The sequence below is a fragment of the Natrix helvetica genome (genome assembly GCF_964273705.1).
Source record: "Natrix helvetica genome assembly, chromosome: 3".
NCBI classification, from domain to species: domain Eukaryota; kingdom Metazoa; phylum Chordata; class Lepidosauria; order Squamata; family Natricidae; genus Natrix; species Natrix helvetica.
This window is the reverse complement of record NC_138549.1, coordinates 120,397,509-120,469,597: the sequence shown is the minus strand read 5'-3', so window position 1 is coordinate 120,469,597 and position 72,089 is coordinate 120,397,509. Positions and strand designations below refer to the sequence as shown.

The 72,089-nt window shown below is 40.6% G+C and overlaps 1 long non-coding RNA gene across 1 annotated transcript; it reads left to right on the top strand.

The window, feature by feature from the left end:
* The first annotated feature begins 29,907 nt into the window (after positions 1–29,907).
* Positions 29,908–52,013, top strand: LOC309389728. The gene is made up of 3 exons (XR_014174995.1): positions 29,908–29,934; positions 39,630–39,702; positions 51,950–52,013. It is a non-coding gene; the product is annotated as an uncharacterized lncRNA (long non-coding RNA).
* Positions 52,014–72,089: the final 20,076 nt, after the last annotated feature.

Here is a 72,089-nt window from a genome sequence, read left to right as displayed (position 1 = left end):
CTCTGCTTCATGGAGCAATTACCGTATTTTTCAGAGTATAAGACGCACCTTTTTCCCCTCAAAAAAGAGAGTGAAAATCTGGGTGCGTCTTATACACTGAATACAGCATTTTGGGCCTACCGAAACCCTGCCCCCTTTGCAAAAATGGACGTGCTGAGGGTTTGGGAGGTTTGGAAAGTGCTTGAGGGTTGGGGAGGGCAAAAACAAGCAAAAGGGGACCGTTTTTGCTCGTTTTTGCCCCCCCCAAGCCTCCAGGAGCATTGTACAAGCCTCCCAAAGCTCTGAATGCCCTTTTTGTTTTGCAAAAAAAAAAAACCCCAGGCGTGCAGAAGGTTTGGGAGGCCTGCAGAGTGCAAAAACGGTTTTTTTCATTTACCTCTTCAAAATCATGGTGCGTCTTATACTCCAGTGTGTCTTATAGTCCGAAAAATACAGTAAACAAAAAGGAAGAGAAGACTAAGTCTTGCAGTGGGCAAATCTTGATATCTTCTCACCCACCTAGGACAACTGGAACTGGCCACCTAAAGGAGAACCTCTGCAGAACAATGCCTCCTAATCCCACATCTCATGATCAGCCCAGGAAAATATCATTGGTATTGGAGGCCACTCCAAGGTCCAATGGAACCAGAATAGTCACACGCCTTCTATCCCAGTTCTTCCAAATATCACCAACAAGAATGACACATGCTGTTTTGGTTCGACACTCAGGCTGAATACTGACTTTAAAGAGTCACATAATCTGTTTCTTCCAGGATTGTCTATAGTCGACTCCAGCCACCTTCTCAGCAATCTTCCCTGACAAAGGAAAAGTTGGAAATCAGCTGAAACAGTTCATCTTCACTGAAAATAATTATAGATTAATGTCTGGAAATAGCTGTTATTATTACTCCTTGTCTGGTGGTACAACCTTTTTTGTGAGAGTGTAGTGTTGCCATGGTGCCTTCTAGGAAGATAAATATGCCTGCACAGTAACTATGGATAGTCATTCCTACAATCCCTCTGGATGTTTTAATCAAGACACAGACCATCGTAACTAGTGATTCTTAAAAATAATAATTATTGCATTTGTTTTGCAACATTTGGATATGGAACAGGTCTTAGCTTCTGTTTCCACCCAAAAACATCAATACAGACTATTCAATTTCCAATTTCACTCTTTGGAGCTAATTTTCTGCATGACTTAATGGACTTATGTTGAATTCAATTATAGCCTTGGATAGGTGGGGTTTTTTTGGGCTTCACTTTTCTTCTGAGTAGTTACCTTTCCAGAGGAAGGATGGAGTATAAATCAGGGGTGTCCAAACTTGGCAACTTTAAGACTTGTGGACTTCAACTCCCAGAATTCCCCAGCCAGCTGCTGGCTGGGGAATTCTGGGAGTTGAAGTCCACAAGTCTTAAAGTTGCCAAGTTTGGACACCCCTGGTATAAATTAAATAAATTAATAGGGTTTCCCCCCAAATCCAGCTTTATTACACCTTTTTCTTTATAACACTTCAGTTACAATTGCCCTGTACTAGGATTGGTTAGTGGGCAGAATCTTGCTAATTCTCATTTACTCTAAAGATTTTTCATAGGTCCTCTTGTCATTTTTCATTTCAAAAGTTAAATAATGCATTGCCCTGAAAAATCCTTTCTCTTGATGCTTTAGAGATCAACAAAGGTTTTGTTATTTGGTTCCAGTTACAATATGTCTTTTTATTTGGAACGTTTCAAGATGCCTTATTATGGTAGGAAAAATGTTTGGTACTTTTTACAGAGCCTAAAATTAATGAGCATCTGTTGTGACCCAGTAGCGGCCGGCTGAGCTGTTGATGGACTTTGACAGCTCAGACCATTGTGGGACTGCTCTGGAGGACGAGGAAGACTCTGGAGGGTGTTTGGAGTCAGAGCAGGAACTAGAGAGGCTTGTTGGCCACCAGGTGGCATCTGAGTCAGGGAGCAGTGAAGGGGAACAGAGGGAGGTTGTCCCTGATGTGCATGTGCGTAGAACTGAGAGGAGAAAGGAACAGCGGTGGAGAAGACATCACAGAAGGAAGTAGGGACAGCTGGCTAAGGGTGTGGCCCCTCCCAAAGAGTTTATAGGTGGAGCGACGGGAGGGGAATCTTTGCAGGAAACAACAGTCCATTTTACTAGCCGTTGAGAAAGCATTCCGTAAGTTTAATCTTGGTTTCTTGAAGATAGCTTTCTAGGCTCCTAGCCAAGAGTGGTTTTATCTGTGTAATTAGTCGTGGCAGACAGCCAAGCCTGTGTCTGCATATTCATTAGAATCACGAGACAGAACAGCATTTTAAAAGGGTATCCTGGAAATACTGAGTAGACTTTTTTTTATTACAGGAAACCAGTATGATTCGAATCAGTGCATTTTAGCCCTTTGATTGTTCCATAAGTGAACACAATTTTAATCAATTTTACATCATTTTTACACCTAATTCTTCCTTCCAGAATAGTCTGAATTTCCTAGTAGAAAATTCAGCACAAAGCACATGAAACAAGAGCTATGCAGTATATACAACTGTATTTATTTGTTTCTTTATATTTACATGCTGTGCATTATGCTATCCATATTTTATTCACTCTGGAAGTTGCCAGACTCCAGTTGGTCTGTAGAAGTTAAAAGATAACACAGCAATCCTGACAGATATTCAGTGGGAAGGATAACAAAACACATTCCCTGTATTCATAAAGTATGTAATGGACAAAAATGCAAAATGGTTTGACATTATCCTCACCCAGTATCCTTGGCCACAAATCATGTAATCCCATTATGCTTTGCCAAGTAGGTTGCCATGTTCGCCAATCATAAGAAGTTGCCATCAGTTTAGCTGTGAATGAAAGCCACCAATTAACATCCAAATCCTACAACCAGGACTGGTGAGCCAGGCTGATACATAAGGGGGCAAATAATCATTTTATCCATTATGGAACAAACCTATACTTGTCCAACATACTAGGAAGTCAAGATGCATCCTTTTCATGATGTGGTCCTGAAACACATGCCATCGTTTTGACATTATCACAGTTTTTGTCACAGGCTCCATTGATTGCTGAGAGATACATTCCATACAGAAACAGATCCCAGCAACATCAAGAGCAAGTGATTATTTATATATGTATTTAACGAGGCATATATGACTTAATCTTGAACTTTGAATATAATCTTTTCATGTAAATCTGTATGCCAGAGATGTGAAAACCTAGCTTATGGCATTGGAATCTATACAGGCTATTTACAATATAAAAAGTTTGCAGACATGACGTGGTGAACATGCATAATGCAGTAATCCTGAAGCCCTGTCCTTGATGTTCCACAACAGAGTATTAGAGTTAGAGTTTACAATATAATCTTAGTAAACTCCAATACTGACTCAAAAATATTAGTAAATTGGCAAGGATATAAAATAGGGCACCGGTGGCCCTCCAGAGCTCCATTTCCACTGGCAGAGGGTTGCAAAAAGCCATCACAGCCAAAAACGGAGCTTAGGAGCCCATTTTCACTGGCATTATCCCATTAGTTGTTTCATTTCTCTTTTCAGACTAAAAATAAGGTAAATGAATAAATTATTATTTGTTTGATATAAATAATCCACTGTTTAACATATTGGGGTGTTACTGTACATTTAGTTTATTTATTCTCTTTTCTACTTAAAAAGTAGTCAAAGTGATTGATAACAACAACTCCTTAGGGTAAGAGACACATAGGATTTTGTTACTTGGATTCTGGTTTATTCTGGACATTTATTTTTTAATGGAATATAATTATTTTCTCAAGTTAGACCTGGCATACAAACACTATTTACGCCCACTTCTACTATACAGTATTTAGGACTTAGAAAGTCTGACATCTTAATCCCTGCACAGTTTATTTTGTCAAGGTTGGGATTGTTCAATAATGTAGCTCTATGTAAACAGATGCTTGCAAAGCACTATACTTTATCTTTTTCAAAAGGGATCAGAAATGTCTTTTTAAAATATTAAACCAGCAGCCATAGAATCCACATATCACACTGGATCAGGATTTATTTGGATAACATACCAACTCCCAACCAAGGTATGTCTTTCTTAGCACACTGTATTTACTACTCACAGAATGTTAGTTTAATAGCTTCCATGCTGAATGGAAGCTGAGATTTAGGATCAAAAGTAAAGTCAAACGAAGTCTTTGGCAAAAGGAAAAGCAGCAGAACCCATCTCTTCTACAGGCAGACAGCAGAGGGCCCTATTTGCCAGTTTGCACTCAAATGAATTACTAACAAATTCCACTTACCCTTCCTTGGAGTCCAGGAACAGCTGCTATACCAGTAGTGGATACACAACTCACATAGAAGAAAAGAGAATTATTTATTGGCCAAGTGTGATTGGACACACAAGGAATTTGTCTTTGGTGCCTAAGCTCTCTGTGTACATAAAGGATATAAGTGATAAATCATAAATACATTCATCATGAATCATAAGACACAACACTTACTGATAGTCATCCGATACTAATAAGCAATCAACACACATCATACTAGGAAGTAATAAACAACATAAATGATAAAGCTACAAGGAACAAAGTTATAGTCCTAAGTAGAAAAGGAAATAGGTAATAGGAAGAATGAGAAGAATAATAGTAACACAGTCTGAGTAAATAGTTTGACGGTGTTGTGGAAGACATTGTTATCAGCCTGCATCTGTGTTTAGTGATGTTTCTTGATTGGAAGAGATGCTTCACTGGTAAAGGAAGGCACGAAATTCCTCCATGAAATTTGATATTCAACAATAGCAAAGTAGGCAAATTCTTTGTGACACATTACTAGTAGAAAAATGCATAGAAATGAAGCAGACTGCATTAATGCTGCTATCAGTATGCTGTTAACTCTGTCGTGTGTGCTTCATTTTCAAGTATCCAGGCAAGCACATTCTTCCTTTTACTTTATTCTAGATGAAAGAATACGGGAAAATTGCAATATTTTAACAATGATAAACCTAACAGCAGCAACAGCACACTTTCCATGTTGCAGAAACAGGAGTGAGGATGAGTGAGGCATCTCCAAAATCGAGGCATCTTTATTCATAATATTAGGAGGTCTGCAGCAGAATAAAAACAATTAAAAACCAATTTAAAATAGTAACCATAGCCATGGGATCACACATTAAAAAGGATCTGGGTTTTAATCTTGAATTCAAGAGACTTTTTTGAAATTTGCAGCCACCTGCAAATCCCTTGATTGTAACAAGCTCTAGGTTACTATATCTGACAGCTCTAATATCGTGTGTTTTCTTTTAAAAATATGTTTATTTTTTTGCTGTTGATATTTCTCATAGTTAGCTTTTAGATTTCTCCTTTCCAAGGCTGCTACTTTATTTCAGTTGAAGGTATACAAAGCATGATGGAGGTAGGGATATAGCCATCTTTGGAATGAAATGAAATGTGGTTCGTATAGAGTCTATACTATTGACAGTGGTAGTCAAAAGTGAAAATGACTACTAGATGGCACCAAAGGCTTACAGATTTCTGATTTTTGCTTTCACCTGGCAATGCTTAGATATGGTAGCTCCAGAAAATGGTAATTGAGCGATCAACAGTAGTCATCCTCAAAGCAGTGTCGGGCACTGATCAGATGCATTAATTAACACATATCCTGGGATAAAAAACAGGTATCTCCGGTTAAGAAATGATAGAAGTGATCTTCTTGATGCATTGTGTGTGTGTGTGTGTGTGTTTTGCCCCAAGTAGCTGCTTTAGTGCCAGAAACAGAATGGCCTGGCTGAAAACATTTCCCCAAGAGTAAAAAAAACCTGATAAGCACTACTTAGTGTGAGTCAAAACTGGAGAAATGGGGGATTGTGGTAAGGAGGACTTAATCACCACCTCTTAATTGTGGTCTTAATCACCACCACAGACTGAAGATTCTGCACTTGCTAGTTGCATGAGAAAAAATGCTTTTATTAATGTAAATAATTTTTTAAAAGAAAATACCAAGTGTATTTTCTGTACCAAATCCCTGATTATATTGTGACCTTAGTGGAAGACAATGGATTAAAGCCAGATTGCTCTCCTCACCTTCTATGTATGGTATGTAAATATATGCACAATCTCCACTCCAAAAAAAAATCCATTCATTAAATCTCTAGTTGTTTGAATTGTGTTTTCTTCAGCTTAGCTTTTAAGGCTACTAAATGGAATGGACTATATATAGCAATAGACAAAAGAAGTAGATAGAATTAAGTTAGGAGTTACCAAAACTCTCTTTAGCCATAAAGTAGCACTATATGTAGGAGTAAAAAAGACTTTGATGATTCAAAGAGAAAGGAACAAATCTAAAATGTTCCACTTTCATAAAAGCCTCATTCTGGTACTTCTAATCAACATCTTAAAAATAGTAATGGAATAGATGAGTGGAAGTAGTTTAGTTACACAAAGCTTGGGTCATTTCTAAGTTTTTAGATCTCCTCCTCCTCCTTCTCCTCCAACTCCTCCATCTTCTCTTTTTTCCCATCACAACAAGCATGTGAGATGGGCTGGGCACACTATGGCCGTAGTTAGACAGGATGTTTCACATCCAGCTGAAAGGTTGCAAGAATGATTGAGCAGCTCTTCTGATCTTGTACAACACAATTGGGTCCCTTGTCTATTTTTTCTTATCTTTTTTCATTTCTTTCCTCCTTGCCCTATTTTTCTTGATGAGCACTATACAAATTATTTCCCATGTTTCCTGACCAGACATAGGCAATGCCTTCCATGGCTCCATCAGAGCAAGGAGAAGCATTCTGCAGCTCCTGAGCTTGCCTTCCCTCTCAGAAAGGGCTTCCAGTTTTTGTCAAATGTCAAGGCTGTCTTCAAGGAGCCAATCGGATGGACCTGTCTAAATATATACCTTTTAGGCACTTATTTAGATGCCAAAAATATTCTGGGCTTCCTCTTTAGCTGTGTACTTTTGCTGATCACGTCTAGGCAAGGCTGGGATTACTGGTAAATCTAGGCTAAAAGGAAGGTGGAAATATTTTTCAGGGATGGTTAAAGCTATTCCTTCATAAGGTTAGATCAAATATTGTGCGCCAATGAAAGCTTTTCCAAAATCATCAGAAGTGGTATTCTTCTGAAATAGTTCTGAAATAATTCTTTGGGATCTTTTATGCTGAAATAGAGATAGATCATCATGGATAAAATCTGTGCATGTGGTCAAGAATGACTCGATGGCACATAATCAGTGCTGAAATACAGTGGGGGGGATCCCTCTACTTCAAAATGATTGGAATAAAATAGCAATGACATGGTACTTTAATAATACCTCCTTGGAATCAATGAATTATGGCCATACCCAACTCCTGGTACTATAATGAGATGTTTAGTCCCACTTAAGCCAGATTTAAACATGTTCTATGGGGTTCAAGCATCATGTACTCATTGTCATGGGGTTACCATACTATAGACTTCTCCCCGAAGGGTCTAGGTAGGACAAGTCAGCACAGCCAACCTACCATGGTCAACTTGACATGGCCAACTTTGGACAACTCATTGCAGGACAAGAGTTACACTAATACTGACGAAATGGTGGAATAGAATCATTAAAGAAAGGATGCCAAAGGAGGGACGAAATGAAATGTGAATGACAAAAATTTAAATTATTTTTAAATTATTTTTTAAAATAATTAAATTGAATTGTTGAATTGTTCCACAGTGAGCTGGCCACAGAGAGTGGCCCCATTCCGCTCTCTGAATCCTCTACTCAGATTAACAAAAAAAAACCTAATCACACATTTGTGTGATTAAGGAGAAGCCTGCAAAATCAGGTTGCTCCAGCACAGTACAGACCATTAACTCTTTCTGGAAGATAGAAGGCATCATGTCATCATCTAATTTCCATTTCACTGGGAAGGTCACCTCCACTCGCCCTTTTCTGCTTCACAACTAAAGTGCTATTTTCTGACTTGGGCTGCCTCAAGTCAGAGGATGTCTACTTCATTTGCTGCACTTCACTTCATGGTAGGCAAACATCTCCACTCCAGCTGGGTGTTGTGCACTGGACATTCCCCTCTGGCCAGGAATCTCTGCTCTCCATTTCCCGTACTCCTGCTTTTATTACAAGTTCACCTTGGACAAAACGAGATGATAAAATAGCTCAGCTTTTGTTCATTTCCTTATATGTTTATTTCCTTCTGCCCTTGGCCACTGGAATCTATATTTACTTTCCTTATTACTTCTTTTCTTATTCATTTATGTAGTATATATAGGGATTTTTTTGGGTAAATATATATTTTAATAATGTTTTACATATTATTAAAATGTATATTTTAATACTTATTCTTGCTTAGTCCTGAATTCCCTATGATGGGTCATGTCACTGCATTTATTCGGTTTGCCAGCTGTGCCCACATTCTGAGTTATATGGTAGAATGAACTGACTTCTTATCTAAGCTTTACTGCTCATGTCACACATTCTATACCTTCACTTTGTATTGTATTGTATTGTACTTTACTTCTTTTCTTTTGTCCGTCTGCCAAGGCAGACAGGACCTCTTTGCCAAGATGTAATCATTTACTTAGTAAGTTTGTATTTTTACTTTCTTTACAATAAAATGTTTTTCTTAGAATATACCTCGGGTTTATTTTGCTTATTTAAAAAGTATGCTCCAAGGAAATGCCACGATTTCATACCTCGTAAATTTACAGGGCGGAATTCACACCCTGACAGGTCATGTGTGTTTCCCCCTCACTGTGTAATCCTTTGCATTTCATATTGTACTTTTATACTACAGTGATCTTTTTATACTTTTTTTGTTTTATGCTGGACTTTGGTCACAGTAAATGTTTAGTTGTTGCACAAATCCGTCAGTAGTGCAGTGAAAATCTGGACTTAAAAAAAATATAAGTTCATTAATGGAAGAATAAACTTGTGGGGCCTGTATTTGGTTTGCTTTTTTAAAAAAACATTTGAAGTTGACCAGAAATTTTCCTCTTTTCTCCTTCATGCTCAAGTGACAGGGGAGAAATGGTAAAGCTATTTATATATATATATATATATATATATATATATATATATATATATATATATATATATATATATATATATATATATATATATATATATATATATATATATATATATATATATATATATATATATATATATATATATATATATAAATTTGTGCTGGAGAGGGAAATCCATCTAGCAGGAGCCACGGTTAAACACAACTAAACAAGAATCAGAAGTCTGATAGCATCTTTTCTGATTAACTAGCTTTATTCAAAGGCATACGCTTTTGTGAGCTACCGAACAACTCATTCTATTAAAGGCAGTTCATCCTATCTGATGAAGTGAGCTGTATCTCACAAAAGGTTATAGCTCTTATCTCTTAATAAAACTGGTTAGTCTGAAAAGGTGCTATCAGACTCCAGATTTTTGGCTGCCAAAGATTTACACAGACATTTGTCTTCCTACAATGTTTCCAACCCAAGTAGATGTTCAGGCCATTGCTGTGACCAAAGCAAAAAGAGAGAGATGAAAATCAGAAAAGAGATGTTTTAAAAGCAGCCTTTATTTCTAACTAATTTACACACCATGTTAAAACCAGCAGAAGACTGAAGGAACAAAAATGAGGGTTTTTTAGCTCTTAATTTTGAACTTAACTGGCAAGCAGCTTAAAGGATGAAATTGCCTTGCATCAATCCTGTATTGGTTGGAATACACATGTAAAACGAGATAAAAATCAGTATTTTGTGAATTCTGTTATATGTACTGCACTTATGATTGTCTTCTATTAATTAGTTACAATAATACAATAAAAATAATAACTAGACAAATAATCAACAAACAGTACAGAAGGAAGCATATGAAAGCATCGATAAGCTGCATAGTTATGCTGCTGGTCAATTTGATTTGGAAATAATACATTTGGAAATAAGCCAAGTCTCAAGTAGGCTCCTCTATACCCCCATTCTCTCAATGGTTAGTGCCAACTTGCAAGGAGATACATTCAATTAGAGAAAGAGAGAGGAGAAGGGAAGATTTTCTGGCACTTTCAACTAACCCATGTCTTCCCCTGCATGATTGTGTTTGACTCTACAAAAAAATTCACTCATTCTGATCATAAATTCCACAAAAGACCTTTAATTTGGCCCTTAGTTACATTTTTTACATTTAATGGTTACTTTTAACTCATGAAATTACTTTGCCATAATCATGTATCTGCCTCCTTCATACATATACACTATTTGGGATGACTGTGGTTTTACAACTGCAGAAACAATACAGTATGTAATCTTTGACCTTAACTTGACTGACAGTTGGGATACTGTGAGGAATCAGTCACCGGCTAATGAAGGGTATCTAAATAGAAAGAATTTTTTAAAAAAAATCACAGAAGAAAAATTCATCAGACTATTGTCACAGTGTAATACTGACCTGATATATATGATTACTATAATATCTCCCCCACCACACTTTACTTTTCCCTGCTCACACTCCCCCTACAAAAGGTCTTTCAGCCTTTCCCATCCTAATCATTTTGGAGGAAGGAAACAAAAGATAAATTCATTGTTTGTCTCTTGGTGTGAATAACAGTTGCATTTTCTCTTTCTTTCCCCTTCTCCTCTTCTAAACTTTCCCTGAATTATTTTCTAAATTTTCAATTTGAAAAACTCAATAAGTCTTCAATTTCTGTTGCTAATTAGAAACATGCTTTTATGGCTGGCTAGCTAGCTAGCAAGCTATTTACCAGGAATAATTTCCTAGGTTTTCCTGACCCAGAGGGGAAAATGGATTTTATATCTTTTCTGAATTCTCCTTCTCTTGTGAGTTAGTTCTGATCCATTACTAAGTAATAGTATATACCTAATTTGGTTCTGAATTATACTTCTGACCTATGCTAATACTTAATCCAATGTTATTATTGTTAAATCATACTGTCAGCTTTCCCTTTTTTGAGATCAAAACTAAATTATTGACTTAATTATAGTTTGATTCTAATTTGTGTAAATGCAGCCATTGTGGTATGTAAAACATAAACCATAATTAAACAAAACATAGCTTACTATGGTGAGTGAAGTTGAACCCAATGAAAGATTTGCCATACTAGTGAAATGACTGCATTGCCTCAAAAAAAGACTTTTCTGATTATGTCAGTCACAAAAATGGGATGTTTGTCACACTAAAGCCTGACTAGATATCTGTCAGGCAAAGGTGGAGGTGGAGGACGTCAACATTTCTACCCCATCTGGATTTGACTACCTTTCTCTTTGAATGCTGACTGGGCTCAGTCCAGCTGCCAAGAATCACAACCACAGTGGGTTATGGGTTTGGGAAATGTCTTGCTCTGACCCAGCAGGAAATGGCAAGAAGATTATAAGGTTGTCACTAAAATATAAAACAAGAAAGGTATGAAGTATGGAGAAACAGTATCCTGCAATATTACTTCAAACTGTAAAATCTATAAAATTCAGTATCAGTGTTGACTTCAGTTTACCACTTGCACCCCATGGCACACTGAAAAGTTGTGAAATATCCTTTTGAGAAAGTTTTCAATAAGCCGAGTATTGCAACAGGCATGGTGCCTAGTACACAGAAAGTTTTACCAGAAGTCACTAGGCTGGGTTATGTGATTAACTGGATTCCTTCTAATGCTATGAATCTATGGATTGAGTATTCAGAGTGGTTACTGTGTAAAATGTGGCTGAAGATCCATGGGAGCTATAAAAATATTAAACATGTATGTGATTTAGAGGATTTGAGGGCATACATGGCATTTGTGCCAATCTGATGTCAGTTCCATTTCATTGTGCTCCATTTAGCAGCTGATATCTTTGGAGCTTTCTGGTTGAGCTGACAGACAAATTTATCTGTTAATCTACTTTTAGTATTACTGATTAGTTCACAACAGTGGTGGGTTCTGGACCCCGTCACAACTGGTATGCTGTGCATGGGGCCAGGTGTCCTAGTCGGGCATGCGTGCTATGCATGCATACACACACCACTGCCCTGCGACACCCAACTGTTTGGTGGAGGCTGTGCGGGCACCGCACGCCGTGCGCAGATGCGCAATTGGCTGGTTGCATTATAAACAACCATTGAACGCCGGCAGGTGGGCCAAATGAGCTACTGTATCAGTACGGTGGCTGCTCCTCCTGGCTATTATCGGTACGGCCATACTGGGCCGTACCGTCAAGAACCCACCACTGATTTACAATCCTCATAAAAGCCACCCAGCTGGATTTTCCATGTATATTCTTTCCTTTTTTTATGTGTCAAGAGAGGCTATAGTGCAACCTATCCCTCTGGCTACAGTTTTGGGGAAAAGCTCCAAAGTGATGGCTGAATAACAGCTTTTTTATTTTGCTTGTGGTACTCCCCCCTGGTTTTTGGTGTTCTGAGACCAAGAGGAGCAATGTGTATCACCCAGCCAACTTTAAAAGTTTTGGGATGTGCATGTGTGTGTGCGGTGTGTGTGGTCGTTACCTGAAAGTTCTATCAGTATATTTTTGTAGGAGTGGGGCAGCAGTGCCAAAATGCATATTGCCTGCATGATCTAGTAAGCCTAAGGGGAAGATGCTATGGTCAACACAAAAAGTTATATAGTACTTGATTAGAATATTGGGTCAAAGAAATGACTTGCTCATCCTGTGGACATTAATACGTATGCTGATAAAAGAGTGAAACTTCACTTTGATATTTTAACTCAGGTTTTGAAAAAGATCCAGCCAGACAGGGAGAAGGGATCAAGCGGGTAATTAGCCTTGAACTTTACACATGTGGATCTGGTCACTTGCATCTGAGACCAAGCTTCCACATTTGTTGACTTTTAGACATGTGGAGATTGCTGATCCCCAAATTGCAATCAAATCAGGCAAGCAGAGAGGGAGCATATTTTACTAGAGACCATATCACTGAGCATTCATGGAATGGAAACCCCATTCTTAGGAGAGGATGAAGAAAAATAAACAAAAATTGAGAAATAAGTGCTTGCAATTTGGGAAAAGAAACTGGAGGTTTCTAGATCTTGATTACAAGATCTGATTATGAGATTGTAATCAAGGTCTAGGAATAAGTAATTATTGATATGACTCAGACTTTTTTGTTTAGCTTTTAGTAGCATGAGTATTATCTATGCAGATGCTATAGATGACAGAAAGACTATTCATCCTACCCTATTTAAGTCATCACAACTAACTTGGAAAAAAATGAGGTCCTACTCATTTTATCTATATCTATATATATATATCCCGTGTTTCCCCGAAATAAGAAGAGTCTTATTTTCTTTTTACCTACAAAATATGGCTTGGGCCTTATTATGAGGGGGGGGGGGCTTATTGTTTTGGAGTTGCCGGGTGGCTGCTCTCTTGTGAGCGGGCCCTCAAAGAGCCGGGCAAAGCCTCATGGGCGAATGGCTGTGTTGCGCTGTCGCAGCAGCGCAACACAACAGCCATGAAGTGACATAGCTCACGAGCAGCCCCCCTGGCAAACCCCCTTTCCAGCCGAGCACAGCGCCATTCACTGACCTAGGGGTATCGCCAAGACACGTGAGCGCCTGTTCGCCGCCGCCCGGCTCCTGAGGCTTAGCGCTTTTGAAATGGCAGTGAATGGCACTCTGCACAGTTGGAGAGGGGGGTTGCGCGAGTGACTGTTCCACTCTCACTCTTGTGCCTCCCAGCCTCATGATGCCCTAGCCCAGCTCTCCCTGCAGAGCCAGGGCACCTCACTGTCGCTGCTGCCACCGCCATCCCAGCATGGCTTTTTTGGTGGCTACCAAACCAAGTCTTCCAGCAGTGGCCGCTCTGCATGTATGCTCTATGGTTGTACGCTCTGCCGGCAGCTGGCCCACAACCATAGATTGTTTTGTGTCCCCTGCGGAGCCATGGGTCTTGGATGGGGCAGGATGCTCTGCATTCCTTGGCAATGTGGCCTTTCCACTGGCATCTGCGGCAGATGACTTTCCGGAAATGGCACGCCACTCTTGAATGGAATCCCATGTAGCCTGGGCAACATGGCTGCCTGCCCTCTATGTCCCTTGTTTTTTGTCTCCTCTCTGGGTACATGGGGTGAATGGTGTCGGCATTGTCCCATTCATAATCATACTCCGGAACTTTGGATGCCCAGTCGGTTCCTGAATGTTTGGTGTACCCCACTGGTTTTCCTTACATGCGCTGCCAAGTTATCCGACGACTCAGCTGCCCAGGCTTCCTCGACCACATCCTTGAATGAGACTTCTGATTAGCAGTTTCTCTTGCAAGGAGAGGTCTCTCATTCCTAGGATGATCCGGTCCTTCATCATGTCTTCTGGGTTGATGAATTCGCACCAGGTCGCGATTTCTCGGAGGCTGGCCATGAAATCATTCACCGTCTCTCCTTCCCGTTGGCGCCGGTGGTAAAACTCATTCTGGTTCACCATGGGGGGGTGGATGGCACGTAGTAGTCTTCCAGGACGCATTATAGGGTTGTCCATGTGATAGTCTCTACGTCTGCTGGGGCAATCAATGTCTGTGTTATAGATTTTCGTTCCGCAGTAAGTTAGGAATAATGCCCGCTTCCTATTGTCTGGCTGCTCGCTGGCTTCCAGGAACATCCAGAATCGCCCCATGTATGTGTGCCAGTCCTCCGTCTGTGGGTCGAAGATTGCTGGTGTAGGGGATGCTTGCAATGCCATCTCTTGCTGTGGTACAGGGTCTTGGTCCTTGTGTGAAATGGCTGCTTGTCCAACAAGGGTTCTCAGGTCCCTTTATCCTTTGTCGCCAGTGTTAGATCGGTGAGAAGCAGCAGGCGAGAGGTGCGAGTGAGTTTCAGCACTTTTTTATTGCAAGAATAAGTGACTGCGCTCTACTGGCTGGGCTGTTGGAGCTCGCCTTTTAAGAAGCTCTAGCAGACCAGCTGGCCAATGACAGTAGTTGAAACTTCCCGGGTTTCCCGGTGAGCATGTAAAAACATGTAACAATCCCCGGTGAGCATGTGAAAACATATAAATATAACAACGTACGTCTGTACGTAGCAATCTCCATTGTGGTTCTCCATGTAGAGTTGAAGATTGATTGCTTACCTAGTATTTGCCTGACACGTGTATGTATGTATATGTAAGTCCTGTATATAAACCCCTGTTTGAAGCACAACCTCTGCGTACTGTATTTTGCTTCTGGGCTGTCTCAAAAATAGTAGTCACGCCGTGCGCACTCTGACATCCTACTACATGAGCAGCTTAGTATTTCAATTGTGAGAGATGTTTTATACACATAAAATACTTATACACACCAGGGTTAAGATGTAGCACGCTAGTGCTTGATCATCAGTTCCACTATCTATTTTAATTTCCTTCTAGAAAAATCATGGTTTCAGTAATCTTAACCCCCTTATACCAGAACAGAGAAGTAGTCAATTTTGAGTAGTTGCTAACAGTTAATTTAGGTGAGTCACAGTTTTATGTGAGTAACATCATTTCTCCAAAGTATCCCAAATTCTAAGGTTTGGCCCTTTGCCTGTCTGTCCACGTCACACATATGTTTATTAAATATGAACAATTATCATTGTAGAACTCTTTGGTATGCTGCAATTAGAAACCCTGCCTGGCTGAGATGCTTTTAATGACTCACTGTGAGGACATTTACAATGTAGATCAGGCTAACCCTGAGTATTTTCTCTACTTTAATTTCTAGACACTCATCCTATTGGAAGATTTGGCTTTTCTTAATGAATCCCAGGCTGCTGTAACAGAGTTACAAGCCTTCTCTAACCCCTTTAAAAAATCATCAGTGATTCAATCACTTGAGACTATGATAGAATAATAGGTGGTCCTTACTGAAGACGTTAAATCTGGATTGTACATTGATTTCTTGATGTTGGGCATAACCATGCACATGCCTTGATATAACCATATATTTATTCTACACACACACACACACACTCTCTCAAACACACACACACACTCACACACATACCAATTAGAGCTAACAAAAATATTTTTCTTTTAAAATATGGGAGAGAAACGGCATTAATAGGTGTGGTGAAATCTGGATGAGAGGAGGACAACTCTTCTTGTCCTATTGCATTTTCAGGGGAAATCGATGTCATCACTCACACTATCCTTCAAGGTCATTTGTGAGAGATGGGAGTAAGGGGCACCATGTTGAATGGTTCCACTCTTTCTTGAGCAGGTGATTCCAGATAGTGATTATGTGGGACAAGAGGTCAGATCACCAGGTATTCCATTTGGGGTGCTCAATCCTGTCCTTCACAGCTACTTGAAATGATCATCAATATGTAGATGATATCTAACTATGTTTCTCCATGCTGAGGTAAAGGGTAGATACAGTGGAATTTCTGATCTGTTCTTTGGACACTATGAGGGATTGGATAGGAAGAAACAGGCTCAGATTCAATCTGAGCAAGACAGAATGGTTGAGAATTCACAATCCGAGTGATTCCAAGATAAAACAGTGTGATTCTGTATGGGGTTGCACTTTCTCTGAAAGGCATGTATTGGACTCACAGCTCTTATTGAAAGAAGCTACGGAAATCATAACTAAGAACCTATTTGTCATCTCTATAGTCACCTGTTGTGGCCCAGCAGCGGCCGGCTGAGCTGTTGGTGGACTCTGACAGCGATGACCATTATGGGACTGCTCTGGATGATGAGGGAGACTCTGAAGGGTGTTTGGAGTCAGAGCAGGAACTAGAGAGGCCTGTTGGCCACCAGGTGGAATCTGAGTCAGGGAGCAGTGAGGAGGAACAAAGGGAGGTTGTCCCTGATGTGCGTGTACGTAGAGCTGAGAGGAGAAAGGAACAGCTGTGGAAAAGACATCATAGAAGGAAGTAGGGACAGCTGGCTAAGGGTGTGGCCCCTCCCAAAGAGTTTATAGGTGGAGCGACGGGAGGGGAATCTTTGCAGGAAACAACAATCCATTTTACTAGCCATTGAGAAAGCATTCCGTAAGTCTAAACTTGGTTTCTTGAAGATAGCGTTCTAGGCCCATAGCCAAGAGGTGGCTTTATCTATGTAATTAGTCGTGGCAGACAGCCAAGCCTGTGTCTGCATATTCATTAGAATCACGGGACAGAACAGTCACCAATGCTCTTTTCAGCCCTCAATCGGAGTACTATAATTTACTCTACATGGAGTTGTTCATGAAGACCATCTGGAAATGTCAACTGGTGCAGAATGCAATTATTTTTCTCTTAATGAGTCAGGCCTACTTTTATTATATTATACTTCTGCCAGTTTGTATGTTAGTCAGTTCCAGAGACAAATTTTAAAAAGCTCATTTGCTATTTACAGTTAAACACAAAAACTAGTAGCCAAAGAAAAGGTTTGATAATCCAAAACTTATAGAAAATTTTTACAAAACAGTAATTTTTGCGGCCACAAATAATCTCCGCAGTCCTTTAAATAACTTGTAAAATATTAGCATGATTGTCACTATTTTGAATCCCGTGCTACTGAGGAGTATGATGCTTGCAAACGAAGTATAGAATGTTTATAAAACTGGGGATCTTGTGCTGGACAGATCCACATGGTGATCAAATTGGTAAAGATCAAATAAAAATTAAATGGAAGATATCATATGTTATATAGTTTATTATTAATTTTCTTTCTATCTTTTTATCTCTTCCCTGTAAAAAGACCAAATTTCAATAGTGATGTATTCAGTTAAAATTAAATATGGAGACACTTTTATTTGAATTTCTGCAAACCCTTCTAACTGTATGATTCTATGAAAATATACATGTACATGTACATATACATATACATATGCATATGCATATACATATACACACATACAATATTAGTACCATCAACAAGACATGCTAAACTTCCTAAATCAGGGGTAACCAACCTTTCGGACCTCGGGGACCATTGAATTCATAATTTTAAATCCCACCATCCACTAATATGATCTGCCTAATGACAGGCTGGGTGGGTGTGGCTAAGTGATCATGTGACTGGGTGGGAGTGGCTCACTCAATGTCACTCATGTCACCTTGATGGCCTCTACTTGCCCCTCCTCTCCCAGTCACTCCTCGCCTCACCTCCCCATCTAGGCTCCTTAGGGCCCCAGCAGGAAGCAGTTGTGGGAGTTAAGCAGCCACCAAGAGAAAGAGTTGGCAAAACAGCTCAGTTCAAATTGAATCTGACTGAGAAGGAGGCTCAGTAGAAGCACCTCACTGAGGACTACGAGCACAGGCTTTCCAAGCAGAGGGAAGACTTGTGGAAGTGCAAGGCCAGGTACCGGCACCTGGAGGCTCAGTGAGCTGAGATGGTCAGCCACTTCCAGGCCATGATGTAGTTCCACTGGAACAAGGCCCTCCGGCTCTTCACCAGCAGCAGCACTTCCCTCCAGCCTTTGCCCAAAACCTGGCACCAGGAGGACAAAGCAGACACCAAGTTGGAATTACTTCCCCCCTCCAACCTGCACAAAAGACCCCAAAGGCTCTCTGCAGCAACACAAACATTCATTGCACGTATCCAGCCCAGGGGTTGTAGTTTGAGGACCCCTGATTTAGTGCAATATAAAAAATGCAAATAATTTTTCTGCAGACCACCAAAATTTTGTTATGGACCACCAGTTGGTGACCATTGCCCTAAACTATTCCTAAGTTAGAAAGAGTTGAATCATACATGTCTCAGTTTTTCGTGATCAAGAACACACCTTATATATATATATATAATTATCAGCACAAATATAACACAAACATAGCAAAGGCAACATTAAAAATAAAAATATGGTTTTCTGCCTGGATGGTCTTCTGTAATGAGCCGAATGACAGAAAGGGGGAGTAGTGAGCTCCCTCCCATATTTGGGCATACCAGGGGTTGTAATACAAATGCATACCTATTTCCCTGGCCTAGCTGATAAGGAAGAGAGCCTGTGGCTTAGTGGGAATTACATCGGCCTAATATGCAATACAGACCTGGTTCGATTCCCAGTAAGTGTATGGCTAGCTGACGAGAGCTAAATAGCTTGAAATAGATCTATACTAGTCTCCCTTTATTTATTTATCAGCACAAATACAACACAAATATAAAAAGGCAACATTAAAAATAAAAATATGGTTTTCTGCCTGGATGGTCCTCTGTAATGAGCCGAAGGACAGAAAGGGGGAGTAGTGAGCTCCCTCCCATAATTGGGCATACCAGGGGTTGTAACACACACACACACACACACACACACACACACACACACACGTATGTATGTATGTATGTATGTATATGTATATGTATATGTATATGTATATATGTATATACACACACACACACACACACACACACACACACACACACCTGCCACTAGTTAACAGTTGGATGACATATCAGGAAAAGAACTCTGAATGGAGCAGTAATTGGCTTTATATTCCCAATAGTATACAAATGTACACATAATAAACTAGAATTTATGAACAGTTAATCATATCCTAATTTATAGAGTATATTGGCCAATTTCCAAAATAAATAGAAAAATGATTGCTCAGGCCCGCAGAAAGATTTCTGATGGAAAGACAGACAGACATTGATGAGATTCATATTCTACCTTTCTAATGAATTTGCATAATTCAAGGTAATAAATCAAAGTCAAAATACTGTTAGCTGAAAACAATAAAGCAAAGACAGCAGTGGTGGGATTCAGATAATTTAACAACCAGTTTTCTGTCCTAATGACCAGCTGGGTAGATGTGGCCCGGTGGTCATGTGACCATGTGGGCATGGCTAACTCAACGTCACTCAGGTCAATGGGCACTTTGCCTTAGCTGTTACAATGTAATAAGGGTTAACCCGAGAGGCAGTTTTTGTAAGCAGGGCAATAAAGTTTAGGCTAGAAACACCACCAGAATGTTTCCTTCCTGCCTTCCTTACAGGATTAGCCCTGTAAAGTGCAAAAAAACCAAAAGGAGATTTCTTCCAACAACCGGTTCTCCGAACTGCTTAGAAAGTTAACAACCGGTTCTCCCAAATAAGTGTGAACTGGTTGAATCCCACCACTGAAAGACAGACACAGTTTGCTGTATAAATATCTACTGTATTGCGCATGCACACATAAGAGCATTAGTTGTTCTCCATTTAATGGATAATGCATTCTCGCTCCATCTTCAAATCAATAAATCTCTAACAGAAAAATTGTTGTCAAGATTTGACCACATAAGGTAAGTAATACAGCAATGAAATGCCTCTGAAGTGGTCCCCACTGACATGCAACCTAAATGGTTTTTCCATTCCATCGCAGTGAAATCTTTTACATATAGTTGAATTCTACAAACCACACAGATATTTGCCAAGTTTTGCTGGGCACTGGGGATACAGAAAAGAAAACTGGATTATTGCAAGCCTTACCGCATTTGCATTATCTACAACAGGGGTGTCCAAAGTTGGGAACTTTAAGACTTGTGGACTTCAACTCCCAGAATTCCCCAGCCAGCCGGCTGGGGAATTCTGGGAGTTGAAGTCCACAAGTCTTAAAGTTCCCAACTTTGGACACCCCTGATCTACAATGAAGTGTAAGGTACAAGTGGAACAACAGCTTGGTTGCCAGTTTATTTATTTATTTCTTGAACCAATTTATATAGCCTCCCCACCCTCCATATCACACAAACAAGCTACTCTGGCAGTGTACAATAGAGCTTCAAATAATTAATAAATACATTGTGAAATATAAAAACAAAACTAGAAAGCAAAACAAAACAGAGGACGGATTTAAAAATAGTGGATAAACCTCCTCACTAGTTCAACAGCCCCTGGGTCTCCAGGCCTTCTTTCATAAGCTCAAAATTCACCTTAGGTGCTCAGTTTTGTGTCAAATGTGCCAATGCACTAAAACACAAATGCTTGAACCCATGTGGTTCAAATGGAAGTGGGACCTTAGAGGCTCATCAATACTTGTAATTTTTAAGGCAGGGGTGTTTCAGGAGGGAGGAAATGTGCTTTTTATTATTTTTTTCCCAACAAAAACTTCCAGATTCTTTCTCGCATTCTTGGTGGCAATTTATAAGAAAGAGAGCAGCTGTTTGAACATGTCCTTGGCCATAAATGAGGTATCTGACAAATCAAAAAAATCAGAATCCTCATGATGATTATATTAATTTGTTGGTGCTTTGTTTGTTTGTTTTTCTTCCCTTTGCGTTGCTTGCATTAGCTCACATTATAAATTTTCAGTGATTGGAACATAGACACAATTTAAACATGATTGTCTTCTGTGGTTTATCCTCTGTTAAAAACATTTACTTACTGTATATTATAGATGTGGGAGAGATTGAAAAACAAATTTAAAATAATCCATTGGCTGTCAGATCAAAGTGTAGATCCTGAATGTGTTTGAACCTGCACACTTATCTTCTATTGTATGCACCAACTCAAACTTTCTGTACAGCATACTTTTTCCAACAATGCCGTTGAGAAGACAGAAGGAGTAAGGTTGTTGCAAAACAAGATGGAGGTATGGGGTGGCAAGAGAGTGACCCCAACTGTGTTTTCTATATATGCAAGAAGATAGTGATGAATGTTAATAGTTAATAGATAAATGTTAATAGTACTTACAAGAATGTATATTTGGGGATGCATTTGAAAGGAAAAAAATAAAAAAAAACATTATGCAAAAAGAAAAAAGAAAAAAGAGAAGGAAGATTTGAAGGTCAGTTCTTCGACCACTTCAGTATTTCAAATCCATTTTTTTTCATTTTTCAAGATGAATTATTCCAGTACTAGGATTGCTGCAGTATTTTTTTTTTTTGAAATGTATTATTGGCAGTCCAATTTTGCATACATTCAAGAATATGATTTTTGAATGTTAGTATGACACTTTGTCTCTTATTCCATCGATCACCGGTACCTTTTCCTTGGGGAACAATAATTTCAGCAGAAATATTTAGGAGCTTGCAGAAACTGGTACATTTTCTCAGACTCAATACAGCAGGGGTGTCCAAACTTGGGAACTTTAAGACTTGTGGACTTCAACTCCCAGAATTCCCCAGCCAGCCATGCTGGCTGGGGAATTCTGGGAGTTGAAGTCCACAAGTCTTAAAGTTCCCAAGTTTGGACATCCCTGCAATACAGGATCTCTGTTTTATCTGGAAATTTTGTCGGTTGTTGCTTTTGGGAAAATATGAGGATGAAAGCGTATTAGGTACGTCTGCTGTCTTGAGTTATCAAAAATAATAAAACAAAAATACATAGCACCTTTTCAGCATCATTTGGATCAGGTGGGAAAGCTTCTTTAACAGCAAACTATGGACAGGTTTCTTTTTGATGTAAAGGACACGCTCACTGTCTGTCTCTGTAAATTACAACACACCTCCCCCCCCACCCCGTGTGTATTGTATAATTTCATATCTAGTCATACATACTGCTGTTGCTGACTCTGAACCAGAGGCACTGAGGCTCTTTTATTCAAATTCATCTCATTTGCAGCATCCAGAATAGCTTTTTAGATGACCAGTAGCCTTCCCTGTGTAGCTATGCTCGTAAAAACTGGTTCTGGATCCCACTTCACAGGAATCTCTCCACCTGAGGAGCCCAGGGAATGCTGAAGAGGTGACATTTGATCAGAAACAGATGCCGTTCGCCACATCCCAGACCTTTGCATTAAGGAAGCAGCTGGGCCACATCCAGTTAAGCTTAACCACTGGCATGTCCCATACTGTCCCGCAGACTCTCTGTCAGCAAAGTCAATATCCGCCCTCACGTCAATGAGGTGAAGTGTGAGGCTGTGGTTACCCAAACCTGCAGTCTAATTGCTAAGGTCTGGAAACCTCCAGTGAAAACAGTGACTCCTAAGGACTGTGAGATGGCTCATTTCTGACAATTCATCGTTTCACAATCAGGAATGGAGGGCGGGCAGTGGGGGAACGTATTTTTATAAACCAGATACCTCTCTGCAGCCCTCTCCTGTGAAATTCAAGCCTACGGTTACTGTTTACATTTTTTAAAAGAAAAAGGATGCAGTAGATTGTAGGGAGGGAGATCTATCTATTTTTCTCCTACTCAGATTTCAAGATCTAACCATTCATGTCTACTTTTGTGGTTGAGGGTAAATAGACTTGTACCCGGGATAATGTTGCAGGATCCAGTCTGAGAATAAAGCCTTATTCTTTCCAGCTTTTCCAAGTGCTGGAGCTTATAATCGGGGAACTTCTCTCTCTCCAGAATGTGCCATTTTCTGACGATGAGTTCCAGCATGAGCCCAAAAACTTGGAAGAACAAACCTTTTGTCTTGACCGTGACCGACTCAGATCAGATCCTCCATGTCTACTTTCTTTGTCTTCCTCTTCTCCTTCATCCTTTAGGATCTCTGTCTGGTAGCTCTTGAACACCCTTGTATAATAACAGTCTGTTGCTAAGACAAAGGCAGAGCTTTGACCTATGCGCTTAGCTACTATGGCATTCAGGGGTGGGTTCCGGCAGTCGCTACTGCCGGTTCGCTCATGGTCACATGGCGCACATGCTTGATGTGCGCTGCGTGCGCATGTACAGTACAATAAAAATTGCCCTGCACATGCGCAGAAGCAAGAAACAAGATGGCGATACCTCTGGCGGCACCTGGGGAACCAGTTTGAGGGTGTGGCAGGCCTGGGTCGCTTCCAGTTCCAGTGACCCAGACCGCCAAACCACTACTGGTTCGGCTGAACCGGTCTGGACTGGTAGGAACCCACCACTCTAAGGCATGTGTATTGGATCCAAACCAAGGGAGAACCCATGCCTTAACTAATTTAAACCATAGGATATTTGATAGAAGACACATTATCAATCTTAATTATGGATTCAAATAGCAATGTTAATAAGGATAATAGTATTTAGCTTCTTCATTCAGAGTTGAGTATAGCAATAAAAAATGCAGATTGTATCAATAAATATTTAGGTCTTAGGTCATTTACTAAGATTGATTAGCAATGTTGATTCCCTGAAAGAGCCTCTCCTCTCTTCTTTTCCGGGGGGGGGGGGGGGGAGGGCAGATTGGGAACTTAAGAGTTTTTTGTCTTGAGGAATTTCATTGTTACCCTTAACCTATGAGTCATATCTCAACCTCCCTTTCATGCTATTTGCTCCTCCAGAGCTCCCCCAGTACATTTCTTCAATCCCTGCTTCTGTGCTGGGATCTCTTACGCTGAATAGCACCACATTTCCTGCTTTCAAGTATTCAGTGAAGTGACCAAGAGATTCACTGGTGTTTGCTATGATGGGTTGTGTTTTGAAACAGTCATTACAAAAGTGATCATTGTAGAACGCTTCTTGGATCATTTGTTTTAAATGTCATGTGAAGAGGAAAACTACTGACAAGCACCAAAGCTTTCTCTTGCTTTCAAAATGCATGAAATTAGATCTGGTTTTTATTTTATTTTTAAATTTACTTTGGATAAAATCCAAACACTGTTTATTCCCTTATATGCTCTAAATTACTAATTCTCTTTCCTTCAGGAAATGCTAATTAGGGCGTCAGGGTGAAAGAAGGAATGTTAGCAGCAATTTTATGCAGCAGCATGAAGAGACAGCTCTTCAGCAGCACAAATTATAAAGTGATTGACATACCTGGGTTTTTTGATCTCGCATAAAAGGTAATCATCAGGGAGAACTTCTGTTCTGATTAGATCTGCAGCCTCAGTAAACATTTCATTTAAAAACAAGATCAGCCTGAGTCACTTTCTCCCTTGATACATCTCAGCATTCATAACGTAAGAACTTGTATAATATTGCAATCTTGTTCACATTCATTTTTTTTTCTATTCTGTAGCTTCAATACTGTTAATAGGGACATTTGAGGGAGATGGAGTGTTAAAAAGTTAAAATGCTGGTTACATACAAGTGGGAGGGGGGGGGCTTCAGTGACATGATGGTGTCCTCCATTTTGGGTTTTTTTTTTTTTTTTTTTTGCTCCTCCCTGAAGAAACCTCTAGGCAAATATTATGAACAAGACAGGAAAATAAATAAAAACTGAATAGAAATTAAAAAGGAGGAAGTAGCATAATGAAGAAATCTAATTACCCTTGTATCCTGGGGGACAGATGGACCAAATTTTAAGGACCGTCAAGATTGCAGTGAAAATGGATGGGGAACTTGTGCATGGCTGACAATTAAGGTTATTGGAATTGGAATTCAGAAGATCACTAGGGAAACTCCTAGTTTTCCTTGAACCTAAGGTACAATAAATTCTTGCATGGGGTTCTGTACATCATCTTTACAAAGCTATGGAACTGGTGCTCTTCTCATTTGGTTCTTTTGAACATTTGTTATGATGAGCCGCGGTGGCACAGAGGTTAGAGTGTAATACTGCAGGCTACTTCTGCTGATTACCAGCTGCCAACAGTTTGGCAGATCAAATCTCATCAGGCTCAAGGTTGACTCAGCCTTCCATCCTTCCGAGGTGGGTAAAATGAGGACCCAGATTTTTGGGGGCCATATGCTGACTCTGTAAACCGCTTAGAGAGGGCTGTAAGGCTCTGTGATGTGGTATATAAGTCTGTGCTATTACTATTGCTATTAATCTACATTTTAATCAGTATAAATAGCCCCAGCAGACTCCCTGATAATGAGATGTCATGGAAACGTAGGGATGAGCTCACCGCTATGCAACCAGAAACGGTTAGCTTGAGTAAGGGAACATGCCTCCAAGTGTGAGTGCAGGGCTCCAAAATAAATGCATAGTTGCTGTTAGATTGGGTAATGAAAGGCACAAAAGGCTAAAATAACAACAGCTCTTTATTTGGTCAAGTACAGGCATCCACTGAGTGAGGGGTCTGGCAACTCCCAGTCGTCCGATGCTGGGTTGAACGGAGGTGGTTGGGCATAGGTGGCCATTGTGACTCTCTCTGGGTTCGTAATGGCCGGTTGATGCCTTCCTGCATTCCGGGTGGAATCACTGCCTTGTGACCGAGCTCTTTGTTAGTGAGTTTTGCTCTTTTGTCTGCCTAATTGCCTTCCAATCCCACCTTCATCGCCAGTGTTAGATTGGGTAATGAAAGGCACAAAAGGCTAAGATAACAACAGCTCTTTATTAGGTCAAGTACAGGCATCCACTGAGTGAGAGGTCTGGCAACTCCCTTTTTAAAGGGGAGCTGGCCAGCGCTTCAGCCAATCAGATGTCTCTCTGTTCCCGCCTGAAAAGAGGACCTGACTGGAAACTACTATTGTCCTTGCAACAACTAGAGGGGGGAGTATCTAACAGTTGCTGCTCCACTGCTCCTGGAAATGAGCAAGGTAGGACTTCTGCTATAACTTAGCACACTTTTAAAGTAGTCAAAGCACACTCTTTTTTGGATGAGTAGAAAAGTTGTATTTCTTCTAGATAATGCCTTCTCTCCTTCATAAAAGGTTCTACATTTAGGCAAGAAAAACAAAATGCACAGGTACAGTATAGGTGGTACCTTGCTCAATAGTGGTGACTGTGAGAGGGATCTTGGAATCCTAGTGGACAACCATTTAAATATGAGCCAGCAGTGTGCAGCAGCTGCCAAAAAAGCCAACATAGTTCTAGGCTGCATAAACAGAGGGATAGAATCAAGATCACGTGAAGTGTTAATACCACTTTATAACGCCTTGGTAAGGCCACACTTGGAATACTGCATTCAGTTTTGGTTGCCACAATGTAGAAAAGATGTGGAGACTCTATAAAGAGTGCAGAGAAGAGCAACAAAGATGATTAGGGGACTGGAGACTAAAACATATGAAGAACAGTTGCAGGAACTGGGTATGTCTAGTTTAATGAAAAGAAGGACTAGGGGAGACATGATAGCAGTGTTCCAATATCTTAGGGGTTGCCACAAAGAAGAGGGAGTCAAACTATTTTCCAAGGCACCTGAGAGTAGAACAAGAAGCAATGGGTGGAAACTAATCAAGGAGAGAAGCAACTTAGAACTGAAGAGAAACTTCCTGACAGTTAGAACAATCAATCAGTGGAACAGCTTGCCCCCAGAAGTTGTGAATGCCCCAACACTGGAAGTCTTTAAGAAGATGTTGGATAGCCATTTGTCTGAAACGGTATAGGGTTTCCTGCCTAGGCAGGGGGTTGGACTAGAAGACCTCCAAGGTCCCTTCCAACTCTGCTATTGTATAAACAAAAATTACATGCTCCAAACAATCACCTTTGTCATACAATTTGTGATGAATGACACCATTCTCCACCCTTTTCATCTCATAAACCAGTTGTTCAAGTTTTGCTTTGTTTTTAACCATTCTTTATTCCTTGTGTAAACTTCCTTACTGGCAGAGAAGCAAAATCTAGAAGAAGAGGGAAAGTTTTCTCAGGCTGTTTCTTGAAAACGGAGTTTTTTTGTTTTTTTTTAGGTGGAGCATTTGTTTATTCTGAAAATGGCCTTTTATCATTCTTAGAAAGATGTATTTAACCTACTTGTCTAAGTTCTGCATGCGAGAAAAATAGACAAACTTTTTACCCCACTTGCACCTAATTGTAGCAGAAATATTTTCCCCCTCTTTTTTATCTGAAATGGATGATTTGCCAAACTTGGAAAATAACCCAAAATTTCCAAGCTCAACTGAACATGGATGTGGTTGCTCCTTGTACACTAAAAATCTAAGTCAGGAACATACATGACAGGGACTTAAGTGGCATAAGATATTTCTCTTTGTCCATTTGTAGCTGGACAAAGACTGCTGACATCAGAAGAGGAAACTTTGCTTCCTCCAAGGTCGGTTTATTCTGAGATTGAGAATCCTTGACCCCAGAAAAGTCACAAAGGAAGCATAGCAGGGAAGGTTGGTTGAGGATCTGCTGAACGCAAACAATTGTGACCTTGGCTAGGATACTTCTTCCAAATTCCTTCCTTCCATTCTACTATGAACAGGATGGTAAAATCATTAGCGAGCATTGCCCTCTATCTGAACAATGATATATACAGGTCCAGTTATAGTCTTCACTGTTGTTTCTACAGCCATTCTATTTTCTTGCTAAAGGAAACTAGACAAAGCCACAACGCCTAAACTCTAAAAGCCCAGGGTCTGCATTCAGAGTTTTTGCAGTAGTGGTCACAATTTGGGGGTTGGGGACCCCTGCTCCAGTCCATAATTAACTATCATATTCATAATGTGTCTGTTTTGAATAAAATCCTTTCTATATATTCAACTCCTCTGCATCTAGAAAGTACTATTCAAAATCCTATGAAACATTCTAGTATTTTTTTTTGAAAAACACCTTTGGTTTTGCAATAATTAATTTTTAGGAAATGAATTATTTCTTTTTTATGTATTTTTTTTTCCATAACCACTTTTACATCATTAATTTTACAGTGTGTCGTTTGGGTACATTTTTTGTGTCATCATATTTAACATTTACATAATTTTTTATATATTCTTATCTTTCCTTTACCTTTACATTTCAGTTGCCTTTTAATTCAACTCCTCCTCTATAATTCTGTTTTCTTTCCCAAGGAAATGAATTATTTCTATCCGTAACAATTTCGGTTGCCCTTTTTCTCTTCTCTCTATACCTGAAGTCATCCTTAACTATTCAGGTGTTAAAGTAGCATTTCCCTCTCAAGCAGGGAACAAGCTGCTATAATTTTACTGTAGGTACAATTTGATACACTTCGTTGACCTTTGGCATGGTCAAGTGACTCTTAGGATATGGCATTTCCCAGCAACTTTTGGCCAACTTAGGCTAGTGAGGTCGCAGTGGTTAGAATGCAGTATTGCAGGCTAATTCAGCTGATTGCCAGGAGCTCAATTCTCACCAGGCCCAAGGTTGACTCAGCTTTCTATCTTTTCAGGGTCAGTAAAAAGAGAAGCCTGATTGTTGGGGGCAATATGCTGATTCTCTAAACTGCTTAGCAAGTGCTGTAAAGCACTATGAAGCAATATATATGTTTAAGTGCTAATGTTATTGTTAGTGCAGCCATGCCCCTTCCCCTCTGGGATATAGTTATCCTCTGGAACTCTTCTGCTTACTTTTCAAATTGATTTTTCCTTCTATATCTAGATCAGTTTGGATAGTAGAATCACCCAAACAGCAGCTGACCAGTAATGGAAGGAGACATGAACGGCAGCATGAAGCTGAAGAAGGAGAACTTTCTCTGCTACTCAGTGACATAACACAGCCCCAATACTTGCCACATGTTCATCCAACTGTTTGAAAATGATCTTCCTCATTTGAAAAGAGTGCTAAGCCAATGTTTTTAAACAGTCTAACTGTTTAGGATTCCATCTTGCAGCTGAAAGCTAGAAGAGAAGTAATCTGGACTGGCTGGGAAAAGCAAAATCTATGCCAGTTTATTTTTCTGATGGCTTAGATAGAGGGAGATCATTTTAACTGAGTCATGAAGAAGATGGCTCTTGGGCTTAAGGCTGTTAATTACAATTATAATCCAAGAAGTCATGATAAAACCTTCTAAATCATATGAATGCTATTGCAGGGAGATGGTGTAAGCAGATACCAGGGACCAAGGTGATTTCTTTATGGCAGAACAACATTTCAACAGTTCTCTTTTACAAGACCCCATGATCTGCATCTTGGCACAGACACATCTGTTTCTAATAACTTTGGCTGGAAATCCCCAGTTCAGGATATAGAGTTCCACTGAGCTAATGTGGTTGTTTCTTTGATGCCATGGAAAAAGTAGCCTTATCAAGTCACTTATCATGCACACTATTCCAAGCCATCTGTTTTAGACTAGTGGTTTTTGAGGGCCCATCAGGAAATTGGTGACACAGTCTATCATTTTTATCAAACAAGATTTCTGTAATGAAGAATATTGTACAAGTATCAGTCATTAGAACACACACACACACACACACAGAGACACAATTTAAGCCAAAATGTGGGCTGGGAAAATGCAGTCAGGAGAGCTTTTCTGCAGCCGCATACAATTGGCCTCTGGAACATTTGGAGGGCATAAACAGTACTGCCATTCTGTTGGAAAAGACTAAATAGTAGCTGCAAAAACGAAAGCAAAACACCCAATTTCTGTTCTATTCAGTTTATTCCATTGTCCCAGATCTGCAGATTCAGAGTTTAGCAGAACTTTTGCAGTTTCCAGGAATTGGTGAGGGGGGGTTCTGTCAACAGCAGCAGCCAGTTTGATAATTTTTCTATTTGGGAATTAAGGGAGGAAAAGTACCTGAATAATTCTGAATTAAGATTTTCGCTATTCTTGAGTGGGGGACAAAAATAGGACTCTTTTGTTCCCTCGGTTATTTTATATTAAAATGTATCACACAGATATACAACGCTATCGAGAGTAATTATCATCTTTGTTGCAGTGTCTCTTTCCAGATCTTAGAAATCTTTCTAAATACATGAAATACTATTTTGCAGGACTTTTATATACATAGTACTATTTACTAGTACTAAATACATGAAATACTATTTTGCAGGACTTTTATATACATAGTATATACACTTACCATCAAATGGTTTTCTGGATTCCCATGATATCCCAAACTCTTATAACATGCTGAATCTAACCATATAGGTGGTATTCACATACAGGTAGTCCTTGACTTACAACAATTCATTTAATGACCATTCAAAGTAATCACGGTGTTTAAAAAAATAGTGAGTTATGACTGTTGCAGCCTCCTCATGATGATATGATCAGAATCCAGATGCTTAGCAACTGGTTCATATTTATGATGGTTGCAATGTCCTGGGCTCATGTGATCACCTTTTGCAACCTTCCGACAAGCCAAGTCAATGGAGAAGCCAGATTCACCTAACAACTGTGTTACTAACTTAACAGCTGCAGTGATTCACTTAACAAGTTTAGCAAGAAAGGTCGTAAAAAGGGGGGGGAAACTCACTTAACAAATGTTTCATTTTCCGTATTTTTCGGAGTATAAGGCGCACCTTTTTCTCTCAAAAAAGAGGCTGAAAATCTGGACGCGTCTTATACACTGATTGCAGCTTTTTTTTTTGCCTCCAGAAACACCCCCCCACCACCAAAATAGCTGTGCATAGCCTTTAGGAGGCTTTCAGAGTGCTCCTGGGGGCTGGGGAGGGCAGAAATGAGTGAAAACGGGCCTATTTTTGCTCAATTTTCCCCCCCCAGCCCCCAGGAGACGCTATAAGCCTCCTGAAGGCTATTAAGCACTTTAAAAAAAAACGGGCCCGTTTTTGTGAAAAACGGGCCATTTTGGGGAGGTTTGCAGAGGGAAAAAACTTTTTTTAAAAAATTTGCCTCTTCAAAATCTTGGTGCATCTTATACTCTGAAAAATACGGTAGCAATCTAAATTTTGGGCTCAGTTGTGGTTGTAACTCGAGGGCTAGGCTACATGTAATGAGGCCAAAATGAGACTTTCTACTGCTTTACAGTGCAATAGAATGTGTGAACACAAAGAAAGATTTGCCACTGATAGCTGAACTGACTTGGATTTGGAAAATTCCTCCTCAGTTTTCCTCCCTGCCATATTCCTTAACTGTCCAGTATACCCTTCCATTCCACTTCTGTCCAATGCAGCAAGGAAATTCCTCCTCTTAATCTCGTATTGTTTTCCCTGGATTAACACCAGACATCAATCAAACAGAGAACAATACTCTAATCAAGGAGCCACCAAGAAGGAAACTACAACCCTGGTAGAGCAAATGTATATAAACTAGGGGCAAACTGCACATTCACTAGCACCTGATTATGTTATCTAGCTAGAAAACGAAAGTTTGCAAGCCCCAACAACCAAGGTCAGGCAGCACAAAGGACTCCACATTTAATCCTGAACCACAAATGTTCTCTTCTATTGATAGTACGCAATTGAATATTTTGGCCATGCTGCCTGAGTTCAGAGGGTCAATAGTTGGTCAAAATCTCTTCTGGGGAAACAACCCTCAGCCTTACTTGGTGCCTTGGTGTAACTGCTGCAGTGCATTCCAGGAGAATATTTTCATTGTACTCTCTTACAAGTTTCATACTTGATCTGACCCAAAGTATTTGACAAAAGGACCAGGCTTGTTCAGTTAATATAGATGAATTCTAGGAGAAAAGGAATATCTACTGGAGTCCTAAAGCAAAGATTGGGAGAAGAACATGGCTTCAGGAGGGGTTTCCTTTCACAGGTCCACCCTTACAAAACAGGTAGTGTTATTAGGAAAAGTGCAGAAATTCAAACAACTGCATCTAGTACCATCAGTAGGCTAGTAACCCCCTTTCAGTAGTTCCTTCTTGAGATATGCTGTTAGGCAGGGATAAAAAACTTATTTATTTTACGTCTACGTTTGAACTTGCTTCATTTTGCATTTTCAAACCAATACATCTGAATCAAAATCTAGATATTATTAGAAATGTACAAATGTTCTTTGAATTTTGCATTGCAATTTTGCAGAGTATAGTTGCCTGTACAAAAGGCTCAAATTCATGAAAATAGAAGGAAATCTAACAAGTAGGCAAGATTGTGGGCAAAAATGCAATAGCCTAGAGCAAAAGACCCTTTGATGCAAAGTTCAAACGTACTTAAAATGTAATTCCAAATGTTAAAAAGACAACCAAACCAAACGATATAACTGCAAAATTGAAATTGTGGGACTGTTTTGTTCATCGCCACTGTTACTTGATGAAGAATTGAAACAGAAAATGAGTGAAGCAGAATTTCTTACAGTCATTTGAGTAGGAACATTTACCAAAAATAATTGTTCTCCTGCTACTGTTTGGGAGGGTTATTTCAGTCTCTATCAGTTGGATGTTTAGCCCTATGCAGCTACCCTGTTTCCCTGAAAATAAGCCCTCCCTGGATAATAAGCCCAACTGGGCTTTTGAGTGCATGCGCTAAAATAAGCCCTGCCTGAAAATATTGCAACACAGCAGAAGCCATGAGGTGACCACTCTCACTGCCTCCTGCACATTAAAAATAACAAGACCTCCCCGAAAATAAGGCCAAGTTCTTATTTTGGGTGTCAAAAGAAAATAAGATCCTGTCTTATTTTTGGAGAAACACGGTAGATGTTCTCCATCCTTTTCATATTGTAAAAAGAGAACAGAAGGCCGACCTGTACATTTTTAAAAGGAGTAATGAAAGTCTTCATCTGAGAGGAAGGCAGGACTAAGCCCAGCAAACCTGATAACTTTCATTTTTGTTGAACTTAAACTTCAGTCATGCCCAGCTAGAATGACTGTTAATCAAGGGAGAAAATGAGATAAAAGAAAACCTATAAGCTTGCTCCGATCTTGATAGGTGACGTTTTCTTTCAGTCAGGTGGAAAATAAGGATTATTACTTCACTTCCATTGGTACTTTCTGATCCATGTGATTTTGCACAGGAATGCATTGCAGCTAAACTATGGGAACCAACCAAGGACATGAACTTGATGGTTTGTTATTTGTGGTATGGCAGCAGTTAAGCCAGTGTATTTCCCACCACTAACCTTGACAGCTTCCTGTTTCCCATTCTGTCCCTCTCAGCATTTCCCACCAAGTTCCTCCATAGCCAAAATCCACATAAAATAATTAGTGTAGCTTTGTGGCGGGCCAGAGTTGACCTTTATTCCCCAAGAGGCCACTATTTCCAAGGTATCCCTCAAGCAATCTGGTATTACTTTACCTCCCCGCCCTTTGTCATTCTCAGGGCTTAGATGCCCTCTCTGCTATAGTCAGGTCTTGAAAGTCAGGGCTGTGTGGATGGAAGGATGACTCTACCAGGGCTTCAGGGACATGTCCTGCTATTATCAGATTTGATGGGCTTAGTCCAGCTTTCCTCTCAGATGAAGACTTTTTCCAGAGAGGTCATTACAAATTCTGTTATCACAAATCAGAGGTGGTATTCAGCAGGTTCTGACCAGTTCTGGAGAACCGGTAGCAGAAACTTTGAGTAGTTCGGAGAATCGGTAAATACCATCTATTCTCTGCCTCCCGAGACCCAGCTGATCTGGAGGAAATGTGAATTTTGCAGTAACCTTCCCCTGCCATGCCCACCAAGCCATGCCCACACAATCGTTAGTAAAAAAATTTGAATCCCACCACTGTCACAAATGCTCACTAGAAATGGTGGGATATACTTTCTGAACAGTATAAGTAAGGGGACCACTGTTTTTTTTTAAATAGCTGTTCTACTTTATACAACATTACCAGCTCTCTGATATATAGAAATAGAGGTCAGTGAAGCTGGGGCTAATTGAAGGAGAACTAATCCATTTATTAAACTTTGCAACAAGCTGGTGTAAGAATAGTAAAGGAATAGAGCAATAAACAATAGCTGTAGCTGAAACAATTTGTATTCCTCAGATGAAGACTTGCAGGAAGCCATTCTATTATTTTTGTATCTTACATTTTCTATTTTTCTTTCCCCATCCCATCTTTTGCTAGTACTTATGGCAAATACTTCCATGTTATACTTTGTGGGCATGTAGCAAATTTGCAACAGGAAATTATCTTGTGCTACTCCCACTCTATATTGGTAGCATATTCCAGATTGAGGTCCTGTGTCTGATTTTTCTCTGTGGTTGTTTTTTTGCAGCATCAAATGACAATAGTACCTATGCCAAATTAAAACTTCCAAGATGCAGATCATTATCATCTGTAACTATTGAGTGCAACGTCTTACAGGCAAATCAAAAGGGAACACTGGATCCATACTTCCAGGATATACTCAAGAATGAATAGCAGCAAGGAATGATCCCACATACAATTATGACAGAAGAAAAGTGATTTCAGTGAAGATTTCATAGGAGTACGTTTAGGACACCTGATCCTGCCACTGTTTCGGCTCCCCCCAATTTTTCAAAAGTAGTTTGGAAGCAAATTAATTTTCATAGTCACCACTCTCAAAATGCATATGGAACAACATGGCACAATTCTTCCTTTCAATTGCACAAAGAACAGTACTCTTGTCAGTGTCCTGGTATTCCATCCATTTCTTTATTCCATTTTGGGTGGGTAGGGGATTGGGTTAGGGTTAGAGGAGATGCAATGTCAACACTATTGTTCCTTCATTGCCTTTTTAATAACCTGTGTTGAAAAGATCATGTTGGCATAAAATTCTGCTAAGGCAGCTAACAGGAAGTGTGGGAAAATGCCCTGCACACAAGATCAGTGGCATTTCAGGTTGTGAATTAAAATATCCCCTTTTGGGGAATTCTGAATGCTCTACATCAGTGGATTTCAAGATAATCAACTTTAAAACGTGTGGACTTCAACTCCCAGAAGCATGCTGGCTGGGGAATTCTGGAGTTGAAACCCACACACCTTAGGTAAAGGTAAAGGTTCCCCTCGCACATATGTGCTAGTCGTTCCTGACTCTAGGGGGCGGTGCTCATCTCCATTTCAAAGCCGAAGAGCCAGCGTTGCCCGAAGACATCTCCGTGGTCATGTGGCCGGCTAAATGCTGAAGGTGCACAGAGTGCTGTTACCTTCCCACCAAGGTGGTCTCTATTTTTCTACTTGCATTTTTATATAATTTCAAACTGCTAGGTTGGCAGAAGCTGAGACAAGTAATGGGAGCTCACTCCGTTACGCGGTGCTAGGAATTCAAACTGCCGACCTTTCTGATCGACAAACTCAGTGCCTTAGCCACTGAGACACCACTTATATTGAGCTCATATTGAGACACAGTACTCTACAACTCAATCAGAAAACAAGTGATGACGAATTGGATAAAATCATTCAAAGCCCAGATAGAAAAATGATGGGGAGAATATACAAATATACAAAAGTATCAAAAATGGAAGAGGAAATTGTGAAAGAACAAATGATAAAATGGGCACAGAACTTTGGATATAATATTGAATTAGACAAATGGGAAAAATTTTGGGGAACAAACTTAAAAATGACACTCTCAGTTGCATACAAGGAAAACCAGTATAAAATGTTTTATAGATGGCACCTGGCACCAACAAGGTTAGCTAAAATATCATCAAATACTTCCCCAAAATGTTGGAAATGCGAATCGATACACGGAACGTATTACCATTTATGGTGGACCTGTGAGGAGGCTAAAAAGTTTTGGAAAAAGATCAAAAATTGGCTGGAGGCAATAACGGGAGTTAAAATAGAATGGAAACCAGAAATCTTCTTATTAGGAATAATGTCTGCGAAATACAAAAAAGAAATCCAGTATTTAATACTACATATAATAACGGCAGCAAGGATTGCCTATGCCCAGAAATGGAAAAACAAACTAACGCCAAGTGAAGATGAAATAATAAGAAAGGTTATGGACTGTGCTGAAATGGACAAACTAACTAAAGAAATTCAGGGAAAAGAAGAATCAGAATTCTACCAGATATGGGATAAATGGTATAGGTGGATGGAGGAAAGAAATAAGAATCAATGAAGGAATGTAATAAAATTTAAAAATAATAGTTATGGGTAAAATAAGAAAGTTAAGAATGGTGAAACCCAAATAAAACATAATCAAATGGGGGAAAAATAATAAAAATAAAAATAAAAAATTAGTTAATTCTAGGTGATAAATAAGTAGAACATTGTAGCTGCTTATAGAATGTTTTCGGTTTTGGAATGTTTATTCGTTAACAGATAACCCATCATGACTTTTATTATAATGTAAATATAAATGATTCTAGACAGAAGTACTTTCAAACAAATGTAGTTAAATGAGAATGTTGGTATATTGATGGAGTTGAAACCCACACACCTTAGGTAAAGGTAAAGGTTCCCCTCGCACATATGTGCTAGTCGTTCCTGACTCTAGGGGGCGGTGCTCATCTCCATTTCAAAGCCGAAGAGCCAGCGTTGCCCGAAGACATCTCCGTGGTCATGTGGCCGGCTAAATGCTGAAGGTGCACAGAGTGCTGTTACCTTCCCACCAAGGTGGTCTCTATTTTTCTACTTGCATTTTTATATAATTTCAAACTGCTAGGTTGGCAGAAGCTGAGACAAGTAATGGGAGCTCACTCCGTTACGCGGAGATTTTTGATTTAAAATGTACAATTCAATTTGAATGAAATATAAAGAATGATTGTAGTAACGCACGAAATTTAATTGTAACCAATCGACATGCTTTCTGGAAAAAAAAAGAAAAGAAAACAAGTGATGAATAAAATAAACAACACAAATGATGGCATGAGGTTAAATAAATTGGACAAAGAGATGTGCAGCTACCTTACAGCAACAGTGCAACGAGGTATCTGGATGTTCCCATTTTGTCAGGGACAAAAAGGCCCATATATATTTTGAGGCAATGATGAAAAGGGTGGTTGATTAAATTTTAGTACTGTTTTCTCTTCTCTTTGGATGTTGCCACATTATTTTTTATCCTGTGTCTATAAAAACTGAGTGGTTTTAGTCACTTATCACAGCAGAAGATGGAACAGTGTGGTCACCCCACAGACGTCCCCTGTTCTTATTCTGAACGGCTTCAGGTCATTATGACACATCTTGATCGACACAGGGCCAATAAAGTGAACTAGACTCCCAACATTTAAGGCAGAAAAGAGTTATGCTTGGCTTGCTTGTAAGGTCATATTTATCACTTGTAAGGATTTGAAGGGACCTAGAGTGTTAAGAAAACAGCTTTAAATTTCTCAATCCTCCTTATTTGTTTCAAAGATTGTTCCACAATCATTATGTCTACCCTTAAAAATACACTGGGACATGATACTTCTAGTTAGAGAGTAAAATCTCCTTCAAGTTGAACTTGGTTCCTGATGATAGTATGGAAAATTATTTGGCATCATTTTATTCTTTTTTTTTTTACTTTCCAGTCTAATCTATGGCCCTGGAATTCCCTGGTGTCTCTTTATTCAAATGTGACCATGCTTAGCTTCCAAATCCAGGCTGAAATTGTCAACTGCTGAGACAATCTAAGTGAAAAAACACTGTATGATCTTGTCAGTCCCAAATAGTTAAAATATAAAGGGAAAACTGCAGAGAGCATACACCAGTTTCATGAAAGGAATAAGTTTGCATCACTAATGTGCTAAACCTGTTGAATTTCTGCTTAGCAATTAGCAATTAAAGTTAATATGTCTCATCAAGGAAAAAAAATTGTCTGAAGCTAAAGCTATTTGCCAATGGGCTTTCACTAGTGCTACCAGATTGGGCACCCAAAGATATTCCTGACAACTTGATGACCAAAAATAATTATTTGCTCTCATTGCTGCCACCAAGTGATTATTCAGATAATTGCAGACTAATTCTGGTATCTGTAGTTTCACTAACTTGTTTATTGTACAGTATTCAGAGGTGAGTTGCTCCCAGTTTGGCCCAGATCAGGCAAGCCAGTAGTGGTGGTGGCAGGAGTCTCCACCCACTCACCCAGACACTTCTGCACATGAGCGAACTGGTAGTAAACAAAAAATGGAAATCCACCACTGACAATATTGTATATAAAAATTTCCATAGTTGGTAGAAAATCATTTCCATCCAATCTGTTCAGATAAAACTGATATTTCCAAATTTCAATTACAGTATTCAAATAAATAGAAAGCTAGGAATGATTCAACAGGAAATATGTACAAACCAGAGTCAAAATGGTCCAGGATGAAAGATGTGCCAACTAGATGAAATAACTCACCAAACAGATTACTGTATAATAGTTTCATATTTCAAAGTATTCCACAGAAAGATCGACATGTGGCAGTGAGAGATCCAGAGAATGGAAACACAGTCATGCCAAGGAATACATATGTTATTGGAGTAAGCCCTGCAGCTGCTGATGCATCCAAACAAAAATCAGTTTGAAGGATCTCTGTTGATCTGTAGGCAGCTGGGATTGCCTTTTGGCCTGCCTGCCTAGCTGTTAGTTCTGGAAGCTGCCCTGAAAGGGGATGGGATTGGGGGATGGGAGATAAAAATGAAATTGTCCACCAGCTGTTCCAGCAATTTGGAAGGATATCAACAAACTGAAGCAAATTCAGAGGAGATCTGTGGTGGAATGTAGTCTGGAGTCCCAGGGAAAAGGGCTACTTCCCAGAAGACAAAGTGGCAGTGAAGGGTGAAAAGTTTGGTACCCAGGAAGAGGGTCAAGACAGTGCCTCTCTAGCAGTTCACAGAGTATATCTATTGTTCTGCAGATCTAGTCTGGCAAGATTCTGTCTATAGATAAAGAACAATAACGAAAACGACCATAAAGTAACTCCATGTATAGGTCTTTATTCTTGGGGCCTGACAAGGGTTAACCAAGATGAGCAAGATAATTGGAAACCAAGCACAGTAAGAATAACTAAAGAATTGGGTATGTTTAGGCTATAGAAGAGAAGACTGAGGGGAGAGAGATACGCTATATAGAGAAGATAGTAAACCTATTCTCTATCACTCCAGAGGACAAGACTAGCATTGAGTTGACATCACACAGAAATAGATTCAGGTTATATAGTAAAAGGAATCTCCTGACAATAAGAGATAACAATCAGTGAAATAGGCTGAGTTATAAAGTAATATGTTCTCTTCAAACAGAAGCTGAATATCCTTCTGTCTGAAATCATTTAAGAAATCCTCTTCTGAGCAGAAAGTTGAAGTAGATGACATTTCAGGTCATTTCCATCATAATAATTCTAAGGAACTTTATTTTTGTCTCATATTTTCATGTCATTTGGAAACATGTTCTAAATATATTAATCATGGGAATTTCAGATGGAAAAAATTACTCCCCCAAAAAAAGATTTTTTTGATTTTTGTATTACTGCCAAACTTTTCTTCTTTTTACAGAATCTAGTAGCAATTTATGTTCAGCCACCATGCTACAGTGCTAAGTTACCAAAATTTGCAGTAGCAAGACACTCCCTGTATTAACAATGTTGAACCGCAAAATCGTAGTTTTACCTTATTTTAATTCTTAACATAAGATTTCTATCTTTAGGATATTGTGAATGAAGATAGAAAACAAAAATAATAATGGCATGAAAAAGGACAACAATCAAGACAAATGTAAGGTAAAGGTAAAGGTTCCCCTTGCACTTATGTCCTAGACATTCCCGACTCTAGGGGGTGGTACTTATCTCTGTTTCAAAGCTGAAGAGCCAGTGCTGTCTGAAGACGTCTCCGTGGTCATGTGGCCGGCATGACTAAATGCTGAAGGTGCACAAAACGCTGTTACCTTCCCAAAGTGGTCCCTATATTTCTACAGAAGCTGGGACAAGTAATGGGAGCTCACTCCGTTAAGTGGTGCTAGGGATTCGAACCGCTGAACTGCTGACCTTTCTGATTGCATCTTAGCCACTGAGCCACCGCATCCTTAAATAAATGTAAGAGTTGGTAAAGTATTTTAATTCATGGCCCAGTAAGCATCACTCTGAATCCCTTATACAGTTCAGTAAGTGTGACTTTCACAGTAGGCAGTATTGCTGTGGGCCATTTTGGGTGACATATGGGTGAACTACTACTGTGAGAACTGGGTTTAATTGATATTCATGAACCTTCACATTATACAGAATTCTTTATTATGAAGCTTGCACATCAAAAAGTATACTTTGGAAGTAGAGCAGAAAAACATGCCCCAGAGTTGCTTTGTCAGCATGGGAGTGATTAATAGAAAGGGACAAGGTCTGTCTCTCCTCCAGAAATACTTGCCTACCAGTTCTGGTGACATGGCAACTGTACACTGTAGATAAATCTTCTTTGAGAAGAATGCCTGGAAAATAATTTACTTTCAGTTTTAGGTAGATGCCAAATAACTTGTCCTATATCTTTAATCGGTCTCTGCCCAGTCTTGGAACAAATTTTGAATTTAGAGAGAATTTGAATGATTTTGGTTAGATATTTCTTTAGGTTTACCCAGAAACAGGATGCCTGCCTTGACTTGCTCTGTTCCTGATTCAGAGTTCTTCCCTAAACCGATAAGTGTAGGTGAATTTAGAGTGCAATTGCTCTATTTTTATGCTTAAAATAAAATATTATGGTGCGTCCTGGCATTTTAAAATATTTGTTGGGGAATTGAAAGAAGAAGTGCTAGAAAGAACTTGGGAAAGTTAAATTACTTGCTTACCTTATTGTTTTAAAGCTCTCATTCTGAAACTTTTAAGACTTTTTGTCTTGTTTTTCTCTACAAGCGTGCCTTAAAGCCATGATGTGGCACAGGTGGCATGCGGAGCCATATTTGCCGGCACGCGAGCCATCAGCTCCGGTGCACAGCCAGCTGATTTTTGGCCTTCCGGAGGGCCAGGGGAAGCCATTTTCACCCTCCCCAGGCTTCAGGAAAGCCTCCGGAGCCTGGGGAGGGTGAAAACTCCCACACACGGGGTGGGGTGAGGGTGGGTTGATGTCCCACACACATGCGCGGAGGGCGCTTGCGCATATGCAAGTGGGCAGGGGGCATTGAATTGTGGGTGTGGGTGTGTGTAATAGCCCACTCACACACAGTTTTGGCACATCTTTACAAAAATATTCGCCAGTATCATATTTTGGTCAACACTTTTAAAGCCCTTTGCGGCATGGATCCAGCGTATCTGAAGAACCATCTCATCCTAATAGGAATAGCTCACCCCGCTTTTTTTTCCAGTGAAAAGGGCCTACTTTGGATCCTGTTAGCCAAAGAATTTTGGCTGGCAGACTCCGGGAGAAGAGCCTTTTCTGCTGTGGCCCCCGCCCCCTGGAATATTTTATTGGAGATGTGATCTGCTCCTACACCTCTGGCCTTCAAGAAGAACCTGACAGGGGGGTGTTATGTTGGGAGTGGATAGAGAAGAGCCCTACCCCCAGGCCGCCCATCATCTTGGTTTTTAGCTTTTCTATTCAATGTTTCTAATTTTAATTGTTTTCTAGTTCTTTTTTTAAAACTTTTTATTATATTGTAAGTTGCCTGGAGTCATTGTAACAGTGAGCTTGGGTTGTATAGAAATTTAATAAATAAGTGCTCTTTTATAGAAATGAAGATGGATTTGTTAGCTTGCTCTTCATTCTCTCCCTCTGGTATACATTTCCAACCCATTCATTAAAAGTGTATTTCTTATTTGCCACTATTCTTTCCATTTTCTTTCCCCCTCAACCTACTTCCTTGAAACCCTATTTATCTACTCGCATTTGCATGCTTTCAAAATGCTAGGTGGGCAGAAGCTGGGGCATGTAAGGGAGCTGACCCCATCCCATGGCTCTCGGGTTTCAACCTGGGCTGTCAACTGACAAGCTCAGTGTCTTCAATCACTGAGCCATCATGTCCCTCTTTCTAAAGGTCTCTTAAAGGTAAGCTTTTGTCCTAAGTGCAATGCAATCACCACCCTATCTCGCATGACTGATTTAGACCAAAAGCAGCAGGGGGAGAAAACAGTCCCTTTGAGATTAATATAGCATTTTCTTTAAAAAGAACATAAAAATGAAAACTTTATCATAGGTATAGATAAAAATGGAGGGTATCACTCAGTGGGGTTAAAGCAGCTTCCAGGGTTTGAGTTTTTTCCCCAGACAAATATTTTGGAAGAATCCTAAACATAGATGTCACCATTTTATGATTTAAGGAAAACGTAAGTGAAATGTTAAAAAAATCATTCACCTGAACAGCTGTATATCAAATAATATCTCTACTCAGGATTCCATTGAAACTAGTAACAGTGTGATTATCAGCAAGTTCTGCAAACAACTGTGCATTGGCAAAGCTTACCTCTTGCTCTTAGTGCCACCAATTTAGTGTCCTTGAAAGCAGTATTTGTCCCTTTAACAGGCCATCGGTAAAACCAGCTTTGCTACTGAGGAAAAGGCACAGTTCTTACACAAAAGCCATTGCTAAGAAAAAGCTGGGACTACTACTTCCTCAAGTATAGATGTAAAGAATAGCAGCCTGTGTGTGGAGGAATAATTTATACAAGCTATAGGTAAAGGTAAAGGTTCATGCGTGCTAGTCATTTCTGGCTCTAGGGGGCGGTGCTCATCTCTGTTTCTAAGCTGAAGAGCAAGCGCTGTCCAAAGATGTCTCCGTGGTCATGTGGCCGGCTGAAGGTGCACAGAGCGCTGTTACCTTCCCACCAAGGTGGTCCCTATTTTTCTACTTGCATTTTTACATAATTTCAAACTGCTAGGTTGGCAGAAGCTGGGACAAGTAACAGGAGCTCACTCTGTTACACAGCGCTAGGGATTTGAACTGCCAACCTTATGATCGACAAGCTCAGTGTCTTAGCCACTGAACCACTGCGACTACAAGCTATAGGTGAGCTGAATTATGTTGAGTTTAAAGATTCTTGTATTATGCTGAAATTAAAAAAAGACGTTGAAAAATTCCTAGCAAGTAGAGTAAATTTGGCAAACTGCTTTTTCTCAGCAAGTTTTTAGGCCTTCTAACAACTCTGTGAACGATGGAAATATAATTTTCTTCATTAGGTTATTTCAGCTAATGCAGTGCAGGAAAATGAGTTGTGTTGTTTCCCATTCAGTTCTTGTTATCAGTTTGATAACAAGGAATTTGCTTCCTAGGTTTCTTTCAAAGGAGAAGAAAAAGTAAGTGAAATTCTCCTCCATGTGGTATTCTTGATCTTCTTAGCTATAAAATAGCTAAAGATGGATGCCGATGCCTTTCATTGTATAATCATTTGTCTGTTCAGAAACCCTCTCTGGTTTGGCTTCCCATGCTCCAGTTAAATCCCAAGTGGAAATATGTCATGGGGCTTCTTCAGTCTGTGAATTATGGACAACCTAAGAGGTGTCAGAGGCTTCTGTGACAGAACACAGTAATACCAACAAGAGAAGTCTCTTCCCCCTCCAATTTCTCGGGTCCCTTGAGAAAAAAGTTCATTTCCTAAATAGTGGAAAACTTTAAAGAATCTTACAAAGCAGATCTTGGCACAGCATAAGTTTAAACCATTCGTGCAAGGGATCCTGCAAGAGAAAGAGAGCGTGGAGAGGGGATTTGATAGTAGAAATCTTAAATCTATATTTTAAAAATGGAGAGGAAAAAAGCTTTACAGCTTCAAGGCAGCACCTCTGCTTATAAAACCAGTACAAATTAGGTACAGTAGATGGAGCCATTTCCTTTTATAGATCCTGCCCTTGCTGACACCTGCCCAGCGCTCTTCTGGGCAGGACTTACTATGGCTTTTCGAAACAGCAGACAGTCAGGAGAACAGCCCTGAAGGCACAGTCCCAGTGAACAACTTAACCAGTGGTGGGTTGCCAATTTTTTTACTACCAGTTTGGGCATGCGCATAAGCGTCTGGGCAGATGGGTGGAGCCCCCTGCCGCAGCTACTACCGGTTCCCTCGATCTGGGCTGAATCAGGAACAACCCACCTCTGTACTTAACCCACCTCTTTTAAGACTTGTAGTGTTTAAGCCAGGGGTGTCCAAACTTGGCAACTTTAAGACTTGTGGACTTCAACTCCCAGAATTCTGGGAGTTGAAGTCCACAAGTCTTAAAGTTGCCAAGTTTGGACACCCCTGGTTTAAGCCTATTATTCTGGCAATAGGTAGGTTAGAGGATTTTCCTGGAAGCATTAAAAACAGCCCTCAGTTTTTCTCACCACAATAGCGTAAGAAATGGGGGGTAGCAGCCATGTTGAAGTTGAAATGGCCTCATAATAGGTACAAAAACCACAAAGCAAAGAGGAGTAGAAAATTACAGTAGGCCTGTATGACCTTTGGTATCATTCTTCCGAAGCTGCTGCCTCTGTTATCATTTCTGATTGGAAATAATAAGACACCCGAGGGAAACAGCATGACAATAACGGTAGAGGCTTCATTGTATCTTAAAAATTAAGAAATGCATTATTTATTTATTTATTTTCAGTATTTATAGACCGCCCCCTCTCCCTGGAGGGACTCGGGGGAGTCCCTTATGAAGTAAGTCCATCAAACTAAGGACCTGTAGGAATGAAAAACTGCATCTTCATAATCCCCAGCCAGCAAAGATTGTACTGTAGGAAGTTAGCACCCACCCCCTCTCCTAGGAAAATTAAATATTTTAAGAAATATTAAAAAGGGCAGAATATTTCTTTTAGAAGGGAGGCAAAAATTCATCGCCCCCCCTTTATTAATGGGCCATTAAGGCCTGAGCCAGCTCATCTGCAACACAAAAGACACAGCCCACAGGTGAGATGGGTAGAGGATTAGTTCTCTACCCATCTCACCTCGTGGCACCTGGGAAGATTACATCAGCCAGCAAGGCTCAACCAAGCCTAGGACACAGACGACCTACAAAGTTAGCTAAGACCCTTGCCCCCTGGGAGTCTGACCACCAATCAGAATACATTTCTTACACAGGAACAGGAAGCTCCAAGGCGGGACCCAAGAGAAGGTATAAAACTCAGGCTCTCTCAGCATCTCTCTCCTTTTTTTTCTTCAGGATCGTCAAGGCATGTGATCCCCCTTTTTCCCAGGACCTCAAACCATGTGGTCCTATCCACCATTAAAAACCATCTTTGCAATCAGCCTCCATGTTTCCAGTGTCTTTTTCCCCACTTGGAACTGAACCCAGATGGACATTTCTTCCAACAGTACTATATGGGCTGTGGATTATAGGTTCACACACACAAATACACACATATATAGGTTCACATATATATGGGTTGTAATCCAGCACTGGTGAAGGGAGTCGGATTGGGAAATGGCATACATTTCTATGGATTAGATTTTCCATCATCAACTTTACTGATACAGTAAAGTTAAATAGGATTTGAAAGGTGTTTTGACTTACACCAAGATGCTAATACGCAGCCAATGCAGAGCTTTGAGTGTTCATGTCATGTGTGCATGTCAGCATACCATATACATCAATAACCAGGGGGCTGAATTCTGTACTATTTGAAGCTTCTAAGTAGTTTTAAAACGGCCCTACATAGAGTACATTGCAGAGTATATTGCAGTTATCTATACCAGTGACACTGCTGAGAAATTCTTCCATTCAGGAAGATTGCATGTGGAAGTTGGACAAGAATATTCCTGACACAGGAATGTATGGAATCCTGAAATCCATCTACGATTCCAGGAGGACATTCAAGTCATAAACTTGTTTCTTCATGGGCAGTGCCATCTATCGAGATACATCTGTAGACTTCAGCAACCCACAATAGATAGACAGCTAAGTTAGAGTTCACTTTCATCCTATTTCCTCACCACCTAGGCCCTCCAGACTTTGGGTCAAGATAATGACATTATCTATGCCAGGGGTATCAAACCCGTGGCATCCTGTTGTTTTCATGTGATGTATCATGACTTTCCTCCCCTTTGCTAAAATGGGGGTGGGCATGGCCAGGCATGACACATCTGGCCTAAGGGCCATGAGTTTGACACCCCTGATCTATGGTATGACTCATTGTAGTGATGTGCAGTTGAGAATCATCAACATACTGTTCATACCAAATTCCAAACTGTCAGGTGACCTGTTCCAGTAGCTTTCCAGTGTGGCACACTGCAAAGAAAGGGACACCTGACTGATCTTTTCTCCTCCATTATTACTGAGTGGAAGCAGTCATTGAAAAGGAATAAAAGCATTGCTAAAACAGTTTCTCCAATCTTTAGCCACTGCCTTTGATCAAAAAGAATTCCATGACCAAAAATATCAAAAGTGGCTGAGTCACCCAGAATTACAAGAGTGATGCAGTTACAACAAAGGTTATTGTAAAAATTATAAAATCAGAAAAACAATGCCATCTCTGTCTCAGGCCTAGTGTCTGAACGCCAAACTAAAAAGTTTCAGTTCATCTATTTCCTCTAGTACGTCTTGAAATTGTATAGTCTCAACAATCTTCTTCATAAAAGCAAGGTGAAATGCAGAGCAATAACTGTGGATGAGTTCAGGGAGAGGCTCTTGAGAAATGGGGTAGGCTACTGCTTCTTTCAAATGCAATGGCAACACTTCTTCCCATAAGCAGTCACTGACCACCTATTGGAGCCAATCTATCATCACTTCTCTAACCTCAGAAGACAGGAGCCAAGGATCAAGCACCAGGGACAAGTGGCCAGGGACAAGCAAGGGAACACCGTATCCAATTCATCTGAGTTCATAGGCCAAGACTGGACCCAGATAACAAAGCTAGTCCTTGTCCCAGATACCCCAATGGACTCTGGCCATAAAGAGTTGAAACTTATGCAAATTTGACAGATTTTGTCTGCTGTGTGAAATGCTCACATCAGGCAGATCTACAGGTAATCTACAAGCAGCATGACAACAGTTTGTGAAAGCAATTAGAAGGAGAGCTAAATATATTTTGCTTCCCAAATTGCTATAGAAAGTACTCAAATCTGAGCTTCCAACACTGCATTTATCTCTTTGCTTCTAGTTTTCTCAGAGGGTCTCAGTAACCAAAGAACTGTCAAAGGCTTATCAACAGGAAAGCTATTTAGGAAAAATGACATCAAGTTCCCATGTCATCACTGAGTGCCAAACTGCCTGTAAGTTCACTGGGAAACCCCCCAGGTGCCTGCTGGAGATTGTCCTGATTCACAAGGGTCAGGTCTATTTGCCTGACTGTGGAAATTTCTCCAGACTAGGAAGTGGGAAGAATATTGAAAATTCCTACATGCCCCCTTTAGATTACAGCCTTTCTGTTTTGAGACAAAAGGAAGGTCTAATCCCAAGGCCCCACTTAAATGTGTTGTGACCGAGTCTACCTGGAATAAGCCTGTTGAGAGGTATCTCCATTGGGAGACAGAAAGTATCACAGCGGAATGTGCAGCCAGAGAGAAAAATGTTGCTAGTAGAAACACACAAATAGAGTTACAGACACTGCTAGTAAAATTAAGTAGCTTTACTATTAAAGTTGCTTCACAAGTAGTGATAGTAGATAGTAGATATTAGTCCAAAGACAATTCAAATAACAAACAATTGCTTACAGTCGCAGTTCACGTTCCAGTCATCAAGTCATCAATCACAGGACAAGCAGAGAGACAAGCAGAGAGAGAGAGTGAGCTCTCCTGAGTCCCTCTTATTGTAAAGATAATTACAGCTGTTAAGTACATCCACTCATTTAAAGTAACAGTAATCTATTGTTATTGTAGATAGATATATATTGCCTGCCCAACACTATGAGTATACTCCCAACAAAGCGCATAATTAACTATTTGAAGCAGGCTGAGATGAGGAAGATTGAAAGCACCCAATCCCAAAAGAAGAATTGCACACCAGCAGCAACCTTATATATAACGGCCATTAATATAATACTGAAGATGTCTTAAAAATCAAGTTATCAGCAAGCTAATTGAATTCCATTCAGTGGACTACCCAGTTCCTTTTAATCTCTTGCTTAAATTCAGTGCCCAATCTTCCCGACATGGGGGATGCTTGCCAGTGCAAGGGTCCATTTAACAACTCTGACAGACTGCCCGCTACATGAAAACCTCTGACAGCATTCATTCACTTAGCTTTATTGTATTACAGCCTTCCTTCTTTTGTTTATACTGTCCTGCGAATTACATAAACCCTTGGTACTACAACATAATCAATATGGATTATGTCCTAGAGAATCATAAGAAAAGAAGAAAGAAGAAAACAAGGCAGGATCCTATCCCCAAGAAACTTATAATGAGGGGATGAGTGAGCAAATTCCAAATGGAATAGTTATAAATCTCCAGGTACAATTATTTTCTTTTCGAGTGAAAATATTGCTTTCCTCTACTAAAAGAACAGTATGCTGATTTTCTTTAATGGAGTCATTACATTACAATAACAAAGAACATTACAATCCAAGAACTCCAATGTGTAGGAAGTGAGGACAGACATTATGAATAATTCAAGGAGGTTTCACTCTCTCATTTACTTCTCTGATTTTCATAGTATTGTTATGAGATGATCTGAATCAGTGGTGGGTTTCAAAATTTTTTAGAACCTCTTCTGTAGGTTGCCCTGCTTTGTGGGAGTGGCTTGCCAGCCATGTGACCGTGTGGGAGTGGCTTCACAGTCATGTGACTGGGTGGGCCTGGTCAACTTGTAAAATGTGGTGAAACTCACTTAACAAAGTTCTTGCTTAGCAACCAAAATGTTGGCTCAGAAACTCTGGCATTCGAAGCACGCAAGTCTTAAAGCTGTCAAGTTACAAGACCCTTGTACCCCTAACCCTTTAGAAGAAAAACCCCCAGGGGTGTTCAAACTTGACAGCTTTAAGACTTGTGGACTTCAACTCCCAGAATTCCTCCTCTCGCTCTTCATCTTGATGATGTGCGGATGGGCGGGGGGGAGGGAGCTGGAACCGGTTCTAAACGGCACTGTAGATTTGTGGAACCTCTTCTATAGAAGAGGTTAGAAATGGCAGGAACCCAACCGTGATCTGAATATAAGGTTTATTTGATTGTCCAGTGATGACATGCAGATCCATTCCTGTGTTTCAACAGCTATAGACTGAAGCAGTTATTTGTCAGATTTACATATTAGGGTCAACAGTTACCTGTTTGAGGACTGGACTGCTCTCCAATGCATTCAAGACTAATATATTCAGTCATAATCTATCTCTGGATATGGAATTTGCAGTGGAGATGGTAGTAGAGAGATAGCATCTTGTTCTGTGGCTCAGGTAACAAAATCTCTTCCTCAGTTCTTGGACTTCAAAAGCGATTAGAATAATAAAATGGGCCAAGAAGATAGTGGTGGTGAAGATGAGCAATCTTTCTTCCCTCACTAGCAGTGAAAAGGAAATTAATGAGTGTACATAGCAATCTGTAACAAACCATGATGACACTGAAATGATAATGTGGACATTGTGATGTAATCATATGATAATGGAATAATACGACAATGCCTGATGCAAGGACATAAGTCATATCATTTGCATAATAATCTTTGGCTCTTTCTCCTCTTCTCTGTTCCCTCATGGATGTTCTTTAAGTGTAAGTATAGCAGGATGATGTGAGTATAACTTGGAACCAAGTCTAAAATGAGAGTGACTTACTGCAGAAATATCAATTGACCTTATGACTCTAAAATTCATTATACACATTTTTACAATGATCCCCCATGATCACATTTCTCACTTATCTCTCTCACAATAATCTCTTGCTAATTTTTATCCATGAGCATATGATTCCTAAGCTGTATTTCTTCAGTACAAGCTTGTGTACAGGTATGGGCGACAATATAAAGCTGTGAGAGTAATTGAAAACATAATCATTTTCCTCTGAAAGAAAGTGCAGGGCTAACTCTTTCAGATAGCTATCCTTTATGTTCCTAATTAGACATACACTTCTAAAACAGTTTTCAGTCTTTATCAAGAGTTGGTTTGTTCATTCTTTCTCCACCCCCACCTCCCTGTCATCTTTCTTTCACCATTGTGCAACAATTGGAGCATATTTGTTTATAAACAATACGTAATTTCTCCAATTTGGGTTTCTAATGACTACTTCCAACACAGTTCCCTCTCCAAGTAGTGTGATGTCCGAAGCCATCATAATCCTCTTTACAAACTTCACTCACCCACAGGCATAATTGTCCATTGCAGGAAAACACATTATTGATTCATGGGGAAAAAATCTGAACAAGGTACTTCCTGTGGTTAGCAAGGATAAGAAATGTGGGTTGGGGTTGCTGACTTATAGTTATGGGTCATGCACCATCACTTAACAGCAGGTGGACTGCCAACTCAGCAAAGTTGAGACCATGAAATTAAATTGATTATGATTTTGGCAAGAAGAAATGGATTGCAGAACACACAGTCTGGCTTATAGCCAGGATCTCCTAGCCTTATTCAAGCTACATCTGTCAAAAGCCTGGATTTTTCCAATTTATTTGTTCTTCAGTTACAGGATTTAAAGATTCATGTGTGGGAGGTTAAAAAAAATATTTGTGATAAAAATATTCTTTATTAAGTATGCTTAGTCCAGGATGTTACTCATCTCAGCAAGTTACATCTGGCCTTGTGTTCAATTCATTTCTATTTGTACAACATAGTAGATATCATTGTGGCATGATGGTGATATTGGCTTTTTCTTCAAATCAGTAGTGGGCTTGAGATTTTGAGGTTTTAAAATCCCAAGGAAGCCCTGTAACTATTAATTGTAATGGCCTTGTAACAGTAAATGAGCCTATTTTCTATTTACATAGCTCATCATAGTGACCCTTGTATCTACTAATATATGCTGACATGTACTAACTCATTTGTGGGGGGAAAATACTCTTGACAGTAAGAGATCCCATTCTTAGCCTTTGGCATCTATGGAATCATTACATTTTGATATAACCCTTGAATGTTGGCTATGGGAATTCATTTATTTTTGGTGGATTTTATGGCATAACGATTCACCTGCCATATGCAACTAGTTTTAATTATGTTGATTCTTTATCATTTCAGACCTAATGTGAGGGACAAGACATGAGAAACTACACTTTATATTACATACAGATTGACCTGATTTTCTTTAAATGCCACCTTGTTGCTGGATAACTAGGAATCACTATATCTAATGACAACAAATCCTCTAGTTTAATTATTATGTAATTCCTTGGTTTGTCCTGAACCACCTATACTTATACTGTATCTTGTTCTCTACTCCAGGATAATTTTATGCATCTCTAGCATATCTCTTCTTTCCAAAATCCCCATTTCCTCCTGGTCAGCTGGGACTCGGGAGGCAGAGAATAGATGGAGGTGGGACCAGTCAGAGGTGGTATTTACCCGTTCTCTGAACTACTCAAAATTTCCACTACCGGTTCTCCAGAACTGGTCAGAACCTGCTGAATACTACCTCTGAAACAGACTGCCTTTGTAACAACTGCTTTACAATGGATTGATACTTTCATTGCACCATCTCCCAAAATTCCAAGATTGGTTTATTGGTTACTCATGGTCAAAACTGGCTTATAGGTAAAATTAGGATTTTTAAAAAAATGCTTCAGAGTGCATCACCGTACAAATAGTGTCTTTTTCATTCTAAATGATCTACTTTGGAAATATCTCTTTCAATCCTCTTACATTATACTTTTCATCAATATTGTTTAATCAAGTATCATCTGCAAATCTCAGCATTCTCTTCTAACTTGAGGTTTATGAACTGTTAATAACCAGCCATCACAGCAAATCTTGGACAATCCCTACTTCTTACTTCCTTCTGATGTGATAATTGATAATTCATTTATTTCTTGTCCCTTAACTTGTTATTGACCTATTAGAGGGTCCATCTTCTTGTTCTATTTCTATTATTGTGGCCCAGGAGGTTTTAGTTAAGGACATTGTCAAACATCTTTTTTTAAACTCAAGTATATAGTTTCCTGTGGAATCTCCTCAGCTGTTTTGTAACTTTGGTCAGAAAGTTACTTTGGCCTCTTTCTTTTTTTCAGTGTTTGTCTAACAACTGCAGCAATTTCTTGTAATCATCTAAAGTAATAGGAAGCACAGGATCCAGCTAGAAGACCCAAGGGGAATGAGGTTACAGCTGAAGATTTAAGAGAAAGTATCAGAATGCCCCAAAGCTCTTCTTTTATCAAAGGTAATGCATTCCAGGCCTTTCCCAGTGTGGCAAGCATTCTTTTAACCTAAAACATCTGGAACTAATGCTTACACAACCTCTTATTAGCATCTTCAGCTAAAGCAATTCTAGGACTCCCGCAGACAATTCATTTCACTGTCAAACCACAAACTTGGGACTAAGACTTGCCTTAGTTTGCTTTCTCATGTTCTTCAGAATAAATACCCCAATTTATTTTCTAAATTTAAAGAGGATGGAGCTTTTGTTTTTTCTTTTTAAAAATAGCTGCAAACGAAAGTTACTGTGTGAAACTCCTGTTGAAGACAAACCCTGCTCTTTTAAAACACTTGTAAGTTATTTGAATAAAAGAAACTGGTATACACATTTTGTGTACATATGCATACACTCTCATTCACACAGAGCAATACAGAATCAATATAAAAAGCTCTATCAAGAGTAGAATTTGTCTATCTAAAGAAACATGCAACATAGTGCCATCCAACTCTTGGATTATAATTTCCACTGACATTGCTGATTACTGTGCATAAATAAGATGTTATCTAATATATCAAGCGTGTATAGTCAAGGCTATGGTTTTCCCAGTTGAAATGTATGGCTGTGAAAGTTGGACCATAAGAAAGGCTGAGTGCCAAAGAATTGAGGCCTTTGAACTATGGTGCTGGAGAAGACTCCTGCGAGACCCTTGGATTGCAAAGCGATCAAACCGGTCAGTCCTAGAGGAGATCAACCCTGACTACTCTTTAGAAGGCCAGATCCTGAAGATGAAGCTCAAATACTTTGGCCACCTAATGAGAAGGAAGGACTCACTGAAGAAAAGCCTAATGCTGGGAAAGATTGACGGCAAAAGAAGAAGGGGACAACAGAGAATGAGGTGGCTGGAAGGAGTCACCGAAGCAGTAGGCGTGAGCTTAAATGGACTCCAGAGCATGGTACAGGACAGGAAGGTCTGGAGGAATGTTGTCCATGGGATCACAATGGGTCAGACATGACTTCGCATCTAACAACAACGATATATCAAGAGAGCATGAGATTGGATAAAACCTGTCCTATTGGCCAGTTAGGGGGATGGGTGGAAGAAAGGAGTTATATGCACCAATAGGGAATTGCTACTGGACAAGATACATGTCTGAGTTCTGCACCAAATAAATCTGTACCCTGAAATAGTGCTCCATGTTGAAGGGTATTTCATTTACTTTTCTAGGGGGAAAACCTTTGGCTCTTTCAGCGAACAATGGCAGCCTTTTTAACTCCTTTTATCAAAATCCAGCTTGGATTGAGCATAATGAAGATGGAACCTGGTAAGAATTTCCAAACAGATAATATTTATACTTAACCAGGATGTGTCCTACTACAATATAGCAATAGCATTTAGACTCCTAGGGTTTAATGACCGGCAGCACTGATGGTGGAGGGGGAAGGAGAGGGGATGGTTCTGCATGAGCAGCTGATCACACGCACATGTGTGCAGCTCCAATTGTGCAAGTGGTGGGTGTGCACTTATGCCGCTTGCACAAAAATTGAGCTTTGGTGTGCCCACCACTTATGCAAGTGGAATTGGATATGTGTATGCATTCACCACTTCTGTGGCCTGATTTTGAATGGGCCGCAGCCCAGTAGCAGGCCATGGGTTGGAGACCCCTTCTTTACAGCACTCCCTGGGTGATTTACAATGTCAGCATGTTGCTTGCAATAATCTGGATTCTCATTTTACTGATCTCAGAAGACTGGAAGGTTGAGTCAATCGTGAGCCCTATCAGGATCGAACTTCAAACTGGGCAGAGTTAGCCTGCAATACTCCGTTCTAACCACAGTGCCATCAGGTCTGCTATCCTATATAAAATCAGCTGAATTGGAACATGGTGGACAATGCATCAACTTTTCTAGTGCAATATTATTTACTACCACTCTTTTAGGGACTAATGTATGGGCAGTACTTACTAGATATGCACACCAGGATGTGCAGCTTTTCTTAGTCTAGGACGCTTTAGTCCATAGATTACAGTTTTAATATTCCTCAACCAGCATGGCCAATGCTGAATAGAGGTTGTGGGAATTGTGGTTTAATACACCCAAAGAGCTTCTGGTTTTTAAAGATTAGAATGATTGTTATATTCTATCACTCGAGGACAACCAGCCTGATTACTGTTACGTACTGCATTTTGTTCGCCTGCTTGTTTACAAGAAAGAAAATCATCTGTCCTTAATCCTTTTCTCCTGTTTCTTTTAGGCTTTTAAAAACTTGCAATGTGTCACACCCTTAAGAAACAACTGTGGAGAGATTTGCCGAATAATTTTGGCATGATGGAAAGTTAATGAATAAATCTGCCCAAGATTGTGTATGAAGTGATATTAGGTTAAAAAAAAAACACCATTTAACAACCCCTTTTTTGTGTGCTTGTCAGGCACAGCAAGGTGGGCAATTGGATTCTGTCCTGATTAATGGTTTTGAAGAAGTCGTCTATTACAGGCCAATGCCACACCTATTCACTAGGGTTGAGGCTGGAAGGAACAGTTTGTGCAGTATACATTTGGCCAAAGAAAGGGAGAAGAGTTGAACTAATCAGGGATGTTTCCCCAAAACCAGCTTTTTAGGATGCTGGGTTCTATAGGCCCATTTACTTTCCAGTGGTTCATATTTCAGTAAAGTACATAAACTAATATATTTGTAAATAAGGGCATTGCATCAGGAACAAATCATCATAAAAAGGCATTCTCAGTTTTGTTTACTCCCTTTTTCTGCAACTAAAATATAACATAGAACATATACGCAATCTTTTTTTTTTTAACGTCCCTTCCCTTTTGGAGCCCATGTATGAATGTACCCCAAACAAAAATTATGGAGGTATATTTGGAATGACCAGATGGGCCAGTGCTTCCTATTTCAATCATAATAGTTAATCAGTTAAATAAACCCCAATAATTTCAGTATTAGGAGCTTTCACACTTCCTTGCTGGTGAATAGATTTCAGGCAATACACAAACAAAAAATAATAATATGGGAATATTAAAAAAAAAACATCATTCGCAAAGATGCCATGAGAAATGGGGAGGATTCAAATGACACTCTGTCTGCAAGTAGAGCCACAGGGCAGGTCTATATTTTCTGCTTGCCTTACCATCTGTATGGATCCCTCTCTGCTTCTTGAGAGTCAGAATAGGCTCCCTCATCTTCTATCCATTCCTAGCCATTGCAAATGTACCTCTTTCTGCATTTTGAAGCTCTGCTGCTGCCCCTCCTAAGCAGGGATGGGTTCCGGCTTCTTTTACTGCTGGTTCATTTAGGGATTTGCTTCGTGCGCGCACATGCGCAGAAGCAAGAAACAAGATGGCGCCGCCTATGGCGCCGCCGATAGAACCGGTTCAGAGATGTTGGCAGCTGAGTTACTACCTACTCGGTTGAACCGGGCCGAACCAGTAGGAACCCACCTCTGCTGCTAAGTCAACTTAAGCCCTTCCTGGTGAACAATATGCCATCCCTTTTTCCAATCTCCTGGCAGTTCCAGTCCTAGTTGGCTATTCATCCCCTTCAGGGCCTGGTCATTGCCCTGCGCACAGCTGCTAAGGCTCCCATGTATTCAGCAGCCCACGCAACTGCAAAGATTCCTTTTAAAACCATTTCCTTATATCTTTAAATGGTAATATAGGCACGTTAATGTGAAGTTACCACGTTTCGGTGATACTAGCTAGAAGCTTAATCATAGGTTCTTACTCACACCAGAGTTTCCATGGATCTATACTGAAATCCAGGAACAAAGAAACAACCTGTTCCCTTTGCTTTAATCTTTATAATGTTAAAGCAACAAGGATGCAATAAAAAGTAATAAAAAAGAGATTGCTTTTTTATGTCAAAAGAGAAAACCTGGGAAGGAAGTATTTATTTTTTATTTATTTTAGTTATTTATTTGCATTTCACCTTTATTTTATTTTTTTACAAATAACTCAAGGCAAACATACCCAACACATTTTTTCCTCCCATTTTCCCGACAAGAACCGTGTGAGGTGGGTTGAGCTAGGTAGGAGGAAGTGATTGGCCCCAAGTCACCCAGGTGGCTATCATGGCTTAAACAGAATTAGAACTCACAGATTCCTGCTTTCTAGCCAGCTGCTTTAACCACTACACCAAACTGGCTTTACATATGTATGAAATATGAAGGCAAACAGCAAAGGGAAAAAGTGGAGATTGGTGGGGATGAAATAATCCCTAAAAAGAAAAGGCAGACACTGAGAGATCAAAGAAGAACCAGTCAGCAAAGCTTGAACTTCCCAACATGGATGCAAAGGGCAACAGATAGAGAAATGAGCAATCAGGCCCTGTGGTGCCTATAGTTGAGGCTGCACATCAACCCAGCTTTGTTGCCAACCAACTGTGATCTGGACTGGAATGTTCAAACATAATTTCAGGGGCAACTGACAGCATCATAGCGGGTGAGCAGATTAGATTGCCATGTAAAACCATCCTTAGAGAGGGTGATTGATAGATGTCCTCCCTAGTCATGATAGCACTAGTCCAGTATTTGATAGGCTGCCACAAAGAAGAGGAGATCAACTTATTTTCCAAAGCACCAGAAGTCAGGAGAAAAAACAATGGATGGAAACTGGTCAAGGAGAGAAGCAACCTGGAATTAAGGAGAAACTTTCTAAACAGTGAGAACAATTAACCAGTGGAACAGCTTGCCTTCAGATGTTCTGGGTGCTTCATCACTAGAGTTTTTTAAGAAGAGACTGGATAGTCATTTGTCTGAAATGGTATAGGATCTCCTGCTTGAGCAGAGGGCTGGGCTAGAAGGCCTCCAAGGTCCCTTCCAAGTCTTATTCTGATTTTGACTGCAACTTGATTGTGATGATCAAGGAATGAAAGCATGTTGTGATTGGAGAGGAAGGAAAGATGGGGAAAAGGGTATCTCAGGAGATGCCTCACTGCTGCAGCAATGGCTTTGTCTGTCTCTGTGTCTTCTCTAACTTTGTGAAACAATATCTTTCCTTGATGTTTTTCCCCCTGCTTCAGAGGATTGCTCAGCCTAGTATAGGGGTCGGCAAACTGCGGCTCTGGAGCCACATGTGGCTCTTTCATTCCTCTGCTGTGGCTCCCTGTCACTGGTTGACTCCACAATTGATAGGGTTTGGTTAGGACAGGTAGAGGATCAAAGAGGCCACATTATGAGGAGACCCTATGGTGGTGGTGGGGAACCAGACTTCCAGATGGCAGAGGAAAAAGGACGCCACGCTAGGTGGAAACACTATGGTGGGGGAACCAGACTTCCAGTCGGCTCCAGAATTGAACAGGGAGCTTCAGGTTAGGACCTTTGTGGCTCTTTGAGTGTTTAAAGTTGCCGACCCCTGGCCTAGTCAAACAGTGAGTCCACCATCTCTCCTGAAGCCTCAAGTGTTCTTGTTCTTTGAGTATGGTTACAAATTGGCAGGTTGTAGCAATGGACAAATGTCTCAGATAATATCTTTATACTTGGAACTGTTTATCAATTGCACATTTAAATTATTAGCTGTTCCTATATTTCCTTCCTTAAAACTATTAAATGCACATGAAACAAGCCGTCAGGCCTATAAACACGGATGCACCTTTCAAAGAAAGAGACAGCTTTATTGCTGTTAGGGATACTTAGAATTGGGTCTGCCTATTACATCCCAAGAATAATCAAGCATGGATGTGGAATCACTCATAGAAGTGCTTGTTTATATCACCAGACACCTGCAGGTGAAAATAGTTATTGCCATGAGTATCATGACATAATTGCAGAAATCAAGCAAATCATGCCATTTGTGCCATTTACCTGATGGCATCATGGTATATGTGACTTCACTTGTGACTTCTTCCAGTCTTCTGTCATCTCATCTGATGTATAGATAGTCCTTGACTAATGGGACCAGAATTTCCATTGCCAGGCAAGGTGATTGTGAAGTGTTGTTGTCAACTTTGAACCAAACCTGGCAGCAGCCCTCTTTCTGTTCCTCAGTTGCCACACAAAGGGAGAAGGGGGGAAGGAGGTTGGAATGCCTTGCTAGACAAAACAGAGAATTTTCTCATGAGAACCAAGGTCATCCCTAATGGCAACGGATAAGGTGGGGAAGGCTGCCTAGAGAGCCCGGCAATTAACCCAACTGGCCAACGTGACCTGTGACACTTGGGATAGGATTATTTCCCCGTTTAATTATACTGAGACCACAGGAAAGATTTAGAATTGGTATTCCATTGAAGCTGTGCTGATATGATGTACTCAATAAAGAAGAGCTTTGAGGAGGATCCGAGTCTCAGAGTTCTGATTTGCTTAGGTTCGTTAGTCAGAGCCTTGAAAGTTGTTTTATGATGACCTGTGATTTTTGCTATGGTTAAGCAAATTATTGTTAAGTGAATCACACAATCATTAATCAAATCCAGCTTCCCCCTATTGATTTTTCTTATCAAAAGCAGGCGGGAAGATCACAAATAGCATTCACATGACTCCAGAACACTGCAACTGTTATAAATACATGTTGGTTGAGAACCGCCTGAATTTTGATCATGACTCTGGGGAAGCTGCGATGGTGGTAACTGCAAGGTCTGATCATAAATCACCTTTTGTTTCAGGAGCACAAACTTTAGCAGTTGCTAAATGAATGGTTGTAAGTTGAGATCTACCTGCAGCCTCTTCCTGCAAAGCATAAATTAGAACAATTTAAAGAGAAAGGTTGGGTTGCAAGAAGTATACAGTATATAAAAATATTTATTTTATATTTTAATGAATGAAGAGTAAAAATTTAGTTGAAAAAATAAAAATGTGTGAGCCTTTCCTTACCTACGATCTTTGATGTATGATGGTCCTTAATGTAATAATATGTGATGTTGTTGCCGCAGGCGCAGTGGGATTGCTTCCTGAATTTTAACATAGCTGGCTGCAAAAATGGATGGAAACACTAGATGGCAGCAAAGAGACACAAGGGAAACCTTCTGAAGCATCCGGAGAGCGAAAAACGGACCAGTATGCAATCCGGAAGTTCAGGAACGGACTTCCAGGATGCCTATTGGGCCATTTTCCTCTCTCCGAAGGGCAAAAAACAGCCCAACGCGCACACCAGGAGTCCATTCCTGAACTTCCGGTTTGTGCGTTGGGCAGGGTTTTGCCCTCCAGAGGACGAAAAAATGGCCGAAAATCAACGGCGAAATCAGCTGGCCAGAGTGCGCGTGCACGCTGAAGCTGACAGAGCAACGCCTCTCATGCCCTCAGAAACGGCTCCATTTGCCACCTGTGGCACGTGTGCCATAGGTTCACCATCATGGCTCTACAGCAGTGTTTCTCAAACTTGGCAACTTTAAGTCCTGTGGACTTCAACTCCCAGAATCCCCCAGCCAGCATAGCTGGCTGGGGAATTCTGGGAGTTGAAGTCCACAGGACTTAAAGTCGCCAAGTTTGAGAAACACTGCTCTACAGCTTGTGAATTTTTGTCCCTTATTACTAGTGAGGAAAATATTTTGAGAATGCTGATTAATAAATAGTCAGTCTTTAACTTTCTCCTTCCTGAATATGAGCACCTTCTTCAAAAATCTGTACGATCAATCACTCTAGACTTCACGTGATCCCAGCTTATATTTGCCTCCCCCAAAGTATTCCTAGAATTTCCCCACCAAATTTAAAAGGAAAACTACCAGTTAGGGCAGTGCGTAACTTTTTTGCTTCTTTGGCTGATAACATACATGCTACCCCCCCCCCCCCCCGCATTCTCAGATGCCTATTTTTTTATTCAAAGTAATTAAGTGCAGCTCTTGCCAGGAGATAATAACAATAGTAGTAACAAAAGCTGTCCAGCTTTGGTTTAATTATGTACGGACACAGCATGTAACAACTTGCTCAACCTGGGTTTTTCCAGATGTAGTGAACTCTAACCTTCCCTAATCCTTCGCCAGCCTAGCCAAGGACATATGTTAATAGAAAAATTTTAAGAAAGCGTCAGTTTAAGAAAATTTGCTCTTTTAGAAAGTGGAGTTGAAGGTTGTCCTATTAACCCAGAATGTATTATTTATCAGCAAAACCTACCTCTTCCCAGAACTGAGATTTGAATGTGAGTCAAAGTACTTCCATAGTTACATTCTGTGCCACCAAATTTACATAGAGCGCTATTTTGTATTTCGGATAGATCAGGGGTCTCCAACCTTGGCAACTTTAAGACTTGTGGACTGCGACTCCCAGAATTCCTCAGCCAGCTGGCTGAGGAATTCTGGGAGTCGCAGTCCACAAGTCTTAAAGTTGCCAAGGTTGGAGACCTCTGGGATACATAATGTCTGCTTGAAGTTCCTGCAGCAACCTACCGGGGAGCTCCAGAAACAGAAGGCAGCTAGTTTACAGCAAGAGAAAGAAAAGTGGAGTTTTCTTCCATTCAGTGTTGCAAAACCAAAGAAAGAAGCCATCACAAGATGTAGCCTTTGCTTCCAGCTTTTTAAGGAACAGCAGGAATCCTACAGGCAGAAGGGGAAATTTCTGTCAATGGAAATCTGCTCTGTGCTGCAATTGTTGAGGAATGACTCCTAAATGAGACAATCCAGTGTCTATTCTGGATTTCAAGCCCAACTAATTAACTTCAGGAGTTAATCAGCTCAGCTCAGCTTTCATTGAACCCTTGGATCCTTAGGCAGTTATTCCAACTCTCAATAGGCTGCCAACCTCAGATTACAGCAGCTTTTGTAATTGGAACACCCTATAAAGGGCAGAAAGGAACTGAGAAAGCAGGCAATTATCTGCTCGAGATTATACTCGGATTATACTCGGATCCCATAAGTGAGATTATACTCAGAGTCCATAAATGTGCAGTCTATCCATATCTGCTATGGAGCCTCAAGGGGTTGGTTGAATAGCAACGTCAGCAGTGGCGGTACACCAGCTACTGAGGTACATGAAATGAAAAATGTGGCTATTATGATTTAATCTTTCCAGTAGGCTTCTCATAGACACATGCTGGCCACAGGGGTAAAAGAATAGTTGTGGCTAATTGCAAGGTGACTCGCTTTACATCATTGGTAGCTCCAGTGCACAAAACAGATATTCAAAGAAAATGCTATAGAACCAGTCTTGACTAGATTTATAATATAGGCAGTCCTCAATTTATGAACACAGTTGAGCCCAAAATTTCTGCTGCTAAGTGAAACATTTGTTAAGTCAGTTTTGCCCCAATTTATGACCTTTCTTGCCACAGTCGTTACGTGAATCACTGCAGTTGTTAAGTTAGGCACACCATTTGGCTTTCCCACTGACTTTGTGTGAGCCGCGGTGGCACATTGGTTAGAATGCAGTACCGCGTGCTACTTCTGCTGACTGCCAGGTGCCAGCAGTTCGATCCTGCCCAGCTCAAGGTTGACTCATCCTTCCATCTTTCAGAAGTCTTTCAGATTATTGGGGGCAATATGCTGACTCCGTAAACTGCTTAGGGAGGGCTGTAAAGCACTGTGAAGCGGTATATAAGTCTAAGTGCTATGGCTATTGTCAGAAGGTTGCAAAAGGCGATCACAGAACCTCAGGACTCTCAACCATCATAAGTATGAATCAGTCACCAAGTGCCCGAATTTAGATCCTGTGATTATGAGGATGCTGCAACGGTCATAAGTATGAAAATCATACATCATACGTCATAAGTCACTTTTTTCCACGCTGTTGTAACTTCAAATAGTCACTAAATTAATTGTTGTAAATTGCATACATCCCACAATCCTGTTTCATTGGATCATCATTTATTGAATAAACTGCAATTGGCTGATTTTCATACCCATGGTAAACCATAAAACATGGTTTAGAAATTGTGTTGGCTGGCTTCACAGTACACAATAAGCCAAAATGAAACAAACTGTATTACGACTTTGTACAAAACATAAACTAGTCACCATAATTACATAGTTTTCCATTCCCCAAACAGTAAACAGTGCCAGAAGCAGATGTTTCCTTCCAATGAGAGAAAACTGACCCAGGCTTAGCAGTGTCTGCCACAGTTGATTTAAAAAAAAAAAAACTCATAGAGGCCGGAGGAAAAGTAGCACATGGACAGCAGGCAGAGAAAAGTTTTCAGCAACAAGTAATACCAGTGTGAAGTACCAATCTTAAGCAGGATTCAAGGCTACAGGCTACAGGTTCAGAAGAGTGAATGATTTTCATTGCTGAAATGTTGGTAGAAACAGAACGGGTATCTTGTGGATTAAGTCTAGTAATCACAGTAACATTTTGGAAGCTTTCCCATAATTTCCAGTCTTGCTGCTCATCATAACAAATCCAGGAATGGTTTATTTCATCTGAAAATGAAGTTAGCAATGTTCCCGGTCTGATTAGTCCTGATGGGCCAGTGCATTCCCTTTTTCTGACCAGGTTTTTAATGTGGCTATAAAGACGATCTGTCACAAGCGGTCTCGGTGGCTTTCCTCCTCCACTTCCCAACAGACAAGCCGATCATCCAGTATCAGGACCTGACTCACCAGGAAAATATCCCTGGAATGAAGATGTCCAGCTTGGTTTCTGAAGTACAATCAGACGCTGGTAAAACACAGATGGTAGCCTCTCCAAAATAAATCCAGAGAGATTGAAGGGGTCCAGGTTGCTTAAGAAAAAAAAGAGCTGAAGGGAACTGAACTCCCTTCCCTCCAGTGGTGGGATTCAAAAACTTTAACTACTGGTTCGGTGGGCGTGGCTTTGTGGGCGTGGCAGGGGAAGGATACTGCAAAATCCCCATTCCCTCCCCACTCCTGGGGGAAGGTTACTGTAAAATCCCCATTCCCCTCCCCACCCCGCTAACCTGCTTTCCAGCTCCGTTCTCCTGTTCAGGGCAATAAAAGATCAGCTGGGAAGCTGAGAGGCAGCGGGGGCGAGGCCAGCCAATTTGCCAGTTCTCTGAACTATTCAAAATTTCCACTACCAGTTCTCCAGAACCTGTCAGAACTGGCTGAATACCACCTCTCTCTCAAATTTCTGTTCTAAAAGGTGAGCCAAATAGGGACGAGGAGAGAAAAGATTCAAAGAAGAAAACACATTAGTAACAAGGGGGGAGGAGATCTTTTTTTAAAATCCACATATGTGGCGTTCATATGAAAAAGAAATGAAACACAACACCTCCCATTTGTTTGAAAATAGGTTCAGGATGTTTGCACATAAGCCCGCCTTCCCCACCAGGTTGATTTATGACAGCACTGCCCAAATTCTTTTGTCCGTCATAGCTAGGAACTCTGGGAGTTGTAGCACCAACGGTTAGGAATGCTACTCCACCACGCGGAGTAAAGTCTTCAAAGTGTAAATTCTGATTGGAATCACCTTAGCTCCCTGGAATTTCACAAACATTTTCCATATAATTTTTTTTTGGGGGGGGGGAACAGAATGGGTTGGTATCTATTGAGCACCTGCCATTGAGATATTAACCTCACCTGTTAAGCTTTTAAGTTCAATTAAGAACAACTAAGTTTTTATTTGTTCACCCTTCATTATTTCTCTTTCAACAAATACATTGCTCTTTTAAGCAAAGAAAAATAAAGATCTGTTCTAACTAGGTTTCCTCAGACACAAATTACATTACATAAAACCGTAGGATGAAAACTATTTAGAAACAAAGCAAGAAAATATAAACAGACTCAACAGTGTCTAAACAGTATTCAAAAGTAATTAATGCAACAAGGAAACAGATTGCAATAGGCTTCAAGAGCAAATTTAAAGAGAAGGCTGACTTTAAAAAGATTTGCCTAGCATTCTAAAGATGAATAAAACACAAATCCTAATGAATAAAACATAGTGAACATAATGATTTAGCTCCTACTGTTTATTATTAGAGCCTGTCCCCAAAAACCTCAGATTTTACATTTCCCGTAGGCACTTTTAATTTTTGAGTTTTACTAAACTCCAGTATAAATGTTATTTAGTCAATACTGACCATATGTCCTGTGTCTTGTGAGAGCACTTTTTAATGTGAAAGAAAAAACAGATTCAAGGTAACCAGTGAAAATCTGGCAATAATTGTCTATACCAGGCTGTCATCTTTGAGATGAAAACTATACAAATGCCTGTGATTTGCAGTAATTAACTCTCATAAACCTATATATTTTCACAATATACTTGGGTTAGTAGGAATGTTTGATACACCCAATCAATTTGAATTTAGTATGGAAGTTTAAGCCATGGAAAATCTGTGAACGTGTATAATTTTTGTCTAATATTGTATGTGAATCAATCAGGGAGAAATAGGAAATCTGCACATCAGGAATATAGCAAGCACTGAAAATTATAAAAGAAAAAAAACTTTCTAGCTCTATGCAGGGCAGCTTAGTTCCCTCATGCAGCCACAGTAATTGTTTGGATGGACAATATTTTAAGGAATTTCTTCTACTATAAGAGAATTATACTTCGTAAAATCTTTTTCATCTTATTTGAGAATGAGGTGACAGGTGATCCCTTTAATGTGCAGGAACTGTATTGGGCAATATCAAGACACATTTTTAAAGAACTGCAATCCAAGAATTGTCAGTGCAATGTAAATGTACCTTTCCTATGAAAAGCATCCCTGAGCCCCTAGAGTAAAATTGATATTGTCCTTGGGGGATTTTTCTAGGATACTATGCTGCTAAGGGAAGGAAAGCTAACAAAATTCCTATGTCGCAACTCCAGATAGATTACTCTATACTACCACCAGTCCTCCTCTTCTCCCTGGCCCAGACTCATAGCTTTCCACATTCTCTTTTCCTGCTCATGTCTCACTTCTCCACATGCCTGTTTCTAAGGCACCTTCTTGGGATCTTCTTGTAATCCGTTTCATATTTCCCCCATCATCATGTAAATTCCCCACCCAGGAAGCCACAACGGGAATCTGATATTCTAAAAAACTAAAAAAACAAAAAAAAAATAGAAAAGAAAGCAAAGAGTATAGTAAAGAAAAAGAAAATTTTTATTGATGGTTCTGAATCAGTTGAAATGCTCTCTGAGGGGTCTTATTGGGTGCCAGCCTTCCCAGATAAACCAGACAGGAAACAAGACTAGATGACTGTTTAATTTCTAATTTCTATTGTTTAATTTCCTAATTTTAGTTACATTAGTAGAATCTTGCAAGTCTGAATTATTTGATGAATTAGGGCAAGTCCTTCCTAAATTTGTTTCTCTGACCATTAAGCCCTTAGGAGCTCCCCCTTCTCTTATCTGACTGTTGCCTGGACAACATCTCTTCTCCTCATTCCCTAAGACGGGGGTGTCAAACTCGATTTAATTGAGGGCCGCATCAGGGTTGTGTTTGACCTCAGGGGGCCAGGTGTGTGTGGCCAGGGTGGAGGTGGCCAGCTCGACATCATTCATGTTGGGGGTGCCTGTGATGGCCCGGGTGCTCTACCAGCAAAAATGGGCTCCCAAGCTCCATTTTCACTGCCAGAGGGTTGCAGGAGGCCATAGCAGCCAAAAATGGAGGTCAGGAGCCCATTTTCGCTAGCAGAAGCACCACAGGCCTGTCCTTCGCTATTTCCAGGGTGGCCCTGTGGGCCAGATCTAAGCACCTCGCAGGCTGGATCCAGCTCCCAGGGCTTGATTTTGACACCCCTGCCCTAAGATCACCCACACAATTCCATTACACTTGGTTTCAGGCTCCTATTCAAGGACAAAATTGTTGTGTCTCAGGTGTCAATCAACACAGTTCTGGGCTCTCATTGGTTAAAACGCATGGAGCGAACTGGCGGGAGAAATACGCGTTCTCATTGGTTGCCGGTTTGACAGCAGCTATATAAAAAGCTGTCAAACCGGAGTTGTTCTGTTCTGTTACCACTGTTGCCAATAAACGTTTCTGGTTGACTTGCCTCTCACCTCAGCTCGTGATTCCTTGTTCAGGAATACACAAAACTACAAAATGCCAGCCGTGATCAGAAGGACCTTTGCATAGATCTGTCTATTACACCAGCTGCAGCCATTCCTCCCTAAGCCCGGATGATGATGTCCACTCATATATTGCTAAACTTTTGCCTGGATTACTGCAATGTGCTGTACAGGGCTGTACTTGAAGATTTATGGAACCATGGCTGGACTAGAATACTGTATAGCAGCACAGGAAGATACAGGTCCCTCTCAGTATACCCAAGTAATACCACTATTGCATCATTTGCTTTAATTACCAGCCAACTCAAAGTGCTGTATGATTTCTGCCTACAATGCCCCTCCAGGGCAGGGGCCAGAATAGTTGAGGAGCCCTTATCTCGAATGATAAATGCCCATGAAAAAGATCAGGCTCCTGTTAAATACAAGTTACAACACAACTGACCCCAACATTTATGTTGCTAACTGAAACATTTGTTCAGCGACTTTGCCCCATTTTACGACTTTTCTTACTGCAGTTGTTAAGTGAATTGTTGCATGAGTTCAATTAGTAACATGGTGGTCAAGTGAATTTGGTTTCCCCATTGATTTTGCTTGTCGCAAAAGCTGATCACATGACCCCGGGACACTGCAGCCGTCATAAATACCAACCAATTGCCAAGCATCTGAATTTTGATCATGTGACGATGGGGATGTTACAACAGTTGTAAGAGTGAAAAAGATCATAAGTCACTTTTTTCAGTGCTGTTGTAACTTTGAATGGTCACTAAATGAACTGTTGTAAGTTGAGGACTACTTGCAGCTTCACCTAGAGCAGTGATGGCTAACGTTTTCTGAACTGTGTGCCCAAAGCGTGCATGTGCAAATGCGTGCATGCATGCCCAACCCCCCAAAATGCAATGCGTGCACAGCCCCACAGCATCCACGCATGGCTCCCGCACGCACCCACCTCCTTGGGCATGTATGCATGCCCCCCACATGCACCCACCCTGTGCATGCATACATGCCCCCTGCACACAACCCGCCCTCTGCACATGCCCAGCAGAGACCTGATGACCAGCTGCCTGGTGGGAGGTGTGCACGCATGCCATAGGTTTGCCATCACGGACCTAGAGGGACCCAGGAAGTCTCCCTTCTCTTTTTGCTGTGCCTGTACCCTATGAAACAGGATTCATCTCTCCCAAAGAACTGGATCCTGTTGACCTTTAGAAAATGACCTGAAGATCTTGCTCTTACCTTGAATACTGGGCCAGGATGCTGTTTGAGCCATCAATATATGTGTTGTGAATCATTCTATCAGCTGCTGTAGCTGTTACGCTTTATGTTTGTTGGAATTTTATTATCTATATGGCGGTGGGTGGGTGAGTACATTGGCTGGTTGGTTTTAATGTTGTAAGAAGTCCAGAGCCGCTGGCAGTCCAAGTGGCATGTAAAAATAATGTATCATCAATTATCATCCTGTTGTCTTGAGATTTTCTTACCTGATAGCAATAGCACTTAGACTTATATAACACTTCACAGTGCTTTACAGCCCTCTCTAAGCAGTTTACAGAGTCAGCATATGGCCCCCAACAACCTGGGTCCTCATTTGACCGACCTCGGAAGGATGGAAAGCTAAGTCAACCTTGAGCCGGTGAGATTCAAACTTCCGAACTGCTGGCAGCTGGCAGCCAGCAGAAGTAGCTGGCAGTACTACATTCTAATCACTGCGCCACTACGGCTGCTATATGTAAGGCGTTTTTCCCAAATAAATCAAATATCTTTTTTTAAAAAAAAATCAAACCAATCACATCAATACATGGTCATGTATCAACCAATTACCAAACAGAAGCAGGTGTTTTTTTTTCTGAGTAATGCAAGCTGAGTAATTACCAAATAAGGAATTAAAGTCAGCAGTGTTTCCATTTAAATTGCAAGCGGAGGACTAGAGCAATGATGGTGCTACAAAACTTGCTTCCAGATATATTTGCCAATTGTTATTAGGCCATCCTGCCAAAAGTCAAGGAAATTCAACAGCATCACAACTCAATTTACTGTTTAAAAAGAAGTTAAGAATAAATGAAGTACAAAAGTCATGTACTGAGATAGTCATCGTTGCAAAGTGACCGTTATGGAGGATGTTGCAGAATCTCTGCAAAACTTGCAAGGAAATGATGCAAAATCAGGGTATGGAAATATCGTAGATGCAGAAGCAAGCAAAGAAAAACCCGAAGAAGCAACAATGGGAAAATAATTAAAATGCAGCATTCTAAGAAAATAAAGCAAACGACATTAAAACCAAAATGAAAATGTGTATAAAACATATGATAATGAAAGTATAGGCACTAACGTTAAGCTACATATATATTTCACCTATTCACCTATTAAACCATGACTTAGATGACTTAAACCATATCAAGTGGCCTAACGGTATTTGATGGTAAACAGATATTTGATTATCTATTTATTTCTATTTATTCTGAGCAAAATAAGCATGTGTACCAAACAAGGGGGGGTCACTTCCAGTGCCTGCTTTCCCTGGCTTGCCTGATTCTTTTTGCATGCCCCATTTGGGCTTCCCAGTTAAAATAGTGTGAAATAAACGATTATATGAGAAGGCACCAAGGCAGAAATAGCCCTAGAGGAGAAAGAGGCAGACTGAGCTATCAATAGAGGAGAATATTTTAACTCGGGGTTGAAATGAGGACTGCTTTCTGAGCTGGGTTGTTTTCTTGCAGACGTTTCATTACCCAAGCTAGGTAAGATCATCAGTGCCAGTAGGCAGCAGGGTTAAGCAAGAAAACAGTCAGGAAGATCAAGGGATTAGATCATGATTGCGATTGGGTCAGGCCAGCTAATTGGAACAGGTGGGTCTTGAGTTCCTTACGGAAGGAGCGGAGGTCAGTAATGATTCTAATGTCAGGGGGGAGGTCGTTCCAGAGGGTCGGGCCCGTCACAGAGAAGGCCCTACTCCTGGGCGTCGCCCGCTGGCATTGTTTGGCGGACGGCACCCGGAGGAGTCCCTCCCTGTGAGAGCGAATTGGTCGCAGGGATGTATGGGGTAGGATGCGATCCCGCAAATAACTAGGTCCTGAGCCATGGAGCGCTTTAAAGGTGAGAATAAACACCTTGAAACGCACCCGAAAGGCCACAGGTAGCCAGTGCAGCTCACGCAGAAGAGGTGTTACATGGGAGTATCTGGTACTCCCCATAATTGCCCGCGCGGCCGCATTCTGGACCAGCTGCAGCCTTCGAGTGCATCTCAAGGGGAGCCCCATGTAGAGAGCATTGCAGTAATCCAGGCGGGACGTCACCAGGGCGTGAGTGACTGTGTGAAGGGCGTCCCGGTCCAGTAGGGGGCGCAATTGGCGCACCAGGCAAACCTGGTGGAAGGCCCCCCTAGCCACGGCCGTCACGTGGTCATCTAGCGACAGCCGCGTGTCTAGGAGGACGCCCAAATTGCGCGCCCGGTCCACGGGGGGGAGTTGCTCACCCCCAATGGACAGAGATGGAGCCCACTGGCTGAACCGGGGTGCCGGTAACCACAGCCACTCCGTCTTGGAAGGGTTGAGCTTGAGTCTGTTGTCGCCCATCCAGACCCGTACGGCTTCCAGGCACCGGGACATCACCTCGACGGCTTCGTTGGGGTGGTTCGGGGTGGAGATGTATAACTGAGTATCATCAGCATATAGATGATACTCAACCCCGAAACCTTGAATGATCTCACCCAGCGGCTTCATGTATGTGTTGAACAGGAGAGGTGAGAGGACCGAACCCTGTCGCACCCCACAAGTGAGTGGCCTCAGGGTCGACCTCTGCTCCCCTGCCAACACACATTGCGTCCGTCCGGAGAGGTAGGAGGAGAACCATCGCAGAATATGCATTTAATTGCTGGGTTGACATCCTTACTTTTTCCTGCTCATCACTGTGGTGTGACCCAGCACGACTGAATACTTTATTTCTGTACTACATTTACTGCTTTGATCAGTACGTGATTCTAGGAAAGTGAAATCTTGCATTCATCCAATCTCTTCACCATCAGTTGTTATTTTGACATTTCCATTCCTCACAGTGATCATGAGCTTGGCCTTTTTGATGTTTGGAAGAGACCAAATTTCTCACTTTTGTCTTTAACCCTTTGAATCAAATATTTCAGACATGGTTTGGTTTCTGACAGGAGATGTATGTCATCACCATGTTGAAAATTGTTGATGTTCCTTTCTCCAGTTTTTAATCTGATTTTTGATTCCTCTAGTTTTTCATAAGCACAGGTTGAAAAAGATGAAAGATCGCAACCTTGTTGCCCTCTTTTCCCTATCTTGTACCAATCAAATAAGCTGCTCCTGCAAACACCTGTTCAAGCGTCCCTCCATTTTTCCTGAGTCTTCGTGCCACCCGGTACCGGGTCGACTTTGGGGGCTCAGGACCCCGGACAGCACCCCGGAGTTGGGGGAAGCTGGTTTAATTTTTAAAGAAGATTCGGGTTAATGTCAAGGCTCCAAGTAATGTAATAAAAGACCAAGGCTTGAGTTTCCTCAAAGTTCCATTTTATTAGAGATGTCATATTGGCACATCTGGGAAATCCCGAATCTGAAAGCTTCCAGCTTTTCCCCACCCAAAAGAAAGGCCGAACACCTACCCAGAACCCACATGCCCATCACATGGTCCAATCAGACCCCATCCCAAATGGAGATGCCTCCCAGTCACACCACTCCAGGTGCAGGGCAAGATGTCCTGGACTCTCTGAGAAAGGAATGTTATTTATATGTTATGTTATTTACTATATATCTCCCATACTCCATATAATCCCCTCTCCCATTTTCCCACAGCATTAATTGTTGCAGGCCTGAAGGGCTAATGCAAAAGATGGCTTCCAGGCCTGACATCAAGTTTTGTGGAAGATCCTTGCAATCTACTCTGGTAAACATAGATATACTATAGATATCAGAAGTCCATCTGAATGCATCTAACCACAGATGTTCTCAGTATGTCTTTCTCTGTCTATACTGAATTATGGAGGAGGTAAGAATAATGGTAACCTTTACATGATAATATATTTCCCACCCGCTTTCTGGAAAAGTTGCATGTTTAGCGTAACAGATTTCTGCATAATTAGAATTACATTCTATCCACACAGGAAACTTTGAGAAATAATACCACATGGTAGGTGTGACATGTCACACAGCTTATTTTTAACTCTATTGGGTGATAACATTTCTCTGTCATTTAGCTATTTATGTCCTTAAAAAGAAAATGAACCAACGGTCAGACGGAAAGGATTGACATACAAGTGGGATGTACAGACAAAACAAGAGTCACACTGGTTAGGAAGTAGCATGTGGCATGACCCTGTCATGTGTTCAGAGTGTACCTCAGAGAAGTTTATTTTGGAAGCTTTTTATGACTACATGGAGCTAGTTTTTTTTTTAATGTCCTGATTAGTACAATCTTCTTGAACCAGGAAATTAGGTGGGGTAATATCACAAGTGGTTTTCAAAGCAAGGTTCTTTATGTACTGAAAAGAAACCCAAAGTACAATTCTTTGTTCTTTTTGAGATATTGATATATATGGTAGCAATTGTATTTAGACGCTTTGAATCCTACTGTAGTTTCCTTTACTTGAGCTAGAAGAGAGATAGCGCATTTTATCATTATTCTTGCCCATTGTTCCAGAATGTCTCTACAGTTGTCCCAATAAGCTGTGATGCTTCTTGGATTCCAGGTATAACCCAGGCTGTCTGTTTTTCTGGGTGGACATTTCTCTCTGCAAGCAAAATATTGAGCTAATTGGAACTTCTGATCTGACCACGTTAAGTTGTACCTGCACGGATCACAATGTGCAACCTTCTCTGGTTCCAAATCAGTACAGTGAAGGAAAGCTCTAAAATGTCCACAATCTAGAACAATATTCTATAATCTAGAACCCTCCAGATGTATGTTATTACAATGTCAGATTTCATGGGCTGACAGGGAATTTGGGGAGTTGTCCCAAGAGATGTGAAGCAGGGACGTGCGGTCAGGGGAGGCAGGGGAGGCAGAGCCTCACCTCTCATCATGAAATAATAATATATAATAATAATATATATTTCCTCCCATCCCTTTTACACAGCTCCCGCAAAGCTCCGGTAAGGAGAAGAGCCTTTGGGGAGTGAAGAGGATGGAGGAGGAGGAGGTGCGCACGTGGGGCGGTGCCAGCTGGGCAACCGGCGGAGGCAGGAG